We start from the raw sequence: 70,591 nt of genomic DNA on the forward strand, positions 1-70,591 counted from the left end.
CAATATATGTTGTAAATTTATTCTCCGAGCATTTTTATGGGCTGTGATTGATCATAGACATATTATTATTTATATCCGAACAATTATTTATAAATGTATGAACACGACTTGTTCATGCATAAAAAAATTATCAATTTTTAAAACTTAACTTATTTTTTTTAGCAACTTATTTTTTTAACATTGACAGGTTATTAATATTATACTAAATGAAATATATGTGTGTGTGTGTGTGTGTGTGTGTGTTGTGTGTGTGTGTGTGTGGTGTGTGTGAATATAAATGTGTGAATATAATTTGTTCATGCATAAATAAGTTGTCAATTTTTAAAATTCAACTTGTTTAACTTTACAATTGATTTTAATCCAAAACTATAATAATAATATTAGTTGTGTCTTTTTTTCTTAAAAAAAAATTTAAACTCATATTTTTTATTTTAAATAAGATTCATGATCTATTATTAAAATTTTAATAATTTAAAATTTTTAATTATAATTAATAGTTTTATAGAGTCCAGGATGTCATTCTCCCTTACAATTTAGCTGGATCCAAAATGAGAAATAGCTGTGTAGTATAATGACGAAATGACTTGTGAAAGTTAAATACAATTTAACCAGGGTCCCGGGTGTTGCAAACATGGAGAAGATGCGGGAACGTGTTGGAAGAGCAGTAACAGTAAATAAGTCCAGGAGAGGCGGTAATCACGCTCAGGCCAACACCACCACCAGCTCAGACGCACGCACACCCGCAGACTTGGATATGTAGCACTCCCTCTCCCTCTTCTCTCCCTCTGAACGAACCTGTAGGCGTTGCCCTCAAGTCTCAATCCCTCCCACTCGTTTCGGTATCCTCTTTCCCACCTTCGCCATCTTCACTCTTGCGATTCCCTGTAAAATTTTTGAATTTCTGCTTTTTCCGCGCAGCTGTCCTCTCCCCTCTAATTTTCCTTCACTGATGTTTTGGTTCTTCTCCCTCTCTTTCTCCAGAACGAAGGAAAAATACATTGAACGTTAATGGAGTCGACCGAGTCTTCCTACATGTCGTCTCCAGAGGGACCCGGTCCTCGGAAACCTGCTTCGCCACGGCCTAATTCTCCTTCCCCTGGTATCTAATCCGATCTCCTTCTTCTGGTTTAGTTTATGGTTCTGTAAAGGGATATGACGGAGCATTGTTTTATTTACTGCTTTCTTTCTTGCGGTGGGGCTTAGATAGTGCTGGTGCCTCCTAGTTGCAATTCTTGACCCGCCTGTTGTAAAGAATCTTTACTTCTGCATTATGTTTGCTATTGCCAGATTCCGTGGAGAAGTCAACATGTGTTAGGTTTCTTGTATCCAATGCTGCAGCTGGTTCTGTCATTGGAAAGGGTGGTTCAACCATCACTGATTTTCAATCACAATCTGGAGCACGAATTCAGTTATCACGCAATCATGAGTTCTTTCCTGGGACTACAGACAGGATTATCATGGTTTCTGGGGCAATAAATGAGTTACTAAAAGCTGTTGAACTCATTCTTTCTAAGTTGCTGAGTGAGGTGAACACAATTTCTATGATGTGGATTTAGTTATTTACTAAATGACAAAATGTCTGGTAAACTTCTGGAATTTATTTGTCTTTTGTCATCAGCTTCATACTGAAGACGAGAATACTGCTGATCCGAAAATAAAATTGAGACTCATTGTCCCTAACAGCTCTTGTGGTGGAATAATTGGCAAGGGAGGCGCTACCATTAGGTGTGAGAACTTTTATTTTGCCAACTTTTGGGGCTTATTTGCTTTTCAACTTCATGTTTACGAAATATCTTCTGTTGTTGTTATTGTTATTATTATTATTATTATTTTTAGAACTTATCTTAGGCAAGTTCAAAAGATTATTGTCGTGAATTTTTTTGAATGAATGACTATTTCTTTTCAATTATATCTATGGGTTTGTTTTGTGTCCCATTTTATATTCTACCAACTTCCCCAGAAAAAATAGGATATGTTATTTGTTTGTCCAGTTATAATTTCATTTTGCACAACCTTTCTCGGCATATTTACATCATTTATGGATTTATGGATGGGTATGAAAAGCTTAGCTTGTATGTTTCCATGCTTTTGAGCAGGTCGTTTATTGAAGACTCTCAAGCTAGCATTAAGATCTCTCCACAAGATAATAATTATTATGGATTGAATGATAGGCTAGTGACACTGATAGGAGCTCTGGATGAGCAAATGCGTGCACTTGAGTTAATTGTTTCTAAGCTAGCTGAAGATCCTTATTATTCTGAGTCCATGAACTCTCCATTCTCATATTCAGGTTTGTGTTACTAATTAATTCCTGGAAACATCAGTTAATCCATTCTTGCTTGTAGCTACTGTAGCCTCACTATTTTGTGGTATTCATGTAATGACCTTTACGTTTTAGATATCCTATTGCGCAAGCCAATGGGCCCCCAGAGATACAGCCGGGAACATAATCTTATGGAATGTACAAAGAACATAAATTAATTTCTCAAAGTTAATAATAATGTTTCCATCTAGTCAATGGATCTTATCCTATGCATATATGATATCTTTGTGCTTCCTCATTTAGTTGTTAATGCATACGGATTATGTGAATATTTACTCTTATCAATTCTTAGGATTTAATGATGTTGTTTAGTTTCCTAATGCCCTGCATAGCATACCTCAACATGTAGCAGTTAGTAAAGCGAATAGCATGCCTGTCATGGTATATTATGAACAAGTCAGGCCAGTTTATAATACAATATGAAGCCTGGTTCTTCCATTGCTCTCCCTCTTGCCTCCCTACTTTCCTTTTTGAAATTGGTTTCATTCGCTTATGCTTTGAAGAATTAAGAAGGTATAAAATATGTAGCATGTCAATCAAGAGCTAGATATGATGTAATGGAGCATGAGGGAAGATTATATTACAGGTTTAATGAGACAGAATTTAAAGCTTAACATCTGAGGACTATCATCAGACTGATCCTGTTTTTGTTTTTGGTTGGTAAATCAAGAGCTAGACAAGAGCATGTTCAATAGATGAAAGTTAAATCTATTATAATAAATGGTTTATGGATGCTATGATTTGTAGCTGTCTGATTGACTTAGCTATTTCCCCCTGCAAAATGTGGAAGCTCCATGCTTGTCCAATTTTTAAAAGGCTATGTAGTATTAACATTTATAGTTCACATCAAGCTGGTTAACAAAGTGATATATGGATTCCATCAGAAAAGTTAGTTTATCTTTTGGTTATAAGTTTTGGTCTGAGATATGATGACCTATGAATTTCATTAACTCACTATGTGTCATGTCTTCACGTCATGTTAGAGTGTTATTTCTTAGTACGCATCTTGTCACCATATTTCACTTGTGAATAATTCAAATTCTATAATTGAAACAGGTTATAAGCAACCATAGTTGTCCATGTTAGCCTGCTCTGTACTAGAGAAGAACAATGTCACCTGAGTAAACTTGAAAATGACAAGAACCAAAAATCCCTTTCGTTCATATAAAATAGTTTTATAAATATGAAAATTTCTACTTGTCTTCTTGAAGGATTCATTTTATAGGATTTCAAAATCACTAGTTAGTGTTGGCTTGGGGGAAAAAGTCACTAATAAGTATCTTGTTCGGAGTTTTTGAGTGTTGCAGTTTTGTTTCAAATTTTATGATGAATAAATAGTTGAATATTATTTCCACCATAGGATCCCAAACGTGAATAAATATTAATATATTACTTTATTTGTTCAGAATCACGTTTAGGCATCAGGCTTTGATCGTTGAACTTAGAAATTTCCCCTAACAGTATTCCTTTTCTATATGCTTTATACTTTGTTGCAATGACTTGGTGTTATTGTTTATGATGGTAACAATTAATGGCAATGGGAGTGTTCTGGTAATGGATCCTGCCTTTTTATTGTAGGTGTTGGAGTGAATGTATTTTCCAGTCCCCTGCATCTAGACCCTATCATTGTTTAATTTTTATGATTTCTTTTTCAAGGTTTGAACAAAATCTACATTTATCACCATACAAACATTAAGCACGATCTAGTTGCTAGAAGGAACACATTTTTCAAAAAATTGAGCTTAGATCCTTGTCTTGATCTGTGTTCATCATTTCTTGGAATGATCTTCTCTACAGTAAAACTTGAAAAACATAATTTCTATGACTTTTATTTGTACAGTAGAGTGTACTGGGCTGAATCGGGTAGCAGATTAATGTTAAAATGTTTGTACTATGTAGCATTGAGGTTTCGTTTCCCTTCTCAATGTTGAATTGCTCATAGCTTCTTCAAATGAAATTTACTTGCAACTATTCACTGATAGATTGGGGCCTTCCCAGTGTGATTCTAAGTTATGTATACTTAATCTCTTATTGCACTTTACATTTCTTTTACGTTATCTTTCTCCATCTATTTCTCTGTATTCAAATGTCATATAACATAAAAGGGTGAATTTTGACATTTTTGGAAACTTAAGCAGCCACAGCATTACAATTCCACTGCTAGTTAGCTTGTTTATGAGGAAAGTTGTTTTAAGAATTTAATGATTATCAATTTTTGGGGTTCTCCATTTTAATGAAGATTACAGGATGGTGGTCTAATCAATATTTATTTATCCTTGTTCTGTATTTTAATTTATTTGTGAGCAACTTATGGGAAAAGAACAATTGTTTGTAAGTGCTGATTTTGATGCTTAGTATGCCCACTTAACTTGGACTTTAGGTGTTGTCTTTTCCGGATATCATGGTGTTCCATATGCCTATGTGCTTCCTTCTGTCCCAGCAGCAGCATACAATGCAACAAATTATCGACCAAATGGTGCTGGAAAGAAGTTCCAGGAGATCAAGGTTATCCTCATTCCGTCAATTTCAATTTTAACTCCTGATTTTATGATTTGCTTAATTTCAATATGTTGAGAAAGTTGAAACTGGAATGTCAACTCAAGTGTTGCTATCCTCAAATATAGTTTTCTTCCCCGCCACTAACTAATCCTTTGTGGCTTATTATCCTGGATGGAGTCATGCATAATTATTCTAGGACTATTTATATATGAATCAGTATCCATGATAATGACATTTGGTAAACCAAGCTTTGCTGGCCCTATAATTTATGAAAAAAATCAAGAGGACTTTTATTTATTTTTTAAATAAATTTATTTGAACAGTCACCAACTTTATGACCACATAAACAGCAAGATAAGAAATTAAATGATATAGTCACTGCTATTTATGATAATATAAATTTGTATTCTATTGGTCAGAACTCTATAAAATAGTAAGAGTTGGTGGTTTGATTTAATTGTATTTTTTCCAGGAAAGAAATGCATGGTTTTGTCAATCTACAAAATAGAAGCAATGTGATTACCGATGAGAAAAATGGACCGTGATATGCCTTTACGGGAAAATGCTTGCCTATCACTGCTAATTAAAGACATGAGTAGCAATTAGACATCACGGTTGTATGTTTCTAGTATCAAACCTGGGGAATATTTCTTCACATAGTAAAGAAGACCTGTTTAATCTGGCTGAGCATGTGGGGGGTGTAATCTTACAAATATATTGAAATGCTGCTCAACTTGATCGACTCCAAATTTCTAAGGCAGTATTTTTGATATTAGAGTCCTTAAAGAATATGGGTTGTGATTTGCCAAATCAGTAAAAAAGTAAATTTCAAGTTTGAGGATTTCCCCCAAACATCAGGAGGGAACCTTAAATTTACTCACACCATTGCCCACCCTTATTAGCTCAGGTGACTAGTTTGAGGTAGGGATTGAATTTTTTGTTTATCAATTTTTTACAAGACAATGGCTCTGCCTATACGCTTTCATGTTTGTTTTATGTCAATAGCAGATGACAAGTTGACTAGATCTTCTCTGTCTAAATGCTTGCTTCCTCTAGATGTAAATGTGACTTGCTCTCTAAAATTGAACTGACAATTGGTCTTCTGTTGTTTTCCAGGAGGAGCTGAGTAAATCACTGACCATCGGCGTTGCAGATGGCCATATAGGGTTGGTTGTTGGTCGTGGTGGAAGGAATATAATGGAAATTAGTCAGGTTTTTCTAATGTTAAATTATTATTTGGTCGTATGTGATTACTTGATGCTTTTTGTGAGAAACTAAACTCATTTCACTTTCTCAGGTTAGTGGGGCAAGGATTAAGATATCAGACAGGGGTGATTTCCTATCTGGAACAAATGATAGGTATGAAAAGGAATTTATTTTCCTTGAAGATTTTCTACCATTTAGATTTCCATGGCTTTATATGTATTTTGAGTAAATGTCACATGCTTATTTCGAGCTTTGTTGGACATTATAAATATTTACTGTTTATTTTCTTCATTTATACAAACTTCTTTGAAAAAAAAATATACTGGACTTCCCTTGAAAATTTTTAAATTATAGAATGCTCTATTTTCAAAATGCATATTAATCTCCCCTTAAAATAAAAAATAAATAACATAAACCTTTCTTGATCTTTTCTTAAATTACAAAGATACTCTTTTTACTTTTAGGGGAAGTTTTGTGTACTTCTGAAAACTTCAAGGGTGTTTTGTTTTATTTACTTTTTATCTCAGAAGAGGTTTATATAACTTTTGAAAATAGAGAAATCTGTATAATTTTTCGGGATAGATGTTTTTATTAGTTTTAAAAAATAGAAGAGATGAATCTGTAATTTCAGAAAAATGAGAGGATAATGTAATTTACTTTTTTTTTTTTTGGTGGATTACCAAAACGTTGAGATGTTCTTTTATCTTCATTATATAGGAAAGTTACGATAACCGGATCACAGAGAGCCATACGAACAGCTGAAACTATGATAATGCAGAAGGTTGCTTATGCTGAGGAGAGGGCAATGGAGTAGTTTACGTTCGAAGAAGCACCCTTGTCTAGTGTTGGGATGCTTGGTGACTTGAACCTGCCTTCTAATTTCTTATCTTTTTTTTTTTTTTAAAGATTTATTTACGTAAATGCCATACAAGTGATGCGTTGAGAGGTCTGAATGTTGTTAGAGGGGGAGACGGGGCAGCATCTGTCTTTTCTTTTTTTTTCTTTTCTTTTTCTTTTTTGTTCTAGTGAGAGCGATCTTACAGGAATTCTTTTCAGAACGGAGTATAAGATCCTTCGGGAAGGCCGTTAGTGCTTAATCAAATGTAGCAAGTAGAAGTGTATCTTTATTGCCTTTCATTTTACTAAATGTTGGAAGTGAAAGTAGCTAATGAGTCCAAAATGTACCTTTTTTCACTGGTTTGAGGTTTGAGATAGGATCTGAAGATTATTTATTTTTTGCGGTAGTTATTATTTGAATATTTCCCCTTGATGGCCTATATTTAACTGAAGCTTGAAGAATAATGGACAAATTCTTCATAAAAGGCTGAAGAATAAGAGGCATTTTCTTGTGAATCAAGCATTTACAAGCAATCAAAGTTCGCTTTCTTGGGACCGTTACAGTTTTTAAGATGTCAACTCTTTTTTTTTTTTGGTTTTGGGAAAATTTTACTGAGGACTATTTGTCTAGACATAATAAAAAAGAAAGATCTTGAATTTTTGAAATCTCACCATAAGTTTGGGATATTTAATTGAAATTAAGTTTAAGAGGGAAATGACAAGATTGTTCTTGTCTCTTTGCACTTTGAATCTAAAATCAAATGTATGCTTGATAATCTTAAGTAGTTAAAGCTTTGAATATTTCTTGGCTAGCAGTAAGATTTAAGAAAAGGTGAAGATAGAAATTTGAGATGTATGGTTGGTAATTGATTAATTGTGATTTAAAAGAATGTTTTTTAACTTGAGGTTATCATGAATTATTGGGTTTTGAAGTTAGAGGATGCATGTAATGAAGCTTTTGAAACTTTTTTCTAAAACTTAAACTAGGATATTTGAATGTCAATGACACCTCTGTGTCAAAGTTTTTACCCAAGAATCAAAGTTTTTACTCAAGAATCTCCTTGATTGAGTTTTGGAGGGAATTTGATTTTCGTGATTAACTATTTTGGTATAAAACCAACACATGAAATTTTTTTCAAGTTAGTGTTGTAACGAATAAGTGAAGTAAGAAAATAAAAAATAATTTATAAGATAATAAACACACATAATAAGATCACAAATAAGTCATTTACATATGAAACCAATACTTATTTTTTTTTTTTCAAGTCAGTGTTGTAATGAATAAATGCGGTAAGGAAATTAAGAACTATTATAGGGTAATGAACCTTACATATTAGGGTGACAAACAAGTCTTTCAAACATATTTTTGTTCATTTGTTTGCAGATTGTTATTCATTTCCTACTTTGTTCATTTGCCTAATGGACTTGTTTGTAACACTGCTTTAAAAAAACAAAACACAACCTTTGATTGTGAATTTCTCCTCAACTTTTGATTTATAATATGGTTAACATAATGCAATGATTCTATTCCAAAGAAATAAACAATGAACAAAATTTAGTAGGGAAATAAACAAATTTTATTTACAGTCCAATGAACTTTTAGTTCATTTCTTTAATTTTTCTCTTGTTCTTTATCATCTTTCTTAGACTCCTCGGCAAAATGAAACAAAAGAGAAATGATTGGAAATGCATAGAGATGAGGTGATCACTCTTGTTCGCTTGAATCTTGTTATTGTTCTTGAATTGGGAGCTTCATTGTTGGATTGGCGACTTGCATAGCTTGTCTGAACTAAGAGTAGTGCCATCACTCGAATTGGCGACTCTCTAAGGCAAAAGAATACTCTATTTCAGCTAAATTACGTATAGAGAGATGAGGACAATCTCATCATTTTTTATTAAATTTTAATTTCAATTCAATACTCCGTATTTAAAATGAGGTTTCAAAAATTTAAGGGATTTTTTTTTTTATGTTTGGCCAAGGAGTTCTCAGTGAAATTCCCCCTCCCCCTCTTTTCTTGTCCTTCTTTTCTCAAAAATAAGTAGACATAGACACGGTTCCTGTGTATTGCATAAAGTATAAGATGGTCGTACTGCAAATAACTTACAAATAATGTGATTTGTTATAAATTTTATATTTTATAATGATAATTTTTTTTCTTTTTTCATTATTTTTCAAATAAACGCACGTGCTTCCTTTTGGTTCACGCATGCAATCTTAAAACTGAAAACTCAAACATACTTAAAGAAACTCATCAAAGCATGAGACATAATTTGTGACTTCCTAGTATTGAGCCTATTTTAGAGTAGAGAGTAAAGTCTTAAGACCACTCATATCTATGATTCGGAGATCATTGTTATAACGATGAATTATAATCCCAAAACATCTTAAGAGTTTTTTCTTTTTTGCTAGACAAAATACCTTAAGAGGTTAGATTTTCCCGAACGCGTCTCTCCAGTACCTAATCTAATTTTTGGCAGGGTGATGCTCATTGAACTTCGAGTTTCGTCGTCAAGGTAGGCTCATCCTAAAAGCTTCCCTTGTATAAATGCAATGCCTCTAGTAAAACATGGACTTTAAGTATTTGTTATTTTCTAAAAATTAGTCAAAATCTGTCCATGTCTTACATGGACTATGAAGTAGGAATTGACAGTGATGACTTGTCGATAATGTAACTTATTGTAAATTTTTATTTATTAATAATATATTGATGATTCCGAATGGAACAAAATTAAAGACGGTTGTTTAAGTCATACAATCAAATTAGCAGTATAATTTTTATTTATTAATAATATATTGATGATTCCGAATAGAACAAAATTAAAGAGGATTGTTTAAGTCATACAATTAAATTAACAGTAGGTTAAAGTATATATTTAATCTTTTAATTTTACACAATGTTTCATTTTAGTCTCTTAATTTTAAAAAATATTTTTGTAGTTTTTTAATTTTAACACTGTTATTTAAATATTAATAAAATATTTCTCAAATATTGATATATTAAATTTAATTTTTTTCTAAATAATAATGATTCATAAAAAATAATCATTTAAAACTAATAATATTAGGGTTAAAGAATTAAAAATATACTTTATAAAATTAAATGATCAAATTAAAACCTTATATAAAATTAGAGGATTAAAAGTATACTTTAGCCATTAATGGTAACAAGACTATATAGAAAAATATAATATCAGATTATTATAGCTTAATTAAACATGATCAGTGCGAGGGAGACTCTGACATGAGTATGTGATAGAAAAAGTAAAAAAAAAAAAAGATTTTATCTGACAAAAAAATTCCTTGAGAAAGTATAGATCCTAAATGAGGTGAGGAAACTATGAGGATGATTATGATCAAGAGGAAGAGGAGTGGGATTTCGATGAAGCTAGGCATCCATCTTTTACTCCGATGTACCCATGCTAATTTAGAGTATAGAATTTTGAGTCTTAATCTTAACAATACATAAGTAGCAAATAGAGTTACCATGTCCATGATGCTTTACTAGTCATTCATAAGTGATGAATTAATGTTGAATTTTTATTGTTAGAAGAAGTATTCATATTTAACGTTTGTTCTTATTTTGACCAATTAACCAAGCAATGACAAACATATCCATGATGTGTTATTCTATTGGGCCACGGACCAAACTAGGCTCAAGTCTAGTAAAGGGGCAGATAGGGAAAAGCAAGGGGGTAGAGCCCACAGGAAGAATGGGAAGAAGACGCCCATTAACAGGATAAAATGAAGCGTATGGGTAATGACAAGGTAACAGCAGGAACTCGAATTCTTTTTTACATTTTTAACTGTCATGTACGATTAACAGTTTGGGCCCTTTAAATTCTAAAGTTCAATTTCTTGAAGGATGTATGGAAAACTTCGCTTGGGAGATGACAACCTTTTAAATAATGTTCAGATTTATTAAGAGATTAATTTCATGATTATTAATTATAAGAATATTTTGGGAGGTACAAAACAGCAGCAAAATGGAGATTGAGACTTGGGACCATCCCTAAAGACTATCAATGTCATTTCTCACGTCTTGTAATCATTGTTCTTGCAATCAAACTCATATTTACGTTGCATAAATTGTCTGCTAAAGTTAGGTATATACTGGAATCATGAGATATCGATAACATGAACTGAAACCATAATTGTGGTAAAAATTATTCCAACACTTTCCGCAATTCAGTTGTGAAAACGGACAACGTAGTGGATGATACTTAAAGCCCACTGTTTCCTTTACATCTAAAAACATCCACTGTAACCCCCCCCCCCAAAAAAAAAAAAAACAGAGAGAGAGGTCCAAATTCTGATCCAATCCATTCACATACACACACTTCATACTTTTACCCCAAAGCGGCGGTCCTGTGACTCGCAAGCCACCCCCTGTATGGCTGTTTAATTATTTATTCGTAAACCATTTCGATAGCAAATATTTATAAACGCGCAATTTGTCCAACTATCAGATCTCCTATAATCCACAACGATGAGAAGGGTGATAATAACTTAAGAGAAATCATATATCATAACATTACTGTAATACGAAGAGAATCCTTTCTATTACTTTTTTTTTTTAAATTATTAGGAACCAATAATCAATTTTTTTTAAAAAAGGACGTTATTGCAAACTTACTGTTCACACATCCGAAAAAGTTGCATTCACATGTAATATTGGCCTCACCACGGGCCTTTTATTTTGTTCAAATCTCATGCATTTAAATTTATTTTAAAATCAACTCCATTGCGCATTGCACGTGCTGCTATTTTATGATCGCATGGTAAATTAAAGATCGAAAGGTAATGGCATTTATCATTTATGTATGCTATATCGCTCCATACGCTGACCTCTTTTATAAAAATAATTTCCCATGTCTTTTTCCCTAAATCTTAAATCTTTATAGTCATGTGAGCCTATTGACCGAATGAGGCAGGCCCGATGTCGTTATTAATGTAATAATGTCAAGGTTCAGAGACATATATAAGTAACGTGTAAAATTAATTAATTATAAAATAAAACTGAGGGAATGGTACAACAAATTAATACACGATGATAACAATAATAATTGGGAGGGCAATATATATATATATATATATATATGAGAGTAAATATACAAGAAATGATGCTATCTTGCAGGCGTTTCAGCACCACCATGCATGGAATGAAATCTGCAGGATGGTGAATTCAGACTGCAATTTTTTTATTCCTCAAATCACACACACTCCAGCAAACATTCCAAGCTCTACCTTACCCTAGCTAGGCTCATGCCAGTTATTTTCATATAATTAAAATTTAGACACGCTCCTAAGGCAGTCAATCACCGCCGCCACCGTAGCCACCGCCATACCCTGAACCATAGCCGGAGCCACTACCATATCTACCTGCTCCTCCCCCTCCTCCGCCGCCGCCACCGCTGCCCCCGCCACCTCCTCTGCCTCCGCCCCCTTCTCCGTAGCCACCTCCTTCACCGTAGCCATAGCCAGAGCCATAACCAGAACCCCCAGAACCACCGCCGCCACCTCCACCCCTGCCGCCCCCACCGCCCCCACCGCCACCATTTGCACCGCCAGACCCATAGCCAGACCCATATCCCGACCCGTATCCAGATCCATATCCGGAACCCCCAGAGCCACCACCCCCTCCCCCTCCTCCTCCTCCTCCGCCACCCCCACCTCTGGGAAACAAGCCATGGGGAACTAGTCTAGCAGCAAAAGCGAGGTGGAAGAGAAGCAAAACAATGAAGGAAGTGGCAATGAGCTTAGAGGTGGACATGGTGTAGCAGAATATATATATATATATATATATATGAACGAGAGCAAGTTTCTGGGATGCAACAAAGTGATGGGTGATGGCCCCTATATATATAGGCATTGTGAAGTGACGACATGCATGCATCCACTGATTGATTCTGGTACCTTCCCTGGGCTTATTAGTGTGGTTGGTGTGGTGCTGCCTATTATGAAGGCTTCGTGTTCATACTTCCACTTTCGACATGCCTAGCTTCTTTTCATTTGACAGCCACCATCACTCAGTGCTGCACTCAATTAATTTATTTAAATGATCTCCTCAATCCTCCAAATTCAACACCTCTCCAATTTATCACCACGTCCACCATTGATTGTGGTGCATTGTTTGCCGCACTAAATTTACTTGGCGTCCATGGAATTAAGGAATACTTGCAAATCACTCCGGCTGACTGGCAGCGTGGAATACATAATTAAACTGATGGTCAATTCTTCACTCAATTTTCCATTTTTCTCGTGTTGAAAGATGACACGTTGAATGTTTTATGTATAATGGCGAGACCATACATTAATTACTCGGAATCACATGTGGAAAACGTACTATTACCTAGGATATGAACAATACAATGATAAAAATTATTTTTTATTTTTGAATAAAAAGGGTTCTGAGTAGGCTGAATTGGGTGAGGAATCAGCTCTCTAGCTGTCTCCCATTTTCGATGATTGACTGTTTCAAGTGAAAAAATAACAGTGGTATTATATTTCATATCCAAAAATGAGAAATACAAAGGAAATGTTTTTTTAAAAAGGTGAGTCTGCGTATAAAGCAAGACCGGACAGGTGGCGATGAGGGTATCACACCTGGGCAGTGTTGGATAGAATTTGTATAATTTAGATATGCCTCTCATTCTCAGTGGGGTTGTAGTTGGATGGTACTTAATTTGCTTCTCATGCACGCCTCCCCACTCTCACCGCGCTACAAAACGAATGATTCAATCATTCAGGGCCTTTTGTTTCTTACATCCAGGGCCAGGATAATACTCCTAAGACTTTCTTATTTCCTGATTCTTCCAATTCTTTTTTTCGTTAATTTTTATCTGCACTAATATTAATCTTATATAATGGCTAAATATATATATATATGTAACATTTATCTTGCATTCCTTTTTATATCATTATTCACACGGTTTAATTTGCATGCCTTAATCATATCATGACATTTATCATTATTCACACGTTTTTATATAATCTCCTCAGACTTTTTATATGTAACACATTTATCTTGCATGCCTTTTTATATCATGACGACATATCAATAAGAAAGATATACACATCCCCATCGTCATGGCCGAGTTCTACCTGCAGCTACAAATAAAAGGAAGCCAAGACATCAACATCTTCAAGTCTAATTTTCAATTCTTGTAATGCACCTTTCTCTCATACATGCATTCTTATCTTAATCAACTAGCTCGGATTTTACAATGATTTTGTATGTTTATGGTTGAGATTACAAAGAATTGAATAGAGAGAAGAAAATGAACACATTCTTGATTATGATTATTGAACATTACAACATATAATCTTTTACTTAAAGGATTATTTATACCAAACTTCAAACTTCAAAACCACTTTGAAGTCAAACATGAAGTGAGGATCTTTGTTAACCTCTCTCTTGAAGTAGGATATAACCCCCTGACCTATAATAAAATGTGACATATTTTGTATAAATTTCAGGGTCATCAACAATTAAGTGAATGACACTAATCACTCTAATTAATCCAACACTTATAATGGTTCAATACAATGTGACCTACAAAATCAATCGCTCAACCGCTCATCTTGCAAAAAATATCATTTAAGCCTCACAAGAAGGATTTAATTGCCAAAAAAAGGATTAAAGAAATTTAAAATTAATCCACAAGACTAGGTAATGCAAAAATAGGCAAAGGAGAGGGAAAAGAGAGAAAGAGAAAGGAGGGGGAGAGAGAAAGAAGGGGAGAATATCAAAATTCTCGAAAACTCTTATTCAACAATATTCAAAATTGAATACAAATTAAAAATTTAACTTTATTTATAGGACTCTTAAAATAATAAAATAATAATAAGTTAAATTAAAATATCAAATCCTAAATCTAAATATAATATTAAAATATTGATATCTAAGATAATAATAAAATAAACAATAAAATCTTATTCTAATGGATAAATATCCTTATTTAAATATCCCTAATGAATAATCATAATATCTTAGATAAGTCATAATTATCATAATTAATCATTATCCCTTTTTCCATCATTTTTCTTCCGCTTGAAGAACTCGTTTCTTGACAAGTTAAAATTGAAGCACAAATTAGTTGGGAAGGGACATGTAGGATAAAATTTCATCCACGTGCATAAATTTAAAAATCTTTTCCAGCAAGTGAGGTAGTAATGAACTGCATCATGTGGAAGACGATATCGATTATTTGGAATCTCTAGAAAACTTTCCTAGCAGACAAGATAATGTTGAAGCTTCATGTTAAGTGACATGACATTCTTGGTAGGTACAATTTGTAAAAGAGGTGAACTTGTAGTAAGGCAATGTTGATTTTGACTGATCACAACTTGAGAATATCAGAATATGGCACTTGTATGATAGGTAGAGGAACTTTTAATGGAGCCTGTGAAGGTAAAGGTGTTGGGGTCAACAAATCATTTTCATGATTAGGTTCCATAAGAGTTCTAGTAGACCCTTTTGATTCTAGTGTTGGAGTTTCAACATCTATCTGCTCACTAGGTAGATTTTAGTTACTTAGTGACTCCATAATATGTTGGAAACTCCTCTTTATTTTCTCAATTAGACGCATACCTTTTGGAATTTGACATTTTAATTTAGCGTTGGATTTAGCATTGCAACGTTTGACTTCAACTATTCACCTTTCTAATTTAACATCGAAACTTTTTTCCTTAACAATTTGTTGTGCATATTCAAACTTGCGACGTGTTTCATAACCACACCATTGGTCATATGCATACTAGTAATAGCATCGTTCTTCAATTATTCTCCTCTAGTAGCCTCTATGGATCGTGATAGTATTGTGGATGCCCAACATGTCAAGGTGGGGTGCCATAATAATTTTGACACTCCCTGTATGGGCATTCATGGTAATATTTCATATAAAATCATGAATATATAGATTGAAAATTATCTTTCAAATATTTTATATGATAATATATGTAGCTTTAGGGAAGGTTTGAGTTATTTTATGGATCTCAACAAGAAAAACAACACAAGGAAGGGAGGTGGAAGCAAGCTCTGGTACAAAATTGATGGAAAATGGAAATGGAGAGGGGAAGAGAGAGAAAGAAAAAAGGAGGGGGAGAGAGAAAGAAGGAGGGCGAATACCAAAACTCTTGAAAACTCTTATTTAATAATATTCAAAACTGAATACAAATAAAAAACCTAACTCTATTTATAGAACTCTTAAAATAATTAAATAATAAAAAGTTAAATTCAAATTTCAAGTCCTAAATCTAAATCTAATATTAAAATACTAATTTCTAAGATAACAATAAAATAAATAATAAATCCTTATTATAATGTATAATATCGTTATTTAAATATTCATAATAGCTAATTCTAATATCTTAAATAAATCATAATTATTCTAATTAATCATTATCCTATATTTCATCACTAAGAGATTTTTTTTGGGAGAATTACATTAAAATTTCATACAAAAAAATTAATTATTATAAGGTCCATTGACAATTAAATTAAATTGCATTGTAACACAACACAAATGAAAAATAACCTTACATGAGATTTCATGCAATTTAATTTAATTGTCAATGGACTTTGCAATAATTTTTTTTTTGTGTGAGATCTAGTTATAATTTTTTTTTAGCCCGAGAACTGGAGAATTTAAATGAAAAATAACCTTACATGAGAAATGATGAAAATACCTTGCCTATTTAGAAAAAGAACTCATCATCCTTTTAACAAGTTGTACGTAGTTTAAATTTTGACAAATTATAATTCAGATTTTAACAGCAAAATTGTATCCAACATCATGAACAGGATTATTAGGAACTAAAGTGGATCTCCCAACACGTGGATGAGTTTTATATACAAATTAAAATTATATTTAGCAGTGGAGACATGTTAAATTTTTGGCGTTTGGTGGAACAAATGCAGAAGTGGGCGACACAAAGCAGCACAGGGGAACGAGCGTACGCACGCACGTCCAATGTTAATTGGTCAATGAGGTTGGCTTTTTCACGGTCAAAGAGTTGTTTATGTTATGTGTATCCTTGCTGATCTAAAGTCAACGACAATTATTGATATCAACCCAAGATAAGCCGCATCTTAGTTGATTTGAATTAGAATATACAATCTATGGACCAAGGGGAATTACTGTATAAGTGATGGGTTCGAGCTCAGTTTGTTTATATTAAAAAAAAAAGAAAAAAAAAAAAAGAATAGCGGGGAAAACGGCCAAGCATGCAAAAAATAGGAAGGGGGCACAGCACGGGAATCGGAAGAAAGGGCTAAAAATGAAGAGAAGCGCGGTTGAAAGGGCTCGGGTTTTCCATTTTTGCGAGGGCCTCCATTATCTTCAAACAACTCCCTTCTGCATCGTTCTCCCGCCATCCCCCCCCCCCCCCGAGGAAGAAAGCAGAGCTCTCTTGCTTCTTCCTCCCCGGCCTCCATGGCTCTCCCCTTCTTCCTCTTCCTCTTCCTCTCTCTTCCCTTTGCTTCCTCCCGCTCCCATCTCTCCCTCGACTATTACGCCTTCACTTGCCCTTCCTTCCCTTCCGTCGTCCGGGACAACGTCTTTACCAAGCAGACCGCCGTCCCCGCCACCGCCGCCGGCGTCCTCCGCCTCTTCTTCCACGACTGCTTCACCGATGGCTGCGATGCCTCCCTTCTCATCTCCTCCAACTCCTACGCCAAGGGCGAGCGTGACGCCCTCCCCAACCTCTCCCTCTCCGGAGACGCCTTCGACCTCGTCACCAAAATTAAGAACTCCCTCGAGCTCACTTGCCCCGGCGTCGTCTCCTGCTCCGACATCGTCGCCCAGACCACCCGGGACTTGGTCAAGATGGTCGGGGGTCCCTACTACGACGTTACTCTTGGGCGGAAGGACAGCCTGGTCTCCAACATCTCCAGGCCGGCAGAGAGGCTTCCGGAGACGGACATGTCCATGGACCAGATCATGTTCCAATTCACTTCCAAAGGATTCAGTATCAGGGAGATGGTGGCTCTCACGGGGGCTCACACCATAGGCTTCACGCACTGCAAGGAGTTCAGCCGCAGGATCTACAATTTCAGCGCCTCGTCGGACGTGGACCCCACCATGAACCCGAAGCTGGTGGCTGGATTGAAGAAGCTGTGCGAGAACTACACCCAGGACTCGGGCATCGCGGCCTTCAACGACGTGAGGTCGCCCAGCAAGTTCGACAACGCGTATTACCAAAATATTCTGAACGGGCTGGGCCTTTTGTCAACGGACTACCTGATGAGCGTGGACCCGAGAACCAGGCCAATAGTGGAGGTGTACGCCCAAAACCAGACCGCGTTCTTCCAGGATTTCGCTGCCGCCATGCAGAGGCTTTCCACGCACCAAGTGAAGACCGGCCGGAAGGGAGAGGTGAGGCTGAGGTGTGACCAGTTCAACAATCTTCAGATGTAGAGAGGGACTGCATGAACCGCTTTGTTTCAAACGCTTGAGGCTATATATTATATATAGATCAGAGACGGCCATACATGGGTATATATTTTCCATATGTGAGAGAGAGCCACCTTCAAAGGGATCGATCGATGTTTGGATTGTGATCTTTTGCTTCATCTGAAAATGAGAACAAAAGGGGTGATTCCTGCCAATTTATCCCTGAGCATATAATATATACTATAATACGAGATTTACCCATGGCAGTGGATGGATTACATTAATTAACCTATACTGTATGTCACTGTTTATACTTGTAGCTTAAAACAAATTAAAGACCCACATATATTACTTGCGGTAGCATTAAAATCAAATTCTACATCATAGGATCAATTATGGCACAAATCACATGCACAGTTGAGATGATGACTAAAAGGACAAGTACCACCGTAGTTATGAATTAATAATATAGACCCATGCATGGGCTTGCTTTGTTGTTGTTGTGTACTATTTTTGTACAAAGATGGATGATGTGATGACTTTGCATGCGCTTAAAATTTTGCATATGATTGGCTCAGTATTAAATCAATCATTTTTCTCAGTGTGTGCGTGCGTCCTTACATATAAAAGAATCTATGGGAAAGGCCAATTATATGGATTCTGTGATGAAGGGAATCTTCCAAACAACGGAAAAATTCTCAGTGAACTGAAAAAAGGCCTTGCAAATTGAATCCATGTTGCGAAAGTGAATCTATTCTTGATGTGCACAGGCCAGTGACCAGCAAGAGAAACAAACAAATTGTGAGTTATAAGTCCACTTAATCCATCATTGCCTGTAAATCCAAACCTTCGAACGAACGTTTTATGGATGATGTTTACTGTACAATTCTTGACGTGTCATTTCCGTAGCCTCACACCAATATTTCAAACCATTCTCTTCCGGTCTCTCGAACAGGGGATCTCTCCAATTGTTCCCCAATATTTCTCAATTTAATTTTATTATTAAAAAAATTATTTAATTAAATAATTTGAATGGTGGAGATTGGAAAACGGATGGGAAAAAATGGAGCCTCTCTCCACATTTTCTTCTCTCTTTTTCGCTCCCTGCTTACTTCTATATCGTCTGACCTGACATTCTCTGTCAAGAGAATCGTCGTTTAATTTCTTCCACAAGGGAAGCTCTTCTTGAGCTTCTTCATCCGTAGTACAAAAATAAGCCTTTTTTACCTTGGCTGAAATTCTGTCTCTCTCTGCTGCCATGGCTGTGGCAGAGTTCAAACCCTCTAACAGAATAACCCATCTTCACTCTTCTTCCCAGCTCTCAATTCTATCGAAACGTCTCAGTCTCACCAAGCCGTACCACTGTACTTTTCGGACTCCTAATAGAACCCAAAATGCTAGGATATCGTGCTCTATTGCACCTAAGTAAGCTCCTTCTCTTACCTCCACTGCTGTTTATTTAACAAATTCAACTCAATGGATATGACTATTTGTTCAATTTTTTATTTTCTCTCTCTGCTCAGTGAAGTTCAAGCGCCAGCAGTGCAAACCCAGGACCCCAAGAGTAAACCTGATTGCTATGGTGTTTTCTGCCTTACCTATGATTTGAAGGCTGTAAGTATCATTCTCAATAAGCACCGATACTTAAGAAAGATATAGAATTTTGAATTTTCTGACTCCAAGATTGCATTTAAAAACGATATATTATGTTGTTTCTTGCGTTGCTTCTTAGATTTTTTTGCAACAATGGTCTTAAACCCACAATCTGGATTTTATAAATTATCTATGAAGCAACACCTTAAAGACAAAATTACATGGACTATTTGTATTGTGTTGTGTTTCGTATTTGTATTAGTATTCATGTTTTTTTTTAGTCCATGATTCTGTAAGTTTTCTCTTTCTCAGTACTGATCTCTTTGTGGGTTTAGTGTGGTGATTGTTTGACTTTTGGAGCAATAACGGTCTATTTTAAGGTTTTGATGACGTTCTTTTTGGTCCTCATTATGTGCATGTTGATACATAATTCCCATGGTACAGCATGCATTTTTGCCCTTATCTATACATCCTAACTGCTTTTCGAAAGTGTGATTGCTTTTCTAAGGTGTGATATATTCTGATGCTTGCAACTTTCTCTTTTATATGGGTAGAATCAGATGCTTGGCTTTTGTTTATACGTTTTCTCGTTAATTTTGCCTGTGTTGGTAAACTCCAATAAAATCAATAAGATATTTAAGATAAATCTTGACAATTATTTTTGGCCCTTTCGTTCATACAAGATTTTGATCTTACCAGTTAAACTGAAACGAGGAAACATTTCATCACACAAGATTTTTTAATTATTTCCATATCTTTTAAGTTGATATGAACTTAATGCTAAGTGGATCTTCTTGGGGTAGCAATACTACGATTTGTTTCTTTATCATCCACGGGCTCTCAAATCTTTTGATTAAATTGGAGTTTCTGGTAATGGACAAGTTCATGAGCAAATTCAACAAGTATCACCATATATATATATATATTGTGATATAAAAATTTCTTGCTCCAAATCATCGGAGGTCTACATAAGGAACACTTTGAGTGATTCAACCACCATATTGTCTAATGGAATTATGCATTTTATATTTTGCTAACTGAACTAATCGTATTGAATCCTGCTGAAACAAAGTTTTCTGTCTGTCTGAGAACTAAAACTAAAGTACTGATCTGTTAAATTAATTCATCAACTATACGACTTTTCTAGTTTCTATTACAATTGTACTCTTAATCACTCTTGTCTCGTGTGGCTTGGCGAGATAGCATCAATGCTATAATGCTGCGTTACTGTGGGTTTGTGCTTCTGAATGTTGTGGGGATACTGGATAGCGCTTGAAATATTTAAATTACTGTGAACCATGCAGTACTCCCCAGTCATTTTTTCCTTTCAAAAATCCAATCTAACGTTGAACTAACCAGGAACTGCAATATCAACAACTGACTTGATATTGAGACGATTTGTTATCAGTTTTTGTGCATACATGTGTACCATTTGAGTTCTTTCATTATTTTAAGTGAGTTTTTTGTTTTAATCACTTGGCCTGGGTGTTTACAGGAAGCAGAGACAAGATCCTGGAAGAAATTAATTAACATTGCAGTCTCAGGTGCTGCTGGAATGATTGCTAATCATCTTCTTTTCAAGGTATATCTATCTCGGATCTAAATCTATAATTATGTGGCCAAAGCAGATTAGTATTTCAGTTGAGGAGAACTATTATCATCGGTTTTCTATTATCTTTTACTTTCCTGCAAGTGGTTTCAGATTGCAAGTTTCCTATCACAGGGAAGGGATGGATTATAGCCCGTATGATATGTTTTCTTCCTGTCAATTGATTAAAGCCTTGCTACATCAACCTCTTTTGTCCTGGCTTTAGCTACTTAGCATTTTCAGGAATCAGGAGTCAGAAACTTAGGCTATGTTTTGGAAAGGAAAAGGGAAAGAAAAGTGAATGGAACATGACCCTTTTGCCCTTCTTAAACAATGATATAATGGACATTGAAGTGAAAGTGCATTGCAATTTTCATGACTCCAATTCTCTCTCCCTTCAGCTTGGTAATGTGGCCTTATAATAGTAATAATATGGTTAGATGAATGAAGAAGCAAATCCTTGAATGTCCATATGCATTCCTTTTGGGTTTGATTTATCAAGTTTGAAGATTTGCTAGATGCACTACATTCTTGTATCTTTGCCGGGAAACTTACAGCCAATTAAATTCGAACTGTTACAGACTATGTAATTCAAACTGAGGAGTCTGAAGTGATAACTACTCCTGTCTTGCTATTTTTGAAAATTTTCTCTGTATATTAATAGTTGGAATTTTTTTGGGTGATATTGCAAGTGATTATTTCATTTTCAGATACTTGGATATTCTTTTCTTATATTAATGGTTTAATTGGAGAAAGACTAAAGGAGTTATTTGCAATTGTAAGGAACTTAATAAACTTTCCTTTCGAATGGCTATAAGACTAGCTATGTTATATGATAGTGAATGTTATGCTTTAACGGGACAAGAAGAGCTTAAACTTGGAATTGTAGAGATGAGAATGTTGAGATGGATGTGTGGGCATACACATACAGATAAAATTTGGAATGAGTACATATGAAAAAAAATGGGTGTAACATCTATTAAGGGAAAAATGGTAAAAAATCATTTGAGATAATTTGGACATGTATAAAGAAGATCACAGGAGGTGTCAATAAGGAAAGTGGAACGAATAATTTTGAGTCTTGTCAAGAGGGGCAGAGAAAGGCTAAAAAAAATACTTATGGAAGTTGTTGACTGAAACTTCTTAGCTAACAACATTTCTAAAAGCTTGGTAAATGATAGAGTATAATGGCATTGTACAATCCATGTAATCAATGCACCTCGTGGAATAAAGCTTGTTGTTGCTATATTAATGAGATACTTCCTGTTTTAGACTTTGTCACACAATCTATCATGTTTTCCTTGGTGTTTGACTTGGTTTATTATGTCAGCTTGCATCTGGTGAGGTATTTGGTCCTGACCAACCTGTTGCTCTGAAATTATTGGGATCTGAAAGATCATTCCAAGCTCTTGAAGGTTAGCCTCTTGAAATATGATAAAATTGAATTTACTTTCAGTTAGAATAAACAAGTGTTCTGTCTTTTGCCTAAAGTACTAGCAAAGCTTACCTGAAGTCCTCCTCCAGCTTCTAATAATTTGCGGTCTTAAAATTTGGATTTAAATCAAGCTAGTTAACCATGTAATCTGCTATTCATGAGAGATATCCCTTGTGAAATTAGTAATCAGAATACGCCTGATGACAACAAGACAATTGACTTTCAGTTTTGGTTGTGAGAAGCTCCACAATTGTACACTTTTAGTGCTCTGCCACCTTTGATAAACATGTCTTTCACTGTTATCTGAATGAGCGTGTCAGGGTTTTCTGCCTAGTACTCAACTGAATATGCAGCTAGAGAGAGATGGGGCATTTTTAATAATAAAATAGAATATGAATACTTCCAATTATTGATTGGTCAAGTGGAAACATTTTAATTTGCCATTATGAGTAGTTTATTTCTTGGTTACATTGAATAAAAATAAAATTCTTGATACCTTTCAGAAGCAAACTTAAATTTGCTGGCCAATGTCAATCTTGCTGCAGTAGTTTCCTATATGTGAGGACAACATTATTCAACTATGCTGCCTACTGAAACGAAACAGTTCTTGATATTGGTTGATAATTGAATATTGTTAATACCTTTCGATTTTTATTTCCTAATTCAACATATAGGAGTTGCGATGGAATTGGAGGACTCTTTGTTTCCTTTATTGAGGGAGGTAAGCATTGGGATTGATCCGTATGAGGTGTTTCAAGAAGCAGATTGGGCTCTGTTAATTGGTGCAAAGCCTCGAGGTCCTGGAATGGAGCGAGCAGACTTATTAGACATAAATGGACAGATCTTTGCTGAACAGGTAAAGTGGAATCAGACTTAGGTCCTTGTCTAACTGTTGTCAGCTGGACAATAGTCAACAGTAATGGCCTGAAATCTTTTTATTTGAACCATAGGGAAAGGCACTGAATGCTGTGGCCTCACGCAATGTCAAAGTTATAGTTGTGGGCAACCCTTGCAACACAAAGTGAGATATAGTTTACTTTTCTTTGTATTTTGTGTTCAAACTCGGGGCATGCTATGCCTTTGAATGCTGATATATATTTGTTTGTGTTTTTATATGCAGTGCATTGATATGCTTAAAAAATGCTCCAAATATTCCTGCTAAGAATTTTCATGCTCTCACCCGCTTAGATGAGAATAGAGCTAAATGTCAGGTAAACAGTTTATGAACTCCATTTAATTCATATTGCAGTGAAAGAAATACTTATTAGTTTTTCTGTGCTCAATTATATGCACAGCTTGCTCTCAAAGCTGGTGTCTTCTATGATAAAGTTTCAAATATGACCATATGGGGCAACCACTCAACTACTCAGGTCATTGAAGAATTATTTCTTGAGATGTACTTTTTGGTCTTTAAATCTTATCCCTGTGCAATTTAGTCCATGCAAACTTTCGAATCTATGTATGCTTGCTTGTTTTGATTGCCAGGAGTAACAACAATTGACAAGTTGAAATCTCTCTAGATCTGTGTCTTTGGGGAATAAAATTTAAGGACCAAAAATTATATTTCCTTGATTTTTAAAATTTGTTCATGAATAGAATTTTCATGTTCTTTCATGACATGGTGTTACATAACTCACAGGTCCCTGACTTCTTAAATGCCAGAATTGATGCTTTGCCTGTTAAAGAAGTGATTATGGACCATAAATGGTTAGAGAATGAGTTCACTGAAATGGTTCAAAAGGTAAAACTTGTAATGAGCTTGATTGTTTAGCTACATGTAAAAATGTTGCATAATTCACATTACTTTTTGGCCTTATTGGCAATAGTAAATCTCTTGGTTCGCAGAGAGGTGGCGTGCTTATTCAAAAGTGGGGAAGATCATCAGCTGCATCAACTGCCGTGTCAATTGTTGATGCCATACGGTCTTTAATGACTCCTACTCCGGAGGGTGATTGGTTTTCATCTGGCGTAAGTTACTCTTAGTTAAATGACACAGAAGTGAGGCATACAATATTGCATACGATTCCTGGTTGTTTTATGGAATAGAAAGAAAATTCCGAACAGCGATCTTGAAATTTTCAGCCAGGATGAATTTTTCTTTTAACGTGCTTGAGTCCAAAATAAACGTGTCTCGTAAATTTTCTTATCAGAAGTCATATGATTGACACTTTGAGCAAATTACAAATAACCCTTCTTGAAATGTAGCCTAATGAAAACTATGGTGTACAAGAAACATAACACAGCAGCTACGCTGTCACAAAAATGTGTTAAGTATCAGTTAGAACTAGTGTTTAAAAAAGTCACATGACTATCACGTAATCTATTGTCTCCATTTGCTTTTCCAGTTTCTTCCTCATGATACTATGACATGTGATAGTCCCTGGGAAAGCAAATGGAGACACTAGATTACGTGATAATTTAAGGAATAAAGTTATGTGTTGAAGTTTGTACATGGACTGCAGTCCCTGGGAGCTGTTTATAGTGCGCCCTGAAACTTTGAATGTGCAAACCCTGTTTTGCACAAAGTTGCCTTATTCATTGTTTTCTCTGTCATCCTTTCTACTTTAATCTCACAAAGTGCAAATGCTGAACCAGGTGTATACCAATGGAAATCCCTATGGTGTAGCCGAAGATATTGTTTTCAGTATGCCATGCCGATCAAAAGTGAGTCTCTTTGTGACACTAATTCTCAGGAAAATTGCATCAGAGGACTCGGATGTTAAAATATTTAGATATGAGGACTTCACAAATCCTAATTATTTTCAAAGACCAAAGTTACTTCCAGATTTTTATTGGATTTACTATCAGATTAACAGGCATCATTACAGAGTTATTCAAAACTGTTTTCTAAAGTCTATCAGTAACTTTTCTAAAACCTGAGAATAAATCTGGTTGGAAGTCTAGTAGTAACTTTGTCCTTTGAAAATAATCATGAATTTCAAGGCTTGTTAACCAAAATATTCTAATATCTGGATCCTGAGGCATAATTTTCTGTTTTAGATGCTTGAATTACTTTTTCTCCTAATGCGTTCTTGTCATCCTTTAGGGAAATGGTGATTATGAGCTTGTCAAGGATGTCATATTTGATGACTATCTTCGGCAACGAATAGCCAAGGTAAGCATCTAATTTTATTTCAGACAATGTGATTGATTTCAGACTCTGGGAAACCGAACTATGTGTATTTTGCAAAATTGTATAGAAAGATGCACTTTTATAAGCCATAAACAATGTGATTTATTTCAGACTCTATGAAACACGAGGCTTATAATCAAGTCATATTGGAAGGGAACCCATGTGATTTGATTATCATTTCGCCTTTTTGTAGTTTACGCGTTGAATGTTAATCTGAGACTAATGTTAGGATTAAGCCATTATAGTGACGTTCAACATCCAAAAATTGAAATTATGAGCTCTGTTCACAACTCCACATAATAGCTTCAAAGCATTAATTCTTTTCAAACCATTTAGTTATAATATCAAATTTGTAATGACCAAGGGTGCCCTAATTATTTAAAATTTGGATGTGGAGAGAACAATTCAACATAGGCGAACCATTTTTAGATTGTTGATATGTATAATTTTATCTTACTAAAGCGGCTCGTGGGTCACTTCATATTTTGCCTTCTCCATAACACTGAATATTTTGCAGACGGAAGCTGAGTTGCTGGCTGAAAAGAGATGTGTGGCTCACCTAACGGGCGAGGTAAGACACCATGTCATCATGTTAATAGTGCTAACAAATTATAAATGAACATGTGAACAGTTTAAAAATAGATCCGAACTTACTTAAAAGTATACAAATATGCTTAAATGGTTTTGAAAATGGTGTGGCCATCCTTTAATTTGTTTGGACCAACTAAACTGTACTAAAGTTTGGTTCAGCGACCAAGTATCAGTCTAGTTCTTCCAACAATGCTGACATGTCCATTTATACTTAATTTGTTTCAATGAACTCCTTATTTTGTCTGAACAGGGAATTGCTGTGTGCGATCTACCTGGCGGTGATACCATGCTCCCGGGCGAAATGTAACGGATTAGTAATTAGGACTTGTAAAGTCATAACAGACATTGAGAACAGGTTCCCACAAAGTGATGCAGAATAAGCGTGGAGTATCTATATGGAAAGTATAGGTTTATCAATAATGGGTATGACTTAACTCATTTTGACGACATTATGGAAACTTTGTGCTTTATTTGAAATCTATCCCAAATGCCTCGGAGGTGGAGGAGGTTGGAGCTCTTGGTAACAATGATTGCTTATTCATGTTTCTCAACTCTAATCTTGTTTCACATTCAATTCTAGTCTTTTGTTTATAGCTCGGCCAATGCTTCAACATTGTTAAAAAAAAGCTTGGAGCCAATCTCTGCCATGACTATGTTAAATACTGGGAAAAAAAATCACGCTGACATCCCTGACAAGGTTAAAAACCTTGAGTTAGCGCCTGGTCAAGTGCAAACTTATTCTGGAGCTGATTATGGCCTTGTACACAAATTGCAATTTTTGTTATGACTTGAAAGACGTTAGGCCATTTTGGCTTGTCAAGTGTGTAAGGCATGACGTCAAGCACTTTTCATTTTCTGTAAACTCTAGAAGAACCCCGACTCTTAATTGTAGTTTTCGTGTAGGTTCTTAACCTACAATCTAGTTCATCAATCTAAGCCTTTAAGGTATACAAGTTAAAGTAATCATTACTTTCTGTTTATTTCAAGACAGTTCCTTTTATATCATTGTTATAGTAACAATAATCTACTTTTCTTTTGTTATATAAAAAGGGAAGTATTTAATACTTATAACAGTGTTATTATCATTTAATTATTATATTTATTTCAAAATAAATGTCAATTTTTTTGGATGCATTTTTTTAAAGTGAGTGTCGAAGGATGTAAGACATTTTGGATCTTTTAAAGTACAATTAATAATGTTTTTTCAAAAATATTTTTTAATAAGATTTTCTAATTAAAATATCTTATTAAATAAAGGTAAACATAGAAAGATTATGTAACTTTAAAGACAATTAATTAAATAGTTAACTCATTGAGAAGCATAATTTGATTAAAAATTCTTTATAGTATTGAATGGGGGAAGTAATTCTTAGGCATCCTACTTGAAGTTTATCTTAAGAGGCATGAGATCCTAATAAAACTTAGAGGAGTACATGGAAACTTGATCTTTGAAAAAAATGACAATTAAAGATCTTATAAGATTATTAATTATAATTAGAGATCTTGAATTATTAAAATTTCAATAACAGATCATGATTATTAAAAAAAAAAGTAACAGACCATGGTTCTTATTTATAATTTAAAATATATATGAGTTTGCAAAATTATCCTTGAAAAATTTAAAAAAACTATTGAAATTACTATGATTTTTTGTTATTATTGCTTATCTTAGTTGAGAAAATCAAGATTCACAATGGGTTGTTTTCTAGTATGAAACTGAAATTTATTTGTGAAACGTTAGAGAGGCACTTATATATGAATATATGATAGTCATTTGAAAATTTATCAAAGTGACTTTTGAATTTGGAGTCAATTACTTGTAAATTATTATGCTTATCTAATATATAGGTAAACTACTTAAAAAATTAAGAAAAGACATTACTGAAATCACTATCATAGGTTGAGACTATTGTTAATTTTAATTTTTAAATATTATGAGTTGGGATCACTGAGATTATTATTATGGGTTGGGATTATTATTAATCTCATCCCCAAGTGTGAATCTTGATTTTTTCAATTGAGATTCCCAACCCATAATATTAACTTCAATACTTGAAAGCAATTTTATAAACTCATATATGTTTTTAATTTTAAGTAAGGATCACAGTCAATTATCTCAACGGGTCCATAATTGTCACTTTTCCTTGATCTTTATCATCCCATCCATGTCCCTTCAAGATATGGGATGACCATCAGGACATTTCATCTCAGCCTAACTTGAATATATAAACACAGCTTTGCATATAAAATTCAATTGTATTGTTTCATTTTTGAAGTTCAATTAATATTAACCTTCAGTTCTTCCCTTTTATTTTATATTCTAGATATATAATAATTCTTATTATTTTATATGGAGAAAGACACGTAAAGATCATGGAAGAAAAATTACTGATTATAAAGGATCACGAATAATTATATATAAGAACAAATGTTTTAAAAAGAAGTAAATAGGAAAAATGCCTTTATGTAGTTTTTTGACCTTGAATGCCTTTACATAGTTGAGCCATGGCATAATTGCAAATGACAATGAGTTCAAATAGCAGAATCTCAATTACAAGTCCAGGAAGATTTATTGTTTGTAAATGAATTATAAATCGTTTGACTTTTGTAAATCTTAAAACCTCAATTGCAAATATAAATATTTATTCAAGCTCAATTTTAGACAATGGAAGATTGGTTAAAATGAGTTGTAAATTAATTTTTTGAGATTTCTAAAACTTCCACTATTTACAAGTGATTTGCAGTCAATCCTATGCTATTTTATGACTGAGTTTTAAACATTTGCAACTGATCCAAGATTTACAAAACTTCAACAATTTATAACTTATTTATAATTGTGCCTCCTCAATTTGTAACTCTTCTTTCTCCATTTGCGATTGAGTTATGTGTCAAATAAGTATGAGCATTTTGGTTTATTTATTTCTTTTTTAAAACTTCGATCCTTTTCTATAATTTTAAAACTTTATGGGCCTGTAAAATGATTGATTTCCTTCCATGGGTTTTGGTGTCATTCTCCCTATATCTTGAAAGTTGAAACAAATCCTTGGCTGAAAGCCTGAAAAGGTATGGTTGATTGTTTAAAATTAAAACTAAATTTATTCATCGTACGATGTATAAGATATTTTAATTTTTAAAAGATAAAAATAAAATAGAAATAAGAAAATAAAAAATAATTTTAGTCTAATTATAATTAATTTTATTTTTATTTTTATTTTGTGTATACATATTAAAGATATAAATAATAACTTATTTTGTTTTAAATAAGTTGTCTTGGAGATGAATATACTGGTCTCCCATACTTGTGCTATTCTTTTTTCTTTTTTTCTTTTTTGTTTGGGCCAACAGACTCTTCTTTTAATTAATATGAGAAAAATTTTGAAATCAAATTAAAAAATAAATTTACTATTAAGTTTAAATGAAGAATAAAATTTATTGCCAATAAAGATGATTAGATCTATCACTTATTGCTCTTATAAATTTATCTCACTATAGATTTATTGTGGGACAAACATTTTTTCATTGTTATTTTATGCATATAAAAAATATAAGTACCACAAGATAGAATCTCACGTTATTTCTACGAATCTCACATTTGCCATTATTTTTTCATTATAAGTCTTACACATATTTAGCTGTTTTTATATTGCAGGCCCACAGATATCTAAAAGCATAAAATAATATATTTTTTTAAAGTAATTTACGGTTCATCCCACCATAGAAGCACTTTACAATATATATGATATATGATATATACAAAATAAATTTCTTATATGAGATCTAACTCATTATGTATTTTATGAAATTAATATTTAGAAGCTTTAGAGCAGAATTTATATTTAAATTTAAAATTTAAAATCTCACATTTAATATATATATATATATATATATATAATTATATTTAAGTAGTGTAAAAAGAGCCACCAATAAAAATGAGTAGTCCTCTTGACGTGACTTGTTCACATATTTGAATAGTATTCAAAGAATGATTTAGATATGAAATAATTAGGATAGATTAGGAATCTAAAATTCTTTAAAAAAAAATTGTTTGATTTAAATAAAATCCAAGTCCATAAAATTTTATCCATCAAAATTACGAGTTTAGTCCAAACGCAAATCTCCACTAATCTAAACATAACATACATTAGTTTTTGTACTCACCATTCATGCTTCTTGAAGTTTGATTTTACAAAGAACTTGTAATACTTTAGAAGATACAAACAAAAGAGTATCTTCCGATCTTCCACGAAAATTCTGTTTTTTTGTCATTCAAGCCTCATAAATTGTCATTCTTCCTACTATATTTGAAGTAGACAAATCTACAGGGTCATTCCTAATCCTAGTCCTCCAATAGGAACACACCCATAAGCATCAGAGGTCGCTTTACTAAATGCAGCCCATTGTATCATAACAAGCCTACGGATTTGTCATTTACTGGGATACATGAAACTTCCAACCTTGAAACTCAGTGAAAGAATCAGCACTGAAAAGAAGACCAAGAAAATCCAGCCGTGTGACACAACAAATGCAGACTTCCCAGAGAGTAAACCAGAAATAGGCACTAAAGCAACAGGGTTAACATCAGGCCAAAAGCAGGATGAGATTACAACACTGAACTCTCCATTTTTGCCCAGCATCCAGTCCAACCTGTTGCCTCTTACAGTGAAGTCTGTTATTCTGATCATGCCAGCAGTTACATGAGCTGAATTGGAACATTGACCTGTGGAATGATGACGAAGAGCAATTTCTTTAGGAGGAAACTCAGAAGTAAATGCAGGGGGAGAAGGGATGCTGCCCAACAAGTGACTGTCCTGCTTCATAAATGGGTATGTATTTCCTGCCAAACAAAATACCGAATAGCCGCACCATATTACAAGCAGTTCAAGAGAAATATGAAACTGAAACAATAGGGATAAACTCAGTTTACAAGTTCTCATTATTTTGTGATTCATAGGCGCACATGCACAAGAAAAAATAACCGGCCGTTAGGAGTCCTAGGTAAACTAGTTTCTCACCTGACACCAATTTCGATGCCTCCTGACGCTGCTTCAAATAAGAAGCTTCTTCACTAGAATGGGCTTCCACATCAATTTTACTTGCCATGAGAATATTCTTGGATTCTTCGCCCATATTCTGTCAGTGAGTACAAGAGTTTAATATATGCTATGAAAAAGACATCAGTAAGGCCTCTGACAATAGAAATCTAATGCCCTTACCAGTTGGGTTAAAGGTGGTCCTTGGTCAGTTTCAGGGTATTCACTCCCTGCCAACCCAGGAGAATCGAAAGAGATATACTGAGAAACATCATCACTGTCATTAAAGTACGTAAGATACTCTAGTACATCAGCATCAGCTGCACCTGTCTCAGCAGGATTTGCCTCAACTGGATTCACCAGATCAGCAGTTTCCAGGAATGATCCATTACTGGCAAGAAGAGTATCAGTAGCATCCAAGTATGTCTCATCAAATGTGTAATTGTGATTCAAGAAACATCCTTCATGACTTGCTTCAGCCTTGATGCCATCTTTCACTAGTTTGCTATCCAAAGCAAGTTGCTCAGGCTTATTCAATAAAAGGTCATCTCGAGGCTCATAAGTTTCAGCAGTTCCTACCAAGGGCTTCTGATCTGCAATCAATTCTTGGCAATGCTCAGGATAACTGCTACACTCCCCATAATAGAAGTTTAATGCATGATCAGCACGTTCAGATGCCACACCCATGTCAAGGCACTGGTAATACAAAGCAATTTCTGAAATTAGAGAAACTAATCATGCGAGTAAGATAACTTCAAAAAAAAGAGAGAGATATGTTGAAGAAGCATAAGCGATGACAAATATTGTATAAAGGAAAAAGGAAATAAATATGACAACCGGCTTGCTCACTTCATAGTCAAGTTAATATAATTCACATTTATGTTTCTCAATATGCTTTTAAAATTTATGAGAGAAAAGGCGGCTCTAGGTGAGCCTACTAATTACTTACCTTATAAGTAGCAGCTACAGCGAAACAAATTTTCTAAAAGATAATATAGATAAGTTTAACCTAGAAGTTACAGAGTAGATTGCTACATATATACACACACAGAAAAAGAAAAAATAAGATAGATTTAGTCATTTAGGCAATAAAAGTTTTAAGATGAGTTATCTAAACAGCAGCAGCAATGATAAAATACAGGAAATACATCAGGAGCCAAAAGCTTTCAGGGACATTACTCTTAATAAGTAATAACCTAAAAAAAAATTAAAATTATTCCACGTTACATGCCATGCTGATATTGTGTGGGTTACATAAAGATATCTCTTGCTGGCAAGAAGGGTATATAAAAATTAAAACAGGAGCAGACATAAGTCAGATGCCATAAAATGAATATATTTACAATTATATTTCCAACTGATATGATGGAAAACTTCTCCGAACAGGCAACCAAAAGACTTTTCCACACAGTAGCGATAGGCTTGAAATAGAGAACAGACCTGGTCAAGGTCATCCGTTTCAACAAAAGCATCATCACCAACCACTATTTCATCAGTTGCAGCCTCATCACCGAGCAGTGGAGCCACAGCAACATCATCATCTTGCCATTCTTCCTCTATAAAGGGGGCACCATACTGCTCCCCATTCTTTGGCCCAGTGCCACTCTTATGGAAAATCCTACAGAGCACAAACGCATCCTTCTCCACCCAAGAAAGAAAAATATTTACAATCGACACATAATAAGCCTTATAGAAAAGGTAGGGTAAGATGACAATTTAGATCGGAATTATTATACTCATTTAGTTTCATTCCTTTAAGAATTTCTGATGCCATGAGTTATTCCCCAGAACTTACAGACTAAATGGTCAGAATTCGAGAACTAACTTGTACAAATTTGAATTTTAGGGGCTAAAGGTACAGGACCAAATTGTTAGTTTAGTTCAAAATGTATACCAAAGAAAAAATAGATTGATGCAAAAAAAAAAAAGCGAAACAGATAACAAAATGGTTAAGCCACCTGCTGTATTCCTGCCTTTGCCAATTCTTCATCAGCCAACCTGTATTCGTGCATGACCCAGTTAGTACGGGTACCGCGCGGCGCCCGCCCGCCATGATAAACAAGGGTCTTCTTCATTCCAACGGTACGAGAGCTGTGTCGAACCGGGCGATCCTTGCCCGTAGTCTTCCAGTATCCTTTCTCAGTGGCCCGATTCGTCCTCGACCCATTTCCATACTTCTTGTCCAGCGCACTGAAGAAGTACCACTCTAAGTCCCTGCTTTTCAGCTTCGACTGACCTAAAACAGCACCACAAGGGGGAAATAGAAAAAGGGAAAAGAGGCTCAGAAATGATCATATCCGGAAGGGCGAAACCCAGCATAGAAGAACGACGAGTCAGATAGAATTGAATAGTTATTAAATAGATAGGGAGACAAAATCGAGCCTAGAGACAAGAAAGAAGAGAAGAGGGGAAGAGGGCTAACACGGGAGGTCCCAGGGTTCGGATTTATAGATGTCGATGACGGCGATAGGGTCGAAGCGAAAGGATCTGCCAGAGACCTTGCGCCTGAGGTAGTAACGAACGAGTTCTTCGTCGGTGGGGTGGAATCGGAAGCCGGGAGCGAGTGAAGCTGGAGAATCAGGACCCATGAGGGGGAGGCAACCGAGATGAATTGCCGAAACGGGAGAAACAATGAGAAAGAGGATTGGGAGGGGAAGGGTTTGATTTTCTTCCTTTGTTTGTTTTGTTTTTAAGTAAGAAGGATTGATTATTTGATTTTGTTAAGACGGAGTCAGAGGGCAGAGAAAAAAGGAGGAATGAAACGCGAGCGACAAGACGAGAGTGAGAGGAAGAATGGGAAGCGAAGGTTCCATTCTAAGAACCGAGAAGGGGTTGCGCTAAAATAATAGATGAGCGCACGGCCACCTGTCTGTCTGGATGGGAATAGAGTATTGGATAAATCACACTGTAGGCTCTAAAAACTGAAAAAATTGCACCGTAGGTTCAAAAAATTCTAAAATTACACAGGTTTAAAAGCTTTTCTTGCAATTTTTTTTAAAGGTGAAAGTATAATTTTATCCTTAATCAACTTAACGTACATGAACATTCAGTTGAGAATTCATAAACATTATATTATACATATATAAATATTGTGTTATACATTATCTATGTAACTTGTATATTTTATTAAATCAATTGATTAACTGGATATTCATAGACTTTATGTTGAGAATTTATGAATATTGTATTGAGAATTCATGAATATTATGTTGTGTACTCATGGACATTGTGTTATACAAGCTCTGCGTGACTATTTTAATTAACCTATAGATCAACTGGACACTTATGCATATTGTATTGAGAATACATGAACGTCGTGTTGTATACTCATGGACATTGTATTGTACATGCTTTGAGCGACTATTTTAATTGTGTTGAGAATTTATAAATATCGTATTGTGTATTCATGTATATTGTGTTGTACAAGCCTTGTGTGACTTATGTTTTAATTAACCTACATAACAGTTGGACACTTATGGACATTGTATTAAGAATATATGAACACTGTATTGTGTACTCATGAATATTGTATTGTACACGCTTTGTATGACTATTTTAATTGTATTGAGAATTCATGACCATCGTATTATATATCCATGTATGTTATGTGTGTACATGCTTTGTGTAACTTATGTTTTAATTAACCTATATATCAACTAGATATGCAAAGACATTATATTAAGAATCTATGAACATCGTGTTGAGAATTTATGAACATTATTTTGTGCTTCGTGGATGAGTTTTCAAATTACACAAGGAAAAACTTGTACTTTTGCTCCCAAGAAAAATGGCAACAAGGGTCCTTAGGCCTACAATGCATTTTCAAAATTTTTTAGGCCTAAATTGTAATTTTTTATCTTTTAAGGCCTACAATGTAATTCCTCCTAAAATATTTTGTCTGTTAAAAGTGTGCCTTTAAAATTTAATTTTTTTAACTAAAATGTGACCAACAAATTTTCAAATATATTTTTGACATATGTTGTTACATCAAAAAAGATTAGTTAATGTGAAGATGGCCATTTTTGTAATGTGAAAGAGCACATATGATTGGTCCATATAAATGTTTCGCTCAATAACAATATTATATCCTCAAATTTAATAAAATGATAAAAGTTGGTGGGAGAAGAAGTAGATGATGTTGGTTTGGAGGTAGCAGTTTGGTTCCAGTGGTGGAACCAGTGGGAGATGGAGTGCTAGCCATCAAGATAGCTCTACAGCTTTGATACCATTTTGAAATGGAAAGAGAATTGAATAGATTGAAAATGTATGTATTTCTCTCTTGATGAACAGTGAATACAAATGTACTAATATATAAGAAGATGGAAGCAATACAAGTATGACACGCGTTGCAAGTAGAACAATCTAGAACAACCTATGTGTGATGCAAATCACGTGACTAGAGCTATTTGCTTTTTCTTCTTCTTGTCTAATATGTAGTCTTATTCTAGTCACATGATTTGCATCACACATAGACTGTCATGTCATACTTGTAACATCCCAATTTAAATTTTAATAGTTAATTTGGGTTAATAAAAAAATAATATTTAGAGGTAAGAAAATTAGTAAGAGATGATTATTAAATCTAACTTAGGATATAATTCTAAAAAAAAATTTTAAAAAAAATAAAAAAATAAAAAAAATATTATTAAATTATTATTATAATAAAAAAAAGGAAAAGGTTTGAAAAAAAAAGGAAGGAAGAAAACGTGCCGCCGCCTCAATAGTAACAATAGTAAAATAAAATAATAAAAAAAAGAAAAGAAGAAGAAAGAAGAGAGAGAAAAGAATAAAAAAAATGTGTGGGACCCACTGAATTTTTATAAAAACTCACCTTCCTTCATTTCCTCATTCATTCCTTCGCGCGTGCTGAGGCAGAGAGAACGCGAGTCACCGGTGCGAAATATCTAAATTTTTAAGGTAAGAGTTTTTAATAGGATATTTAGGGTGTGATTTTAAGCTTTTCAAGACTAAGTAAGTGTTCTAAAAATTTTCTTAGTCATCCTTCTTCTTTGGTTTCTGAGTTTGTAGTGGTAGAAAATTTAAGATCTGGAAGAGGGATGAATTTATGTTGAATAAATATGGTTTTTGAGGTTGTCAGTAGTATAATAAATGTTATAGAGTATAAATTTGTTAATGATTTTTGAATTTATGGCTTATGGATCAAATTCTAAACTAGATCTGAAAATATATGTTGATTTATTGAGGTTTAGATGATTATTTGGGATGAGAAATGAATTATTATGGCTATAGGATTATGATTCTAAGCTAGAGACTCAATTTTTAATTTTTGAGTATTTTAGGTGCGAATTTATAAAATAAAAAGAAAATTTTGATAATAGAAATTAGTTTAGAAGTTGATTTTTAGATTATTAATGTTTATTGATAATTAAAAGAGGAGTTAAAAATTATACTTAATAGTATTAACTATAGATTTGTATTAAGATTGAGATTAGAAATTATGTTATATTTTTAATTCTATTATTAGAATTATTTTATTAGTTTCAAAAATTGAAACTAATATTTATAAATAATATGTTATTTGTAGATTGTATTACTGGTGAAGATTGTGGTGAGAGAGAAATTTTAAGGAATAATTTATTGAAAAAGCCACAAGGTAACCATGCTTTTAATTTGTAATTAGTGTTACTTCTTGTTAATTGGGTGATTATTGAGAAAATTATGAATTTTGTAATATTGTATAATTGTGCAATATTATTATGAATTTGTTTAATTATTGTGGGAGGTGTTGGAAGACTTGCTATTATTGTTGTATTTATGTGCCACGTGGTACGCCCCTATTGGAGCTCAATAGGTGGTTTGTAAGGGTTCGGGCTAATCTATCTTTGGCCGGGTAATTTAGCACCGAGTGAGGGATACGGCTCAAGGTTAATGGAGGGATATAAGAATGGTTGTTTGTGTGTATTGTAATATTTCTTATATTTGTTGGAATTATATTATTTTTAATTTTCACTTAATAAGTACACACTTAACTGTTTGTATACACTATCATAAATTGGCTTTGGTTACTGGGACTTTTGAGTCTCATTATGTGGTTAACAATTTTCAAGAGAAGAGCCACGAGTGACACGTGGAGGAGTCCCAGAGGCTTAGTGGTATAGATCCACTGTCTCTTTTGGGTATTTAATTTATGATTTATAATGTGTTATATTGCCAATATTAAGGCTTTTTGTTTATTGTCAATTATATGAATATATAAATGTAATCATGCCTTTCAAACTATTTCTATTTTTGGTAAAATTTGGATGACTGTAATTTTAATATTTGGTTTACTTTGGATTGGTTAAAATGGCATGATTATAAGGCCAAATAACTGGCTTGTGTTGAAAATTGACTAAATTGCTTATTTTACTTATTGGGAGTATAAGGATGGACAAATGTGATTTAGTTTACTTGTTGGGAGTATAAGGATGGACAAATGTGATTTAGCCTAATGGCATGTGGGAGGTAAAAATTTATCCGAAATGTTATAGTGTGTGAGTTGAAGCCAATTATAAAATATTTTATATTGAAATTATTGATATAAGAATGTGTTGGGTGGCTGTAACCTAACTATGGTTGAGTTAAATTATTTAAAAAAAAATTTGGTGTGTTACAATACTTGTATTGCTTCCATCTTCTTATATATTAGTACACTTGTATTTACTGTTCATCAAGAGAGAAATACATACATTTTCAATCTGTTCAATTCTCTTTCCATTTAAAAATGGTATCAGAGCTGTAGAGCTATCTCGATGGCTAGTACTCCACCTCCTATTGGTTCCACTACTGGAACAATACTACCACCTCCAAACCAACTATCATCCACTTTTTCTCTCAGCAACTTTCATCATTTTATTACAGTTAAGCTCACTAAGGATAATTATCTCATTGAAAAGCATAAATCATGCCTTACTTGTATGGTTAGCAACCCTTCGATTATATTGATAGTTCCATACCCTCACCTCCAGTAAAAACTCCCACTAGTTTACCTAACAATGACTATCTTTAGTGGTTTCAATAGGATCAACTAGTCCTTTCCATTCTCATTGCCTCCACAATTGAGAAACTCATTCCCTAAGTTCTTCATCATAAAACTTCTCGTAACTTATGGCTAGCCCTTCACATTCTCTTTTCTTAACAAACTCAAGCTCATCTTGTTCATCTTTACCAACAGATTACCATTATCAAGAAAGGAGGAGAATCTATTTCAGAATATCACCAACGCATAACTATTTTAGCTGATTCTCTTGTAGCTGCAAGAAAATCAGTGGCGAATGATGAATTTATCACTTACTCACTTGCTGGACATGGTTCTAAGTCTAACACCATTGTCACCTCTATTACCACCCAACACCACTTTCTCACTATTGAGGAAATCTTAAGTCATCTCCTCACCTTCGAAGCACACATGTCTCCCCAAAACTCCATTTAACTTCCAACCAAAATCACTATTAATGCTGTTTATCAATCTCTTCTGTTAAGTTATTAATATTTTCATGGTGATTGAGGTAATGGCCGACAATCATACAGTTCCTCTGTTCATGGCAGAGGAAACAAAGGCTATCTGTATAGAGCTCGTGGTTGTTCTTTTCATCATGACATAGGCCGCTTCTTTACTTTTTAGCCTAACAATGCTGTCCCTTGCCAACTTTATGGCCATTACAGCCATATTGCTCATGCTTGCAACCAACACTACAACCAAGCACTATAAGCTCCTCCACCACCTTCCATTACTGCTCACTATGCATATTCCTCTACTCTCCATGATTCTCTTTGGTATCCACATACAGGAGCTACTCATCACATGACTAATGACCTATCAAACCTTAACCTGTCCTCTGAATCATACTTAGGCATTGATGCTATTCATAACAGTGATGGCTTGCCTATGCCTATTCAACACCAAAGATTTGGCACCATTACTGCTTCATCTAGCAAATATCTTCTTTCTAACATTTTACATATTTCTTCCATTATAAAAATTTAATATGTGTCAAACAATTTTGTCGCAATAACCATGTGTTTTTTGAATTTCACTCAGATACTTTTTGTGTGAAGGATGCCAAAATAAGGAAAATTTTCTTCAAGGACCTAGCCATTCTCATTTGTATCCATTTACTATCTCCACATCTCCTCAAGCTTACTTCAATGAACATACATCTCTACCTCAATGGCACAACCGCTTTGGTCACCCAGCCACTCGTATTATTCATCAAGTCCTCAAGCAACACGCCCTTCCAGTTTCAAGTCTTACAAGCTCATCTCATTGTCCTGCTTGTCGTTCATCTAAAAGTCACCGTCTACCATCTTCATTGTCTTCACCATATTGTTCTAGGTTTCCTTTTCATTTAGTATTCTGTGATGTATGGGGTCCATCCCTTATTGTCTCTGTTACTGATTTTTGTTATTATATAAGTTTTGTTAACTACTTCTCCAGATATGTCTGGTTTTAACCCATTCACACTAAAGATGAAGTTCATTCTATCTTCCACCAATTTCGACAACTTGTCCATAATTTTTTTAATTCCACTATTCGCTCTTTCCAATTTGATTAGGGAGGTGAATTTTGTTCTCTTCATAAAGACCTCATATCTTTAAGCATTCATTGTTGTATCACCTGTCCCCACACACATACATAAAATGGCACAATTGAGTGTCGTCATCGTACTATTGTCAAAAAAGGTCTTGCACTCATCACTCACTCCTTTATGCCTCAATCCTATTTGACTTTTTCTTTTACCACTGCATCATACCTAATAAATCATCTTTCCAGTCCTACTTTAAATAGGCTCAATCTATATGAATTACTCTTTCAATAAAAGCCCACTTATACCTTTCTCTACACCTTCGACTTTGCTTGCTGGCCTAACCTCAAGCCCTATGCCCCTCATAAACTTGCCTCCTCGATCCCTTCTATGTGTATTCTTAGGATATGCTTCAAATCAATTAGGCTATCTCTACTTACATCTACCTACTAGCTGCCCTTACACATCATAAGATGTGGTCTTTGATTAAGCCCAATTTCTATTTATTTCCTTCAGCTTCACTAGCCCAACTCCTTTTATTTCCCCCTAAGTTATTTTACCTTACATTCCAAGCCCAATACCATTAAGCCTAACCACTTTACCTAACCCTACTATCCTACCTTCCTCACTCGTCCTCTCTGCCTCTTCGTCCCAGTCATCGATGTCTTTGCCTACTCTTCATAGTTCATCCTCTTCACCATCTCCTTCAACCCCCTTGGCACCCTCACCATCCTTATCTCCTCCATGTCCTTTACTTACCCATCACATGGTCACCGAATTAAAAGCAAACATCTAAAAGCCTAAGCCTCTATCTGATGACTTTATCTCTGCTCTGCCTCCTCATGCTCATTACGTATCGAGACTTGAACCACCTATCCTTACTTCTCCCTCCTTAACGATGCAATACCCATAATGGTGACATGCTCTTTCCACTGAATTTTAGGCTCTTCTCTCCACTAATTCTTAGAGTCTCATTCTACCATCACCTTCCTTTAATCTTGTCAATTGTAAATAGAACTTCTGCAAAAAGTATTGTGCCGACGAGGACACTTGATTGCTACAAAGCATGGCTTGTTGCAAAAGGCTTTCATCAACAGCCAAGGGTTGATTTCACTAACACCTTCTCACCTGTTGTTAAACCTCTCACTGTTCAAATCATTCTCTCCCTTACTGTTTCAAAGCGATGGCCAATCAAACAAATTGATGTCTAGAATGCTTTTCTTCATGGCTTCCTACAAGAGTTTGTTTATATACAACAACCTCCGGGGTTTGTCCATCCAAATTTTCCTCACTTTATATGCAAGTTAAATCAAGCTCTTTACGGCCTGAAACAGGCTCTATGGGCCTAGTTTGCACGACTCACTTCTCAACTCTAACAGCTTGGATTTTATGCCTCTCGGTCAAACTCTTCTTTGTTTATTTGCAATAACTCTTTAGGCACTATTTATGTAGTAGTCTTTGTTGATGACATTATTGTCACTAGCTCCTCTAATTTGGCTGTTCAAGAACTGATTATTGCTTTGGGTCACACATTTCCTATTAAAGACTTAAGCCCTCTCCATTGTTTTCTTGGTATTAAAGTCTTACCATCCACTAGTGGCCTTATTCAATCCCAGAGAAAATATATTTAGGATATTCTTCTTAAATCCAAAATGTCCAATGCCGTCCTGTCACCACACCCATGGCCACAAACACACACTTATCTTCTCATGATAGCCCTGCTTTTAGTGACCCCGTTCTTTATCGCAGCATTGTTAATAGTCTATAATATCTTAATTTCACTAGGCCTGATATTACCTTTGCAATCAATCGTGTGTGTCAATTCATGCATAATCCTACAGAGTCCCACTGGACTACCGTTAAATGCATCCTAAGATACCTTTGTGGTACAACTCACTTTATGCTACATCTTTGTCCATCCCCTTCTACTTGTCTCTTCGCCTTTTTTGATGCTGACTAGGGTGGCAATCTAGATGATTTAAGATCTATTGGTGCATTTGCTATCTTTCTTAGCCCTAATCTTATTGCATGGAGCTCCAAGAAACAATCTACTGTGGCTTGCTCAAGTACTGAAGCTAAATATAAAGCCATCGCTACTACCACTGGTAAACTTATCTGGCTCCAAAGTCTTCTCTATAAACTGGGCATTTTTCTCCCTCAATCACCATTCCTCTGTTGTGATAATTTAGGAACCACATACTTAGTTGCTAACCCAGTCTTCCATTCTCGTGCCAAACATATCTCCCTTGACTATCACTTCGTTCTTGAATGCCTTGCAACAAAACTTATCAACATTCTCCATGTTTCCTCCAAGGATCAACTTGCTGATATTCTCACCAAGCCACTACCTACATCTCATTTCACCAATCTTTATTTGAGTCTCACTATCCTACTAGCCCAGTTAGACTCGCATGGGAATATTGAGCCACATAATAAGTCATCATATTCCAAGTCAGCACAAGACTACACATCAGACAAGAAGAAGAAAAAGCAAACAGCTCTAATCACGTGATTTGCATCACACATAGGTTGTTCTAAGTTGTTCTACTTGCAACATATGTCATACTTGTATTTCTCCCATCTTCCTATTTATTAATATATTTTCAAGCTGTTCAATTCTCTTTCCATTTCAAAACTAGTAAAGCTAGCCCTTGCAGTGCAACAACTCAGCAGAAGCAAATGTTTCCCAAACTCATATAATCTCATCTTTCCACTTTGTTGCTATCTTTTGTTGTTCAAATGTATTGACTTGATATGTCTATCTAAACTTAATTCCCTTAATCCTACTTAATTAGTGAGCACTTTGTAAAAGAATTCTCTTACAGACATATCTACGTAGTGATGCCACATCACATCCTCTGCCATGAACTTGAGAAAAAATGCTCAATCTTCCCGCACTTTCCATGACCTGGCTTTTATTTGCTTTCCTCACTTGACAAAAATAATTCAAAATTCTTCCCTCTGCAACTCCAATGTTCACAAACAATACGATACGATGATATGATCCGACTTGTGTCTTGTTTTTACGATGGTCCTTCTTCAATTGTATTATATATGTATTTACTTTTTGTGAATGTAAGGAATCCGGAATGGACGAAATGTGGATGTGTAAACTGTAAACAATCACGTGTTTCTTGGTTATAGTTTTTTTTTAATGCATGTCATGAGTCAATGTAAAACATTTAATTTAAAATAAACACTCCTTTTTGAAATCAATTACCCACATGGTTTATTTTTATCTAGAATAAACACTGTTAAATTCCTAGAAAAAAGCAAGAGATATACATTGACCAGACTAAAATCAATACAAATGGAAACCATACTAGTAATGACAATCCACCAAAGAAGATCAAACTTGCTTGTTGCGGTTGATGTTGCCACTGGTTGGATCCAAACCCAAACTCAGCTTCTCTTTAATCATCATGTGCTTCAAAAGCAGCCATTGGCGTCAATAACAGTGTCACATCGGCGGTGCCAACTGTTGCAGTACGATGACGTCTCGTGTGGCTTTTGCCTTGTTTTCCTTGTTGCTACAGAAATGTATACCTTTGCTATTATTATTCAAGTGAAGAGAAACTTGGTTCTTGTTCTTGAATTGAACTCTTTATCAGAAAAAGTACACGTAGAAGCAACCTTGGGATTCTTGTGGCTGGTTCCATGGCCTGCCGGTACCTGAAATGATCGAAGAATGTTCTGTTACTAAGCTTTGCACTCGCATTCCAATGTTGCAGCTTCCATAAATTTCTGCTACTATACTCTGTAATTCAACTCGTCGCTCTTATCATCTTCCTCGAATAGCTTCAGGCAACTGGCCATGCCTTCTCTTCCCCCTTGCGGCCTTGTAATTCTGTAGAACTCCTAGTAATGATCTTATGTGTTTGCTTCTCTGTCCGAGGAATACTTACAAAGGTTGTGAAGGGGATTATGGGATTGTGTTGTCTTCTCTCAAGGTGACAGAGTAGAAAGTCCGGCTCACACACCATGTCTCACGCTTTGCCAACGCACTTCAAAAGCTTTGGCGGCTCTGGTAATAGCATGCCCTATGTGTTTGTTCTCATTTGATTCTCAGTCTTTTGTATACGAGTCTTTGACTTCGAGAGAAATCACATCCTTCACTACACACTCATCAATACTGTAGTTCTCCCTAAATTGTACCCTTGATATTGATTACTTCTTTATTTTATTCTATTTTACATTACAATCATCAATTGACAACCTATTGAATTTGTCTGGCCCACTAATTAATTGTAAAGGTGGGAATTATGACGAGTTCGGTCTTTAAGGGCTCCAACTCTAAAGCCTGATTACTCAAAATTTGACCTAATTTTGAGGTCGGACTCTTATTTAAAAGGCTCAGGACTGGGCCCTTAAACCCTCTTTCATGAAAAAAATTTAATATTTTGATTTAAATAAAATATTTTAAAATTTAACATAAAATAAATTAAAATCTCACATAAAATTCGACAAAGATTTAAAATTTTAAATTTAAGATGAAAATTAAAATTTTTATTAATGTAAATCTAAATCCTCCTACTCATCATTTAAAAGTAAAATATTAGATTCTTCATATATAAATTCACTTGTTGAATATGGATGTGGAGATTCAATATCAATTATCTAGATAACTTCTTCTTCATCACCTACAATAAATATTAGCTAAATTGTGTTATTATTAATCAAATATATATATGTGTGTGTGTGTGTGTAAGATAACTAGGCTTATTAAGGCTTGAAGGGCTGCCTGGACTTTTTTTTACAGAACTTATTAGGGTCAGGTCTTCAAGTCCAATCACTTTAAAAAATTTAATTTTTAAAATTCAAACTCTTATTTAAATAAAGCTTCCAAAATTAAATCTTATTCCCAACTTTAGTTAGCTGCAGCCTAGAGTCTTTACTCTTTACCCAATTTGATTATTGCTGTACGTTACATTATCTTCAATTTCAGCGAATTTTGCTTTCTTTACTCTCACCTTGTACGCTACTGTATTGGTGTGTCTGAGTCTTTGATTTTGAGACAGTCACATCCTTCACCAGAGACTTGAAGAATCGTAAATTTCATTCCTGATATTGATCACTTTATTAATTTTATTTCATGTTTTATTTTATTCTACCTCACATGTCAACAGTCAATTGACTTCTTTTCCCAACTAGATTATTCCTCTACCAAACATTCGTAAAAAATTTCACAACGGAAAAAATGTTTGGAGGGCGAAGGGCCATTTTTCCTTCTTTACGCTCACCGTAACATGCTCTTGTATTTGTGTACATAAAATATTTCATTGACTACTTAGGAAAACGAAACGAAGCATCAATTTCAAACTAATGCATTCAACCAGATGAAATTGATACTGGGCAGAGAACAACCCATTTAAACCCAAAAAGATGAAACAAAACATGATTATAAATGGTCAGAACCAGCTTTTTGACAAATTAAGCCACATAGATGAAACTTATATACTGTGAAAAGTTCGTTCCTCCTCCGTTATCACTTCGAACAGCAAAGATCAGAGTTTCAGTACTTGGCCCTAAATTACAGAAAATGAAAGGAAACAAGTCCCCTAGAGTAGGGATTGTCTGAAATTTCTAAAATAAATATTTTCAACCGTTGGATTTTTTGTGATGGCGCAGATCATGCACATGGCTGAGCCCAGAGATAGGGCGTCACGTGGCGGATTAACCACAAATCATGATCTACACTGTCCCAACAATCCAACAACCAAAAATTGCTACTCAAAAAACTTTAAACAACCCCTGCGTCACGGAACCTGGATTCAGTCCATCAGACTGTCCTGATGACTTGAAGAACTAATGGGTTTACCTTCCCTTCCCTACATGCCATACCTAGTTATTCCATGAGGATTAACTTGAGCTAGATGAACGCCTTGAGTTCTCAAATTGGCTTCACTCCAGATCAGAGGTGCCACCATTGAGTCCAAGCTCAGCATCCTCTTTTTAGCTTCACCCGGTGGTCCTTCCAGAGTCAACCCTCCAAGGCTTTCAAGTGATCTCAAGCAGCTTTCGGCGCAACAGTCACCTCGCTTCTGAAAGAAACTATGCTGTGCTTCTGGAACATGCACTCCAGTTGCCTCGGACGATGGTAAGGAGCAAAAGCCTAGGGGATCGAGCACAGAAGATTTTGGTGTTTTATTTCCCACGCCTTGAAATTTTTGGTTGTCTGCGTCTATTACAGTAGCACCAATAAATTGATCCGCTAACATCTTACAAGCACTCTCAAGCATGGCCATATATTTCCTCTCTGCATCTTGGCGTATCTGCAGGTGCTTCTCTGCCTGCAGCACAAGAATTCTTTAAAATAGTGAACAGGACATAGTTATGAGATTTAAGACCAAAATTACGTTCTAATCTCAACACTCTGATACAGGTGTAATGGGTATGTACTGAATGGCAGGAAGAATATTAGGTTACAGATTGGGGGAGTAAGCAGTCACTGCTAAATCACTAACTCCCAATTGAGATTAATGATAAAACTGTCACAAATGAATAATAATAATCTTCTTCATTTTTGCATTCATGGTTTTGTTATTTCTCTTAACCATTGATTTGCAATTTAATGGAGGTTAACTCCCCCGCCCCTCCTCTTCTCAGACGGAAAAAAAAAAAAAAAATCCACCAACACCCGCGCAACCCTTGGTTAAGATATTTACCTCGACTAGCAAGTGCAGTTTACTTTGCACTTCCATTTGTGCTCTTAATGCTTCCTTGACTTCATGACCCCTAAAAATCACACAGAAACTCTTAAGTAAATAATTGTTCAAGCTTTCAGGCAGGCATGATTTCAACAAAGCATGAAATATTGAAAATCCTTACTCATTTGAATCAGAAGCCGGCAACTTTGGAGCAGAGTCACCAGGGCTTTCTAAGAGATACGAAGCAGATATTCCTTCCATAATTTTTCAACAAATGAGTTAAAGTTTACTCTTGGCATGATTATTTACAAAATATAGTCACTCAGCAACTACTACACTACAACAAAAGCCTTTTCCCTAGATAGTCACATAAAAATAAGATAGGGGGGAAAAACCCTTATCCCACTAAGTAGGGCTGGCACTACATAGATCATATGATGCCATTATGCTATGTTCAAAACTAATTCTTCTGATAAATCATTAACCAGAAGATCCTGAATTCATGATTAATGACTCCTTTATTAGTGTACTCAGCAACTACTAAACTAATAAACTCAAATTCTAATTACAATTTTCGCCTTGTATCAGATAATGGTTTCCAGATGCACCAAGAAAGAGACTCTAATCATGTTATAGAAGATAAAGGCAAGATTAGAAAATTATGTCAAAAAAATTCAGATGACTAACATAATTGGAGACTATAGAGAGATGCATGAGAACCCACCATCTTTGCATTCCTCTCCAGTATCTTTTCCCGATTGCTTGCCAAGTCTGTATTTCTGCGATGCAGCAAAAAACAGCTTAAACCAAAAAATGACTGCAAATTTCACCTTCACTTGAAATTATACAGTTTATGGTATTAATAAAAGAACAATATGGACACAAACCTGAAGATGACTCTTTAAATGATAAAGAGTCAGACCCTTGACATTCATGGTCCGCATGATTGCTTTTGGTGTAGCTTCTGCATATGACAATTTTGATAATAGAAGTTTTTATTAAAGACAGAAATTAAAAAAAAAAAAAAAGAGTGATAGTATATCCTTTCAACAAGCTATGCAAAAGAAAGTATGTAATGCAAGTGTCACATCAACAATAGAAATAAAAAGCCACTTAATCCCTGTGAAAGTTTAACAAGCAAAGTCTCATGAAAACAGTTGTTAGCTAAAGCAGAGGGGGAAAATCACTTTGTCTAACAGAAAAGATAAATTTGGGCCTGTTTGTTTAAACTTTTTTTCTTGAAAAAATCACCAATTTTTTGGGGAAAAAATCTATTTTGTGAATTTTTATTATATTTGTTTACACTTTTGAAAATAATCAGAATTAAAAAAAAATCTAATCATTTTGAGAAGTTATTTTAAGTAGCTTCTGAAAATAATTTAATGTGATATATGAGAAATAATACCAAAAAACAAATGTGGAGATACACAAAGATATCATAAAATTTTAAAATAACTAAATAATAGATCAGTTTTTATAAATAGAGATCACAAAGATATCATAAAATCTAAAACTAACTTAATAATGACTTTTAATTATTACAACCAAATATAAAATAATGTCTGCTTTTTATGAAATCTCTATAAAATAAACCTCTTCTTATAAAATCTCTAAAATATCTAAAAATCACTTATTTTTTAATATTAAACAAATAGGGCCAAAGACTACTAATTCTTTAAGATACAAGCCAAATCCTCGAAACAAATGCACCAAATTGTTGTGGAGCACACTTCTGTATGGCCTTTCTTACTCCTGCCAAATTCTATACTTAACAATAAAAACTTTTACACAGTCAGAGCACAAACCAGGTTTAACCAAAAGCTCTAGAAGGCCTGATCTAAATATAATTGGCTGTCATATCCAAAAGCAGTTTCAGAACGGTATTAACATATAAATCACCCATCAAGAGGAAATGCTTTGGGTGGTGTCTCAATCTACAAAGATTACTGTTGAGCACTCGCATGCAAATGAAAGGCATGACTTTTAAGCAGGCTTCGGATTTTCAATGGGGATCGGCAAGAAGGAATTTATCGTTATTCACAGAATGGCTGCAAAAATAGAAGGGTTTACTAGAACACATGCCCAAAAAATCCAGAGCCGAAATCCTTTCATCCTAATTGGAAAACTAATGAAACTATTCATACATTTGAGAGAAGTCCGAATAAAATATTGAAGCCATGTGAATTGTAGAAAATGCAAAGTGATGCGGTGTGATATAGAAATGTTGGGCTTCAGCAGACACCATACACAGGTATGCTAAAAATTGCAATGATACAAGTGACACACGAAATAATCCAATAGATTTCATTTAATCAAACAAGTGAAATGTAGATTTCAACTTACTAGTCATAAAACATGTCAAGCTTGATGTTATTATGAGGCTTAACAAACAGGCCAGGTTTAATATTCTGAGAGCAAGCTTAATTGTCAATCTGTGATGAATTCATGCAAAAATATCTTGTTTATTAGTGCTGAAGCGAATTAAAAATGGGAGGAAAAAATTCATCAACTCAACAAAGTTTGTGAATCCCTTGAAAAGCCATTAAGCCCTCATCTTCCACTTTAAAGAGCTTTAAGTCAAAATTCGTCACGTGATTTGAGATGTTTGTTTGCATGCCAATAAATGCACAAGTCTTCTAAGTCTACGATCAGTGAAATAATAAATGTGAGGCAAAAACCCAAAAGCACAATGCAAGAACTATACAAGTATATAACTTGGTAAACGTTTTTACTGCATCAGATATAGCATTACGTGTACGTTACCCATTAACAATTCACTTCTAGACCCTAATCAGATAAAACAGGCTCCAGTTGTTCGTACCATTCAGCTGTCAAATTAAAATTGCGGAGCAAGTCTCCCCAAGGATAATGTTCTCCTTTTCACAACCCTTATAAGTAATTATATTCGTCAAGGTGGAAGAAGTAACCAACATATTCAACATATACATGCTAACGAAGGCTTCTTGGTATAAATAACTACAAGTACTTAAAAAGGAAAGAACAAAATAGTTCAACTCCAAATATTCCAACCAAAGCTAACGAGAATAAGTAATTTCAGTTATTTCAATAGAGTTTATATGAGATAAGAAAAGGCCCATTTTCCTTGCTTCCAGGAGATGAGTCACTACAAACAAATGGAAATAAAGAAACCATCCCAAATTCCCCAAAAATCCCAACCTTTTAAATACCAAGTTAGCTCAACCACTGCCCAATCTTTTATACCCATGAAATTGGTGCATCATGCCCAACAAAAAGCTTGCATAAATAGAATACGATTTTAATGAAGGCGGCAAAAAAGGTCAAGTAACAAATTACTTACTACTGGCACCTCCAAGCTGAGTGACCGCATCAACAAATCGCTCGTGAAGGTCAGCAGTCCAACGAAGACGAGGTTTGGGATCAGCGGTCAGGACAAGACATGGGTCTCCAAGGTGACTGTGGCTTAATCCACCCTGCATATTTTCTTGACCAAATGTCCCTTCGTGAGGATGTATTAGTCTCGAAAACATAATACTCTTTTTCCTATTCCTTCTTCTTTGAAGACAATCCCGGGCACTGATGAATCAGAAAATAAATCGAAGGACCAGATCCAGAGTCATCTCCATTCCCAGGAATGCAAGTAAACAGAAGAAGAGAGAGAATGAGGGTAAAACGAGCAAACGGAGCGAGTGAAAAGCGCGACGTCAGAAATAATTTGACACAAGTGAGGGAATGGAAGAGTGAAAATGATGAGAAAGGCAAAGCAAGGAAATGGAGCTGGCAATGTCACGCTTTTCTGGGATTTTGTCCCTTTCTGCCAATATTTGTGAAAAACGATTTTTTTATAAAAATAAAAAATCAGTGATACTGTCTGTCGATTATTGCCATCCTCTCGCTCTTTTTTTTCTCTTCTTTTCTTTTGTTTTTTTTTATTGGTTGCTCTGTTTCGTGTTTCCACCATCAGTCATTTTCTGTGGGCTGACAAATAGAGCCTGCATATTGTAATAATATGTTTTTTTTTTTAACCCTTAATTCAAAAATATGCTTTACTCCACCCACAGCTGTGTGGCGCGCAGTGCAGAGCGGTTGGGATGAAAATTGGTTCGCCGAAATAAGTTTTGATCAAATAGATTGAGTTTGTTAGATAAGTTAAAAGCTTGAACATCGCTTGAAATTTATATAGGTTTGGATCTATTTAAAATTTAACTTAACCTATAAATTTATTTAAAAATTTACTTAAACACTGGCATTTTTAATAAGCTTATATAAAAAGATTTAAAAGTCATATAAGTTTTAAGATTATTAAAGTTTACATATATATTTCTTGATTTACCAACTAAAATGCGTAATAAATACAATAACTTAAACTATAATACAAAAATATAATATAAAAATAACATTGAAATCAATACATATATAAATTCAATCTATTACATTGATTAAAACTTAAATAATGAAACTCGTATATCATGAATTCATCATATAAAATATAATAAAAAAGAATATAGACAAAAAAGAGTTGTCTAGCATTTTAGAGCTTAACCTAAAAGAAGAACGAGAAGAGAGTGGAGTTAATTATATTCAAATTTCTAAACTAAATATTATATATCCTATATAAGTAATATGCTATATAATAATAATATATATGTAAATATGTTGGCCTATAAGGCTCGCAGGTTAGGCTTTGTAAAAATAAGTATGTCTTATTTGCCTAAATCTAAACTAGCCCCTATTTAGTAAAAAAACTTTGTCTGGCCTAAAGTAAGCTAGCTTATAAGTCCATTATAGAGACTTGGCTTACTTTCACCCCCAGTGTAATGCAATATATAGAATTTGTGAAATAAAGTAAACTATATTATTTATATAGTATAGTTTTTTTTATTTTCTTACCATTTAATGAAGATTTAAGTATTAAACTTCTATCCAAACCCAAACTCATCGATTATATATATAAGTTTAGTATATTTTGTAATTTGTATCGGATAAATATACTCATTTGAACATTTAATATGTAATAAAATTAAAATTAAAATTTAATAATATTTTTAAAATTTCAAAAGTTAAATTTATTTTTTATTTTTAAAATTTATGATATTATGTTAACATATTTTCTATATATATGTATCATATTAAATATTAATTTTTTGAATGACTTATAAATACATAGAGTTTATGGAATAATAAATTTCAAGTATTGAAAACCAGACTGATTGTTAAATTAGTCAAAATACTAATTCAAGAATTAATAGTTAAGATTGTAGTTGATTCATACTAAACTGGTCATTTTATTAAAACAATCAAGATGCTAGTTTAATAATTCAATCAAGTGGGTTGACCTGAATTTTCATGCTGTAATAGATTTTGAAATAAAATATGTTATTTGATTTTTTTAATATATATGTTGGCTAAAATTTTTTTTAATATATATGAATTACCAATTTATTAAACAATTTTTTGAATGTTATTTAAATGTTAAATTACAGAATATGAAAAATTATGGAATGAAATAAGGGTTGATTTATATTGTGAGAAAATTAATCTTCGAGTCCTTCTAATTTTTTATCAAATTTAAATTAGATCTTTGTAATTCATTTTAATCAAACTCTTGTAATTTAATTGATTAAATATATTAGTTTTTAAATATTAAAATTATCAATGAATAATTAGCTTTTCTAAAACAAAAATACTTTTAAAATTGATTCAATAATTTTATCCAAAAAAAGTAAAATGACAATTTGATTTCATACAATGTTTACATTTTTATTACAAATTTTATGAAAATTCTATATATATATATATATATATAAGTTATTTAGAAAGCATAATCTAATTATATAAATCAAGTGTCACAAAAAATATGTGATTAATTATAAAATTATATAATATTTAATAAAATATATATGTTCTTAATCTTATTTTAAAAAAATTAAGGATTTTAATTCTTAAGGATTAATATATTTAATCGATCAAGTTATAAGAGTTTGATTAAAAAATAAATAAATTACAAGGACTCGATTTAAAATAAAAAAGAAAGAAACTATAGATTAATTTTACCTATTCTATATTTTTAAATGGATGGATAACAAATTCTTAATTAGAATACACTGTTATTCATTTTTTTTATGCATGGAGGTAATATATTTTGGAAGGACTAAATGGTAAAATGCACCTTCAACCACAAATTTAGGAATGTTTATCCTTAAACTCATATTAAACAAGCCTTGGTTATGTTATATGGGCCCAAAAATTCAATCTCTCTCCCTCTCTATCTCTCTCCTCCTTTTCTCTTTCTCTCTCTCTCTCCCCCCCCTTTCGCCTGCCAAACTTGTTCAGAGGACACCAAGGAGACAAAAGAAGCAGCAAATCAATGTGACCCTCATTTATGCTTTTTCCGTAGCCATAATATAGTTGTGAAAATGAGCGCCTTGACCATTAAGGGCTCGGCTCTTGAGCTTGGTAAAGGGCTTAAGGCTAGGCTCAGAGGACCTATTCTAAAAAAATTGCAAAAATTAAAATAAAATTAAACATTACAAAATTAATTAAAATATTTTAAAATTAAAAAATTTAAAATCATCACAATATTTTAAAAATTAAACAACAAATTTAGAAATCTAAACAACAAACATTCATCAATCAAAATCTAAATTCTCCTCATCCTCATCATTTATAAATAAAACATTAGATCCCTTAGATGTAAGTGTACTTATTGAAGATGGAGGTGGAGATTTAATGTCAATTACTTTTACAATTTTTTTCATCACTTACAATAAATATTAACCAAATTGTATCATTGTCAATCAAGTGTGTGTGTAAGATAAGCTGACTTATCAAGGCTTAAGGTCGCCCGAGTCCAAGCCCTTTTTCACAGGGCTTATCAGGGCTAGGTTCTCAAGCCCGGTTTCTTTTAAAAAAATAATTTTAAAACTCGAACCCTTATTTAAACAAAGCCTCCAAGCTCCTTTATTTCCAGCTCTTATTTGCCTTTACAAATCACAAGCTCCTTTTAAACACACATTAACCTAGCCACACAGAGGCTATCCTTGATTTTAACTCGCCTTTTCACATGTCCATACTCGCCTTCACATGCACCTTCTGTATTTAAGGGATATAAGGCCTTAACCATTACAAGTCGTTTCGCCATCTTTCGACATTGTAGCGCTACCTTTTAAGAGGACATGACCACAACCACCTTAGTTTTTATTGAGTAAAGTTAAAAGAGGAAGCTTTCGCCATCAACCAGACCATAATGATCAAATGAACGTGTTGGAAGACTTGGGATAATTTCTGTTGAGCAGTTCTTCAATCATTTGCAATGCAATTCTTTCTTCTTCATTCATCCTCCCTCCTCCCATCATCACTTATAGCCCTTCTGATGAGATTGAGACTGGAGACTTGTCGTGTTGCAACCTACAAGTAGATTTAAAGTCTAAGTTGTGTTAAGGACATTGCCCTTAAAAGCTATTTTGCCATACTATCAATCGCACAGTAACTCCTCAAGATTAAACAGACTCATCCTGCAAAGTTAACAAGTGCACAAAACAACATAGACTAATATATATACTCAAAACTTGAGAGTTGGGTACTGGATACATTGCATTCCCCAAGCTATATATAGGCACCGATCAAATGAAGCCTTGAAACACAATTTAATTAAGAATTTCAAATAAACATCATAGCACATTATTTCTATTTACTCCTTTAGTTTTGCACTTTTGCCACTTTACCACTTGAAGAAAAAATTAGTTTCTAGTGAACATATTGGATAGTTAATGCACATTAAATAAATCTATGGATGAGGAATTTAAAATTAAATATTTAGATCGTAGGACTTTCAGGAAGGCGTATTTAATAATTTTGCAAAATAAATCCGATAAAATGAACCCAATGTCCTTTTAACTCCAAATCCATTTATTAGCCCACTTTCATTTCTTAGCATATATATACTAAGAGCTCTTCTCGTGTGAGTAATATAGGACTTCTTTTGACACTATGTATAACATAATAATTGCAACAATTCCTCACATTTGTCAAAAGGGCAATTGTCATATGAGATATTTGCACTGAAAATAATCACTTCAAATCTTGTGAAACCATGTTTCTATGAACTAGACCTGAAGCAATAAAACTTAGTACACAGAAATGTCAATGAAAACATGTTTCTATGAACCAACAATCTTGGGTATATATACTAAAGGTCTTATTAGTCGGATTATACCTTCACGTTCTTCACTATTAATTATGGTTTTACAAGTTATCAGCCATACGAGCACCTCGTTTTAACAAATACTCTAGAAATTTTGCCATGATCTCATAAGAGCAGCCCCACTCAATATGATTTTCTCAAGTGTATCTGCAATGAATACACCATTCATAAAGACTATGAGAATTATTAAAAGCTTTTGCTCAGCCTTCGATTAATACATTTTAGCACTTTTTCAAACCATAGGAAATGATATAAAAATTTAGAGTTAGCAAAGCTAACAAATAACTTGTTCTTACTCAATGAACTTTCTTCATAGGATTTCCAATTAGAAATATTAGGTTGCCATCACCATTAATTTTAAATTGGCTTAAGTCTTATTCCCCTCAATGTTTCAATAATTAAATTCTTCTCTAGGGGTTAGTTAATGGATTCTTCAGATTTATATTTGATCCCACATAATCAATTAAGATAACTCTCTCTTTTAAAGATGCTTAATTGTATCTCGAATGATGTCTTCTTTTACCATTGTTTTCATTACAATGACTATTGCCATTTAACAATTACAAATTATTGACATGGCTTGTGTTGATTTTACTCACAGTAGAATATTTACTGAAAAGTTTTTCAACTACTTAACATCATTACTAGTCGACTTCATAGTAATAAACTTTGGCTCACATGATATTTTATTTGGGTAAAGTGGATTTTTTATCATTTGAATATAAAATTTAGTTAACATCATTGTATTATTTTAATACAACAAAAATCCATTATTCATATACCAATATTTATGGTGTCCCTCAAATACTCATTCATCTCATCATGTTATGAGACTACCATTATGCTCAATCTCCACGTAACATGTGTCAAGGGATTACCATTTATTAATGCAATAAGCTCTCTAAAGTTTGTACATGCATATATAAATTGAGTAATAGTATCATCCCATTTTCATTTTTTCCAAACATGTTAGCATCATGGGAATGCTCCTCAACACTATCCAAACAAGGGAAGGGGAGGGGACGAGAGAGGAGGGGGGTTCCCCCCCTCCCCCAATTTGGGGGGGAGGTTTTGGAGAGGAGGGGAGGAAAAATTTTAACTTCTACTTAACCAAACAAGGGGAGGGGCTCCCTTCCCCCCAACCAAACAATGCCTAAGTGTCTATTTTACACTAAAAGAATTGCTAAGAAAAATTTCCACAACTTAGCCTCTAGTTTTAGAGTAATGCACTTCGACTCTATTATGATCCTATCATCATATTTGTTTTCATCACTATTAAGAGTGAATTATCACTAGTAAATCTTCTCACATGAATACACAATTCCATTAACATTTGTGTATTTTATGCAATGGGTATCCACCATTCACAACACCATAATTCAGCAAATATTTCATTTATTTCATGAGACCATACCACATTTATTCACAATAATAAATACTCATGCCAATATAATTAAACAAATATAAAAAAATGTTTTCATACCTTGTCAATAATAATTCTAATTAAATTAGAGTTTCACCATATAATCTCCTCCAATTCTAATTAAATTAAAATTTAGAATTTCTCATAATTTAAATCCACCATGCATAAACCCATACACATAGCCCTCGCATATTGGATATTAAAAATTGCGAATGGATGAAAACATTTCCGAGGAACATGCTGTAACTGTGCAAGCAAACACCATGTGATCTGTCATAAATTTACTACACACGGTCAGCAAAGCGTTGATGCTTAATGCCCATAATATCCACTTGCATTTAAAAGCAAGTTTAAGGCGAGAAGCAACGCACTTATCTGCTTTCCCTATTAGAATATTTTAGACCCAAACAGATTTAATGCATATAAACTACTGTCATGTGCAGTCAAGCAATTAAAAACTCACAATATTAATGAAATCAAATTACTATGCCATTGACATTGAAACATTGTCAAGCCATTAGCATTGTTATAAACTCTTACTAGCATGCACAGCAATAGTATCTCACCACCACATCTTTAGCACAATAAGAAGCTTGGTCACTTTAAACATATCTCAATAAGGCTATATGACACATTAACACCAATATGACACATGCCAAGCATATTACCCTAGAAAATTGCAATCTTTGCCAATTAATATAAACAAAACACTGAGCCTTAATCTCTACGTTTCCAAATAATTGACATGCAAATAAATTCGCATCACTCATGTGCCAAATGATATACTGACCTCCTCCAATTTCAAGACACAACTTTCACTATTTTAAATTAAATTTGTAGCCAAAATAAATGCATGAACTGCTAATAACCTACACTAAATATTGTAACGAAAGCTGTACTTTCGAAGTCATTGAATAACAATTTCGTATTCCCTAGTAAAGCCTTTTAAAAAATCATTATTACTATAATAACAGCGGTTTAAACCATTATATTGTATTTTCTAAAATATCCAACAAAACACCAAAGTCATATATGATATAACCATGAAAACAGGAAATCAAAACTCAAAATTTTCGATAGTTAAAACAAATTAGAATGTCATGGTGAGAGGGGAAACAATCATATAATAGCTCCTTTAAGCAATGAATTAGAACCCTCCATGATTCACCCTTAAGAATTAGCAATCGAGATCCAAGCTTCTCAAGGTTCAAATCAAGGTCCACAAGGCTTTCAATTAGTCAATCAATCCAGTTGAGACCTTTAGAGACCACATTAGAGAAGCCAAACTAGATGCCATAGAAGCGCTGGTGCACTAGTCACTAATAGTGATACGTCCATTATCTCTACACAAAATTCTTCCACTAGCATCGGTGTTCATGTGCTAGGACTTTCACCAACTATGTGGTGCCTCTGGAGTCTCAAGTAAGTCTCGATTTTGGGATAGATTTGATATGTTGGTGTTTTTGTTCTTGTTCTTGTTTTTTTTTTTTTTTTGGTTTTCACCATTGCCCGTTTTAGCAAATCCTTTGTGCTCACATGCATGCACCCTAACACCTAATTTGTTCATGAACATCATCGGAACTCATTGCTTCACACCAGCCCCCATGTCCATGTTCTGTTCCTAGTTTCATAAATAACAAAACATATATGTTTAGAAATAATATTGATTTATTATAAACTCAATCAACCTTTATATTAACATTGAAGAGATGCCTTCCTGAAATTAAATCAAAACTCGGATCCATTTCCTTTCAAGAACAATGAATATTATCAAAAATGAAAAAGATTTACTTCCAGTAACAATTCAACAACCTCCGCTTATATGTTATCCTCACCCATAATGTTACTATCTCTTGAAAAACAAAACAACACTAAGGTGAGAAACATTTTGGACCTACGTACAGTGTTGATTTCTAAAAGACATATGAAAATTAAATAAAGCAAAATCATAAGTCAAACTTATCTCATTTCCATTGTTGAATGGAGTACTGGTGAAGAAATATCAATAGGATGAAATATAGCTCTTAAGATTGTTGCAACTTGTGAGTAAACTTAAAGTCTAAATTGTGCTAAGGACATCATCCTTAAGAGATATTTCATTATATTATATTGATTGCACAATATCTTTTTAAGATTAAACAGACTCATTCTACAAAATTAATAAGGGCATAGAACAACATAGACTAACATATATATTTAGAACTTAAGAGCTAGGTACCGGAAACATTGCACTTTCCAAGCTATATATAGGCACCGATCGATCAAATGAAGCCTTGAAACACAATTTAATTAAGAGTTTCAAATAAACATCACAGCACATTATTGCTATTTACTCCTTTGGCTTTGCCCGTTTGCCACTTTGCCACTCGAAGACAATTAAAAAATTAGTTTCTAGTGAAAATAATGTATGATGAATGCACATTAAATAAATCCATGGATGAGGAATTTAAAATTAAATATTCAAATCTTAGGACTTCCGGAAGGCATATCTAACAATTTTGCAAAATAAATCCAGTAAAATGAGCCAAATATCTCTTTAACTTTAAGACCATTAACTAATCCATTTTCATTTGTTAATGTATATGTAATAGGAACTCTCCTTACATGGGTAGCATGGGACTTCTCCTTTTGACACAAAAGCACAATAATTGCAACGTGTCGCACGTCCACCACGACGTTGCTGTTTTCTCCGCCCCATTTTTGCTGCTATTATCACTGCCGGTCTTCTTACCCAGCTCCACCATCATCACCCAGTTGGAGTTATCCGTACGCTGGCCAGCACATTTCTGCCACACTCTGATGTTGGAGTTCTCGGTGTCTAGCCTCAAGCACGTTATGGACGGCGACGGCAGCTTCTCTCGCATTTCCTCATCTTGGCGTGCAGGATCGCCTCCAAATCTCTGGCTTGGGATCACCATCCGGAGTCTTCAATATCGGGAAATTGGTCACAAAAAAGAAAAGAAGAGAGGCAGGCGTCAGGAAGACGGGCTCACGTTTCGCTGCTTCTTCCTTCACCTTGGCGTTGTCCGAACGAGCTTGGGTGGCGAGAGGTGAGAAAGACGAAAGGAGAGAGTAGAGAGAGAGATAGAGAGGAAGGGAGAAGATTTTTGGGCCCACATAACATAATTCATGTTTGTTTAAAATCAACCTCAGGTTATTCCTCCTATTCCTTTTAATAACAACTTCGTCAGTATCAAAATAAAAAAAAATATAAAAAATAAAAGTGTATAAAATTTTAAATATATTCCTATATAATAAATTTAAAAAGTGATATTATGTTATTTTTTCTCTCTCATTAGGAATAATTTTAAAAATATTTTTTAAATATTACTTAAAAAGTTGTACCATGACTTATAAATGAGACCAAATAAATTTTTTAAAATGTGCCTTATAAATGAAATCAGAGGAAGTATATTCTAAACATCTCACCCCAATAAAATAATTACTTATTTTAAAATAATTTTTTTTTCATATTTACTTTATTTAGTACGGTGTTTTGCCCTAAAATAAATATAAAGTAATTTATTCTATAAGGGTACTTGTAAAAAAAATAATGATTATACCCTAAAAGAGTAAAAATACCTTATATTTTTAATATTTAATTTTTTAAAAATACTTTATATTTTTTAACAAAAAGAGTATAGTTTAAGTTTAAATCGTTTTTGAACTTATAGTATAGTTTAGATTTTATATTATCATTTAATCAGATTTTGGAATAAAATATTGTAATAAAACATTTATCATATCACTTGAACTTTCTTTGCAAATACTTGCACCCTAAATTTTGGATTTACATTTGGTGATCATCGCATCATTCAAACGAGTGATCCTGGCACTTCATTTCAATTTAAAATCATATCTACTATTGATTTTAAATTAATTTTTAAATATTATATTTTTTAAAATGAAAAAAAATTAAAAATTAATATTAAATTTTAACTTTTCAAATTATGTCTAGATAATTAATTTGTAAAAATTCTCAAAAGAGTTAATATTAAATTAGATTGTCATCTGTCTATATTATCTACAGTACATTTAAATAATTAATTTGTAAAAGTTATAAAAATATATATTAAATTGGTTTATTTAGATTAAATATTTACTGATAAAATTGATCATGAAAAGATTTATTAAAAATTTGACATTTTTTATACATTTTTATTTTGATAATAAAATAAAAATAAAAACTTAAATCTAGACTGTTTAGATTACAAGAGAGGCGATGGAAATCATAATACTCATTATCTAATGAGCACCGAAGACAATCTAAATTTAATATTAAAATTTTCTATAATTTTTATTTTAACAAATTTAATATTTAAAATATTTAAAAATTAATTTAAATTAACGGTGGAGATGATTTTGAGTTGAAATAAAGGGTCAGATTACTCATATAGGTGATGAGCACCGCAGCACGATTAAGTACCGAATGCGAATCCCTAAATTTTAACAATGGTTTTGCCCGGTGTGAAAGCACAGTAGCGTACTCCCTCCTGTCCAAAATGTGGGAAGTCTGGTGCCTAGGTAAACTGATGAGTTATTTTCATGTGAGATTCACTCTTTATGCCACTAAATAATGCAAGCATATATTTAACTAAATTGAGACAGTATATGTTTCTTTTAGAAGTTTAAATGTAATAGACCGGATATTTTAAGCTTATATTTAAGTTTAAATGCAAGCTTAAATGTAATAGACAATGAAAGGAGGAAAACGGAAAATACTAAATATTTAAGCTTATATTTAAAATATTTTATTTTAATCAACTACCATAATGAAATTTTTAAAGGAAGGTATAACTTTGAGTCCATGCATTTTGTTCAAGTTTTATTATAAATCCTTGTCCTTTTGTTTAATATTTTAAGTTTCTATATTTTTATTTTTTAATATTTTAAATCTTTATAACACCGTTCATAAAGAAATTTAGAACATTAAAAAATAAAAAAATAAAAACCTAAAACACTGAAAATAAAAGAACACATGGATCTATAATAAAACTTTAACAAAATATAGGACTTAAAGTTATGTTTTTTCAACTTTTAAATAATCTCTTGCCCTGTAATTGATTCTCATTATTAATATTTTTAAACTTAAAAGTCTTTGCCTTAATTTTGTAATTGATTCTCATTATTAATATTTTTAAACTTAAAAGTCTTTGCCTTAATTTTGAAAAAGAAAATATAGATAGTGCTGGAAATAATTACTAAGAATTAAGAATATCAAATCGAACAAAAACCAAGACTTTTAGTTTTCAGCAGAGTTAACAAGTTATGAATGTCACCAGACCAACCAAATCAATTGCTGAAACATAGCATTTGTACAAGTTATGAATATTTTGAATTTCTAAGGAATTATACCGTTTCATTTGCCGAAATACGACAATGCTCTTAGGGCCCAATAATATCAATGGCCAGAGGAAAGTAATGTATCCTTTTCCTTGTCAAAGGATAAACTTCCATTGAAGCACCAAGAACTTTAGTAGTTTATATTCAGTAATCAAAAGGGCAAATAAATGTCGACTAGTATATCAGTAATCAGCACATATCTAGTTTATCGTGTTCTCCATTTCATTATCAAGGGGTGATCGCAACAGAACAGGCTTCGGTTTGCATTTTTAATACCATGGACTTCACTTTGCTTTTCACATCTATAAACTGCTAATTGTCAAGCAGACAACAAACTGGCCAAGGACTGAAAATAAAACAGACAGCCAACTATAACTCAGTCAGCTCTGCGCAGCTTCACATTCCTTGGAATTTCCTTGTAGCTCCGAACCTTTTCGACGGCTTGACGTAGTGGCCTCCCAACCGATGATCTTCGAACTTCCTGAGGGTCAAACTTAACGGAATTGTTTTCCTTGTTTTGTTGTCCAGAATCCACACATGAGGTTGTTGGACTGCTTCTCTTAACCAAGCTATCATGTAAAAGGACAGCAAATTTTGGATCATCAATCTCAAACAAGTCTTCAGTTGGTTTAGGATCTTCAGGCTTGAACCTGGCAGATTGCCTTCTTATAATTCTGCAGGAGGGGGTGGTCGTTATAAATCCTCTCGTTACTCAAATTACAAATTCAAACAATTCAAATTAAACATAAACAAGCAATCAAGCATACCTCTCATCAACATTCTCCTTTGTGTCAACTTGCTCAACGGTAGGAAACCCTGAAACTGCACGAGTAAACAAATAAAAAAAAGCTTGGTAGTCTCTGAATATTAAAATTTGACAAATGTTAGAAACAAATACGTTCAGTGTCTTCTCTGGTTTCTTCAGTCGGTTCTGATACTTCAGTCCTAAACCTAGCAGATTGCCTTCTCAAACTTTGCCTTCCAATAATTCATGAAAACCACATAAATGGATTATCCCACTAATCACAAATCCAAATTATAGACACTCAAATCAGATGTACATAACCATACCTTCTGTTTTCAATGTTCCCCAAGGGAGGTTGCACAATGGAAGGAGGTCCTGCAGCTGCGTGAAGTAATAAATGAGAAAAAGATTGGTGATGTGAGAATACAACAAGACGATACATTGTCTTATACAATTACATTCAGTGTCTACTCCAGCTTCTTCTCTAACTGTTGTTCCCGATGATGCTAGTCCTTCCCTTTTAACCAAATTTTCTTTTAGATGAGATACACATGATTTGGTGTTATCAGTCTCTAAGGAATCTTCTGTGAGCCCTGGCTCTTCAGGCTTGAACCCCACAGACTGCCTCCTCAAACAGCGCCTATTTGTATATTCATAGGAGAGATATAAGTAGCCTCCTTAAGCATGCCTAGTGTCAAACTTCAAGCATTATTCCAGCATAGCAGGTAATTATGAAATTCGTACCTTTGCTTGTCAACCTTCTCTTTGGCGATAGATTGTTTAATGATAGCAGCTCCAGAAGCTACATCAGATCCACGTGTTTAGGATATATATACATATATTAAGTTTTGCAGTTGTATAGATACAGTGGGTCAAGTACAATTATTACATTGCGATTTAGACACTTTTATCCTTTTCGCATTGGAAAGATTATCCGCTCTTCCATCTGCTTTAAAAGTTTGACCTGATTGCTGACTCTGAGATGTTCAGACCAGAAGGTAGTGAAAAAAGGGCATAAGTGTTGCAGGCAGCAAATAGTAAAGAGCAATCAACATAAATAATAAAGAGATTATTTAAAGCACCTCATTTGCAGTGACTTCATCTTTCAATTTTGAAGTCTGCTCTTTTTCCAAGGAGGGGATGGAAAAAGTAACGGTTAAAACATAGTCAATTATTTTAACTCCCTCATTAGCACATTATAGCTATAACATGAGTTAAACTGACCTTTGATTCTAATTTCACAGCTCTGAGTATACCATTTTTGCATCCTAATTCAAGCTGGAGTTCCCTCAGCTGAATGGCAACAAACATAGTGTCACTCAACACAATTACACAAATAAAAGTCAACATAAAAGCATTAAACTGTTATATGTACTGAGAGCATTTAAAACATTAGCTTACCCTCTGTCTACTAGAGTTAAGTTCCTGCATGTGTTATGTAAAAGACATTAGAAAGGTTATTTATTCAATTTCAAATTCAAACCTGTTCAAATTATATACCATCACAGTAGGAAGCTAGAGTAAAATATTCAGAAATTAGAACATTTAAACAGTACCGCCAACATCTGGCTATTTGCCCGAGCAAGATCCACATTTTGCATACTCAGTTTCTGAAAATCGCTTTGCAATTTCTGTAGCTCTGCTTTGCTTGATTCTATGATAGCGCTACCAACCACAGTTCAGGAAGGCCCAATAAAGAACAGCCAGCTTAGTAGCAATTAATACAGATAAAAATAGATTAAATTAACAGAGGATACTTTCTGCTTGCCAGCAGCTTCATTAGCATGGTATTTTCCTGCAAAGGATATTTAAGATAGTCCATGCTTCAAGTGATAAACTAATTACAGAAAATAGAAGGAAATCTTGAAATGCCACAATTGCAATAAGTATACCTTCAGAAGTTGGCCGGTAGACTCGTCAACTCCTAGGGTAGCAGATTGCTTTTTTGCAGGTTGGTTTGATGGCTTTAGATGCTCCTGCTGCAAATTTGTTATGTCAGTCAGCATTTTCTTCGTTGGACCCCCAAGAAAATCTCCCTTCAGCACTTTTGCTTTCTGTGTTTTGTTGCCTGCAAACCATTTCATGTTATTCCCAGAGCACGCATACAGCACTCCAACGCCCCAAAACAAAACCCATATTGCCCTTTCTACCAAGAAAGAAAAATACCCAGCAGCCGCAAATTGAAACGAGAATTTTGGATCTTCAGCTATTTGGTGGCCCACCTTAATAAAATTATCAGCTTGGCAATCTCAAAAGAAAGCAGATATTGACTTTCCTAAGACAGCACCTAATGCATATTTCAGAACCCACAACGACAAAGGTGATCTAATTGAGCAATCGATAAGCCCGGAAAATCCTAATGGAAGTAAAAAAAGATCTTGTCGAAATCAATCGGGTAACTCTGAAACATCAACTAAGAAACTAAAATAGAGAGCATAAAAAACCTAAACCCACGCGAAAGAAGGTTATACTTTTAGAGAGAAACTGAAATTAAAGAACAGGGGGAAGTTGATAGTGCAAAGCCGCACCTCCTCTGCCACACGTCTCTGAATCAACTAAGACGCTTCCTTCCATAGTGAGAACGAGTACCTAGTAACCCTGACTCATCAGCTCAGTTCCTCTTTCTCTCTCAAATCGAAGGAGGGAAACTGAGGCGAGGGAATGGGAATCGTGGAATTGATTGCGCAGAAGAGACAACGTCTTTCCGAAGCAAAATCCAAACCTCCTTTGAATTTGGTTAGGTTCGCTCCGAACCTATTTACTTCAATATGTCATCTAGGGCTGCACAAAAGACTGAACAGGACTGAACTTTAGCCTAACCCAGAGTCTGGTCCTTTTCATGAAAAGGACTAGGTTAAGTAACCCGTAGTCCGGTCTGATCCTGTAAAAACTCAGAGATTAACAAGACTGGATTTGGTTCATAGGACTAGGAGACTGGTCCTGTTAGTCCAATACTCACTTGGCCTTTTTTTTTCTTTTTTTTCTCTATGATGACCAATAATCTATTTCAACTTAACAAACTCAATTAAGATAATAAAAACACTTATAATCATAATAAATCCATAATAATTTCTAACACCAAGAAAATAATATTTTAGTTACAGTCCAAACTCTAAATGATTTAAATACATAACTTCAATAAAAAATTAGAGGAAAGACCAAAAATAGACCAAAGGAAAAAAAATCAGCAAGAACAGAAGTAATAAAAATCAGCCCAGAGACATGTTCCTTCAAAGTTCGAACATATCAAGATCAGAGTACAAAGTGATAGGCAGGGGCTAGGGCTTTGGCGCACTGAAGAAATTGAGAATGAGAACGAAGTTGAGTGAGTGGCTGAGATGCTAAGTGCTGTTGAGTAACAGTGTTGAGGTTTTTTTTTATCAGAGTGCAAAGTGCAAGGCAGGATTAAGACTTTTTTTTCTAAGACTTAGTAATTAATAATTTATAAATTAATTTTAATTATATTAAAATAATTATATAGGACCAAACCGGACCACTTAGTCTAGATGCTTGGTCTCTAGTCTGGTCTTACCAAAAAAATCAGTCCTGTCTTTTTGGTCTTTTTAGTCCCATAGGACTAGCATTTTACAGGATTGGACAGGACCGAATTTTCATAGGTCGGACCGGACCAAACAAGACTACGAGACTTTTGCACAGCCCTAATGTCATCTGTGGATAAATGTTTTCACCTCTTAATTTTCAAAAAATCAATTATTTAATTAATTTTTATATGTTTTAACTCAAATATAGTTAAAGTTATAAAATTAAAGATTTCAACAATTTATTATTTATAATTGTAATTAATGGCTAGTCTCTAATTGTCATTTTTTCTTTTCCTAATGGCTACTAAAATTAAAATAATTTGGGTAGATTGTATTTATTTGAATCGGATTTAAAATATTCTATTTTTTAAAAAAAGTTTATATAGTCAAGTTCAGCCTTAACACCCACAAACTTGAATTTATTCAGACTGGTCCAAATACCTAAAACTTTTAAAAAGTATTTTTTTATTTTTTAAACTAATTTTAGTTTTCAACTAATTCTGTTAAGCATAAAATATTATTTTAATTTTAAAATAATAAAATAAAAAATAATAACTTATCAACTTTATACTTAAGTAACTCTGTTACTATTTTATTATATTATATATAATTTATTAATAAATATTTTTTTTATTTGTAAATTAATGTCTTAGTTATTTAAATATTACTCTTATTATGGTCATATATAAATATTTTATATATTTTAATTAAATTATATTATTTTAATTATTATTAAGTTGATTTTAATTCAATCACAATTAGATCACTTATTTAAATTCATTACCCCAATTAATTCAAAGTTTTTAATAACTTTTGTCTAAAATGTACTTTTTGTTTTTAAAAATATGAGAAAAATAGCTATCACTATATTATATAAGACTAAATCATTTAATTATGAGTAAAATATTATTTTTGAGAATTATTTTTTTAATTTTTTATATTGTTTAACCCCTACATATAAGGGGTATTTAGTCTAATTTATTTTTAATTTTTAACCATGTCTAACATAGATGATAACCAAATATTTATTCATGAATATTGTTTTATTTATTATATTTATCTAGTAGTAGAATCAAGAATTTTTATACGTCCAAATTTTATTTTTAAAATTATTTTAAATTTAATTTTAACTCTAAAATTAATTATCTTATTTTATAAAATATAAAATACATCTTTTTAGATACTTAAATGATGCATAGGACTTGAAACTTTTTTAAAAAAAATAAATAGGTCTTAAAATATAAAAATAAATATTAAAATATATTTTAAATATTATTTTAAAATATTTATATTAATTAAAAATAATAAAAATATGAAAATATAAATATTATTTATTTATTTTAAAATAACTGTAGTAATGCACTGAGATATATGATATTTTAATATAAAATGACATAGAACTTAAAAAATTAATTAATATTTATTATATTTTATATATTTTTAAAAAATATTATTTTTGCATTCGAGTATTCAGGTCAAGTTTGAACCAGATTGAGCTTGGCTTAAATTTTTCTTTGGCCTCATCAAACTAGCCCGAATAGGCCTGAACATTAAAAAAATATTATTTTTGTGAGCTCGGTCCTAAATTTTTTGGCGACTTCAGGCTAACTTGTTAAGTTTGATTCAAATTACCAGATCAACTAAGTGTAAGGCACTTGTGTTATCTGTTTCAGTTTTAAAATGATTGTCTATTTATATTATGATCATCTCATTTTCTAAGGCTTCTATTCTTGAGGATTATTCCTTCGATTTTTTTTATAAATCATTTCTATCAATTTCATCAATATTAATGCAAAAAGAGTATAAGGAATAAAAGTGTGAAGAATTACAAATATACTCCTATAACAAATTTAAAAAATAATATTATATTAATTTTTTTTTCATAAAAAATAATTTAAAAATACTTTATAAATATTATTTAAAAAATTATCTCGTGGCTTGTAAATAATATTAAATGAACCTTTTAAAATTTAATTTATAAATGACGAGAGGGAGGACAGCAGAAGAAATCTTTCCAGGGAGGGCGCCTCCATGTTTTCACACCTGGAAACAGAAAGTCACAATCTTCGTCCTTAATTAGCATCTAATTCTCATTCTTTTTCTCTCCCCTCATTAAAAGGCTTTTCACTCATCAAACAACCGGCAAACTTCAATCAAAGAATCTTCATCTGTTTAATTTAACCGTAAAACTAGAAGGCCAAAAAGTTAATTTTCATGCAGCAAAAAAGCGTCCTTGTTCCCACTTTTCGCGCCTATAGCCATAAGCCCTGCTTTTCCGTCTCACTAATCACTATTTATCTGCAAAAGAGATGTACGTGAATTGAATACGTATATTCCGTACAATACTCTGTCGCATTCATATATACAACTAAAACACGCGCGTCCAATGTTCTTTTTTGTTTTTTTTTGTTTTTGAAATGTTTGGGTTACGATGCATTTTAATTAATTCGTTAATTTATGTAGTATATTTTGACGCTGTTCGTTAGTTCGCTCTCGGCCAACGGCAAGTACGGTCAGCAAGCTAGGTAAGGAATGTGGCTCCAAGACAACCGCCCCGCTGATAATCTCTTGCTTCTTCTTCAAATAAACGAAAAAACCCCCCTCCCTCAATCATCTACTCTAACTACACACCACTGTTCTCATTATTAAAATCTTGGTTTACATAAACCCCATTAGAGTTTCCCAGAATTCTTCCAGAGAATATACAGAAACCAGACATGATGATTCCAGTTGGCTGCTGCGTTATTCTCTCGGTATGGCTCCTCAGCTTCCCTCTCTCTCCCCCTCCCATCAAAGCTGCCTTCAGCCCTGAACATGTGGTTATGGATGTTCAAAGGTGAGAAGGAGGGCCACAAATTCCAACACTTTCTTCTGCTGCCGAGTTTAGTTTGTCTCCTCTAACACTTTGCATGCAAAAAACAACAATATCCCGTCTCTGCATTATTCAAAAATTTCAATGGCTTTCACTTTTATGCCCAAAACTTGCTTTTCCTGTTTCCAATATGTTTTCTTTTGGCGGCTCAGAACATATTAACAATGTTTTGATTTAATATCTGTATTCTTTCATGTTTTCTCATTTGCATATTGCTTCCCGCAGATAAAGGTCCACATCATGAAACATTTCCAGATTCTCCCACCCCATCATTTTGTTCTTCACTTGATTCTATTTCATGCCAGGGCTCTTCCCGTTTAAGAAATGGAAAGCTTTTCTTTTGTCACATGAATCTTACTTCCATGTCACTCTTAAAACCCCATCCTTTCTTTCTTAACAATATATATGTCCATTAGTATTCTGTTGGATGGGAACAATTATGATAAAAAAAGAACAGAGTAAAGAGAACTCATAAAATATTGATCAGTTTCAAATAGAATAGCAGAAACCAAAAATCGCTTGACGAGTCTCTCGCTTATTACTTTGGTCTGATTTTTTGTGCGCTCGACACAATCACACCCATGCATAGCCTTTTTTTCATATAAAAATCTCTGATTCTGAAGCGTTTTATGTGAAAAAAGAAAACAAAATCCAAAATCCGATAAGAACAGGCTTCAAAAACTTTACCTTCACGCACACTATTAAATCCATGCATTGGTTTGCCTACTTTTTACTCACCAGGGACGTTTCATTATTCAGTGTTTTGCATGAAAACAACATAACCCAAACATAATTACCTTCTCCGTCTTCACACTGATTTTCCCGACATCCAAACAAAAGCGGAGCATCTCTGCTTTCGCGCCATCTGAACCTTCCTTTCTTGTTTCCCTTGCTTGCAGGAGAATCAACGCATCTCTCTCCAGAAGACAACTCCTCTCGGTTGGAAAATCCGATCAAGCTCCCGGCTGCCTCACCGGCAACCCGATCGACGACTGCTGGCGATGCGACCCCAACTGGGCAGCTGACCGCCAGAAGCTGGCGGACTGTGGCATTGGGTTCGGCTCCGACGCTGCTGGTGGCAAGGGCGGCCAGTTCTACATCGTCACCGACCCATCCGACGACGACCCGGTGAACCCAGCTCCGGGAACTCTTCGGCACGCCGTAATCCAAGACATGCCCCTCTGGATCGTGTTCGCTGGCAACATGATGATCGCCCTTAAGCAGGAGCTCATGTTCAACAGCTTCAAGACCATGGACGGGCGTGGCGCCAGCGTGCACATCATCGGCAACGGCTGCATCACCCTGCAATACGTCACCAACATCATCATCCACAACGTGCATATCCACCACTGCAGGCCGTCGAGCAAAGGTATGATACGGGCGAGTCCAACAAAGGCAGGGTTGAGAGGGGGATCAGACGGCGACGGGGTGTCGATCTATGGGTCGGAGAAGATCTGGATAGACCACTGCACGCTGGCGTATTGCAGGGACGGCCTAATAGACGCGATAATGGGGTCGACGGGGATAACGATATCGAACAACCAATTCTCACACCACGACAAGGTGATGCTGTTGGGGCACGACGATAGGTATACAGGGGACAGGAGGATGCAGGTGACAGTAGCGTTCAATCACTTCGGGGAGAAGCTGGTGCAGCGGATGCCACGATGCAGGCACGGGTAC

At 34.0% G+C, this 70,591-nt stretch overlaps 8 protein-coding genes across 13 annotated transcripts in view; 4 read left to right on the forward strand and 4 right to left on the reverse strand.

Annotated features, from left to right (window-relative positions):
* The first annotated feature begins 632 nt into the window (after positions 1 to 632).
* Positions 633 to 7,222, forward strand: LOC129292272 (protein BTR1-like). Of its 2 annotated transcripts, none has more exons than XM_054929848.1 (9): positions 633 to 884; positions 982 to 1,099; positions 1,288 to 1,526; positions 1,619 to 1,725; positions 2,097 to 2,290; positions 4,704 to 4,828; positions 5,939 to 6,034; positions 6,120 to 6,181; positions 6,746 to 7,222. In XM_054929848.1, the coding sequence occupies exons 2-9, from the start codon at positions 1,009 to 1,011 to the stop codon at positions 6,840 to 6,842; spliced, it is 1,011 nt and encodes a 336-aa protein (XP_054785823.1). In that variant the 5' UTR covers positions 633 to 884; positions 982 to 1,008; the 3' UTR covers positions 6,843 to 7,222. The 2 variants fall into 2 exon arrangements, with proteins under 2 accessions (XP_054785823.1, XP_054785822.1); XM_054929847.1 differs by having other exon boundaries at positions 635 to 839.
* Positions 7,223 to 12,177: 4,955 nt separating this feature from the next.
* On the reverse strand, positions 12,178 to 12,636 carry LOC129292490 (glycine-rich cell wall structural protein 2-like). The gene has a single exon (XM_054930040.1). The coding sequence runs from the start codon at positions 12,634 to 12,636 to the stop codon at positions 12,178 to 12,180; it is 459 nt and encodes a 152-aa protein (XP_054786015.1).
* A 4,578-nt stretch (positions 12,637 to 17,214) lies between these two features.
* Positions 17,215 to 18,570, forward strand: LOC129292882 (peroxidase 65-like). Its single transcript, XM_054930558.1, has one exon. It carries the CDS (start codon positions 17,300 to 17,302, stop codon positions 18,281 to 18,283), a length of 984 nt encoding a protein of 327 aa, XP_054786533.1. The 5' UTR covers positions 17,215 to 17,299; the 3' UTR covers positions 18,284 to 18,570.
* Positions 18,571 to 19,311: 741 nt separating this feature from the next.
* Positions 19,312 to 27,195, forward strand: LOC129292881 (malate dehydrogenase [NADP], chloroplastic). The gene is made up of 14 exons (XM_054930557.1): positions 19,312 to 19,684; positions 19,783 to 19,873; positions 21,348 to 21,434; positions 22,771 to 22,855; positions 23,550 to 23,731; positions 23,826 to 23,896; positions 23,996 to 24,086; positions 24,171 to 24,245; positions 24,515 to 24,616; positions 24,721 to 24,843; positions 25,471 to 25,539; positions 25,922 to 25,990; positions 26,526 to 26,579; positions 26,850 to 27,195. Exons 1-14 carry the CDS (start codon positions 19,518 to 19,520, stop codon positions 26,904 to 26,906), a joined length of 1,323 nt encoding a protein of 440 aa, XP_054786532.1. The 5' UTR covers positions 19,312 to 19,517; the 3' UTR covers positions 26,907 to 27,195.
* A 3,525-nt stretch (positions 27,196 to 30,720) lies between these two features.
* Positions 30,721 to 34,443, reverse strand: LOC129291984 (NAC domain-containing protein 53-like). Its single transcript, XM_054929472.1, has 6 exons — positions 34,052 to 34,443; positions 33,588 to 33,865; positions 33,070 to 33,267; positions 31,813 to 32,325; positions 31,612 to 31,729; positions 30,721 to 31,433 (listed from the first exon to the last, which is right to left on the reverse strand). The coding sequence occupies exons 1-6, from the start codon at positions 34,215 to 34,217 to the stop codon at positions 31,024 to 31,026; spliced, it is 1,683 nt and encodes a 560-aa protein (XP_054785447.1). The 5' UTR covers positions 34,218 to 34,443; the 3' UTR covers positions 30,721 to 31,023.
* An 11,094-nt stretch (positions 34,444 to 45,537) lies between these two features.
* LOC129292094 (protein PHR1-LIKE 2-like) lies at positions 45,538 to 50,542 on the reverse strand. Its single transcript, XM_054929614.1, has 6 exons — positions 50,121 to 50,542; positions 47,689 to 47,765; positions 47,526 to 47,580; positions 46,983 to 47,055; positions 46,820 to 46,889; positions 45,538 to 46,444 (listed from the first exon to the last, which is right to left on the reverse strand). Exons 1-6 carry the CDS (start codon positions 50,308 to 50,310, stop codon positions 45,983 to 45,985), a joined length of 927 nt encoding a protein of 308 aa, XP_054785589.1. The 5' UTR covers positions 50,311 to 50,542; the 3' UTR covers positions 45,538 to 45,982.
* Positions 50,543 to 61,862: 11,320 nt separating this feature from the next.
* LOC129293305 (SHUGOSHIN 2-like) lies at positions 61,863 to 65,177 on the reverse strand. 4 transcript variants are annotated; one of them, XM_054931192.1, is made up of 15 exons: positions 65,023 to 65,148; positions 64,661 to 64,781; positions 64,387 to 64,562; positions 64,252 to 64,289; positions 64,051 to 64,159; positions 63,896 to 63,919; positions 63,719 to 63,787; positions 63,577 to 63,612; positions 63,384 to 63,471; positions 63,239 to 63,296; positions 62,953 to 63,134; positions 62,821 to 62,875; positions 62,648 to 62,727; positions 62,517 to 62,571; positions 61,863 to 62,423 (listed from the first exon to the last, which is right to left on the reverse strand). In XM_054931192.1, the coding sequence occupies exons 3-15, from the start codon at positions 64,498 to 64,500 to the stop codon at positions 62,126 to 62,128; spliced, it is 1,206 nt and encodes a 401-aa protein (XP_054787167.1). In that variant the 5' UTR covers positions 64,501 to 64,562; positions 64,661 to 64,781; positions 65,023 to 65,148; the 3' UTR covers positions 61,863 to 62,125. The 4 variants fall into 4 exon arrangements, with proteins under 4 accessions (XP_054787167.1, XP_054787168.1, XP_054787164.1 ...); XM_054931193.1 differs by having other exon boundaries at positions 64,661 to 64,716; positions 65,023 to 65,109; XM_054931189.1 differs by lacking the exon at positions 64,661 to 64,781 and having other exon boundaries at positions 65,023 to 65,177.
* Positions 65,178 to 68,257: 3,080 nt separating this feature from the next.
* Positions 68,258 to 70,591, forward strand: part of LOC129293749 (probable pectate lyase 12) — a 2,795-nt gene continuing 461 nt past the window's right edge. Inside the window, exons 1-4 of one of the 2 annotated variants that reach the window (XM_054931846.1) lie at positions 68,258 to 68,347; positions 68,500 to 68,561; positions 68,713 to 68,872; positions 69,808 to 70,591. The exon at positions 69,808 to 70,591 is cut by the window's right edge and continues 461 nt beyond it. In XM_054931846.1, the coding sequence (XP_054787821.1) occupies positions 68,754 to 68,872; positions 69,808 to 70,591 (903 nt within the window). In that variant the 5' untranslated portion in view covers positions 68,258 to 68,347; positions 68,500 to 68,561; positions 68,713 to 68,753. The remainder of the gene's footprint in view (positions 68,348 to 68,499; positions 68,562 to 68,712; positions 68,873 to 69,807) is intronic. The other variant, XM_054931847.1, reaches the window with a different exon arrangement.

Source organism: Prosopis cineraria, unplaced genomic scaffold (assembly GCF_029017545.1).
Source record: "Prosopis cineraria cultivar Desert tree isolate PC_DT_omini unplaced genomic scaffold, ASM2901754v1 PC14, whole genome shotgun sequence".
Taxonomy (NCBI): Eukaryota; Viridiplantae; Streptophyta; class Magnoliopsida; order Fabales; family Fabaceae; genus Prosopis; species Prosopis cineraria.

Coding starts and splice junctions, on each gene's coding strand:
- LOC129292094 (XM_054929614.1), bottom strand. CDS start 50,310: ATGTTTTCGAGACTAATACATCCTCACGAAGGGACATTTGGTCAAGAA. Junction 47,581..47,688: donor ATTTAAAGAGTCATCTTCAG/GTTTGTGTCCAT, acceptor GCTGCATCGCAG/AAATACAGACTTGGCAAGCA. Junction 47,056..47,525: donor TGGAGAGGAATGCAAAGATG/GTGGGTTCTCAT, acceptor AAATTATGGAAG/GAATATCTGCTTCGTATCTC.
- LOC129293305 (XM_054931189.1), bottom strand. CDS start 65,068: ATGGAAGGAAGCGTCTTAGTTGATTCAGAGACGTGTGGCAGAGGAG. Junction 64,160..64,251: donor AAGCTGCTGGCAAGCAGAAA/GTATCCTCTGTT, acceptor TGTGGTTGGTAG/CGCTATCATAGAATCAAGCA. Junction 62,728..62,820: donor GGGAACATTGAAAACAGAAG/GTATGGTTATGT, acceptor AATTATTGGAAG/GCAAAGTTTGAGAAGGCAAT.
- LOC129292882 (XM_054930558.1), top strand. CDS start 17,300: ATGGCTCTCCCCTTCTTCCTCTTCCTCTTCCTCTCTCTTCCCTTTGCT.
- LOC129292881 (XM_054930557.1), top strand. CDS start 19,518: ATGGCTGTGGCAGAGTTCAAACCCTCTAACAGAATAACCCATCTTCAC. Junction 19,874..21,347: donor TTACCTATGATTTGAAGGCT/GTAAGTATCATT, acceptor GGGTGTTTACAG/GAAGCAGAGACAAGATCCTG. Junction 23,732..23,825: donor GACAGATCTTTGCTGAACAG/GTAAAGTGGAAT, acceptor TTTGAACCATAG/GGAAAGGCACTGAATGCTGT.
- LOC129292490 (XM_054930040.1), bottom strand. CDS start 12,636: ATGTCCACCTCTAAGCTCATTGCCACTTCCTTCATTGTTTTGCTTCTC.
- LOC129292272 (XM_054929848.1), top strand. CDS start 1,009: ATGGAGTCGACCGAGTCTTCCTACATGTCGTCTCCAGAGGGACCCGGT. Junction 2,291..4,703: donor CTCTCCATTCTCATATTCAG/GTTTGTGTTACT, acceptor CTTGGACTTTAG/GTGTTGTCTTTTCCGGATAT. Junction 6,182..6,745: donor CTATCTGGAACAAATGATAG/GTATGAAAAGGA, acceptor TTCATTATATAG/GAAAGTTACGATAACCGGAT.
- LOC129291984 (XM_054929472.1), bottom strand. CDS start 34,217: ATGGGTCCTGATTCTCCAGCTTCACTCGCTCCCGGCTTCCGATTCCAC. Junction 31,730..31,812: donor GACCACCTTTAACCCAACTG/GTAAGGGCATTA, acceptor ACTCACTGACAG/AATATGGGCGAAGAATCCAA. Junction 31,434..31,611: donor GGCATCGAAATTGGTGTCAG/GTGAGAAACTAG, acceptor TTTGTTTGGCAG/GAAATACATACCCATTTATG.